This window comes from Glycine soja, chromosome 18, assembly GCF_004193775.1.
Source record: "Glycine soja cultivar W05 chromosome 18, ASM419377v2, whole genome shotgun sequence".
Taxonomy (NCBI): domain Eukaryota; kingdom Viridiplantae; phylum Streptophyta; class Magnoliopsida; order Fabales; family Fabaceae; genus Glycine; species Glycine soja.
In genome coordinates, this window is record NC_041019.1 from 49,034,110 (window position 1) to 49,106,198 (window position 72,089).

General features: G+C 31.9%; 2 protein-coding genes and 1 pseudogene across 2 annotated transcripts; 1 reads left to right on the plus strand and 2 right to left on the minus strand.

Moving 5' to 3' along the window:
- Positions 1-11,363: 11,363 nt before the first annotated feature.
- On the minus strand, positions 11,364-13,547 carry LOC114397367 (annotated as a pseudogene).
- An 8,294-nt stretch (positions 13,548-21,841) lies between these two features.
- LOC114394913 (senescence associated gene 20-like) lies at positions 21,842-22,671 on the plus strand. Its single transcript, XM_028356596.1, has one exon. The coding sequence runs from the start codon at positions 22,007-22,009 to the stop codon at positions 22,439-22,441; it is 435 nt and encodes a 144-aa protein (XP_028212397.1). The 5' UTR covers positions 21,842-22,006; the 3' UTR covers positions 22,442-22,671.
- Positions 22,672-27,509: 4,838 nt separating this feature from the next.
- On the minus strand, positions 27,510-45,570 carry LOC114394923. The gene is made up of 24 exons (XM_028356606.1): positions 45,070-45,570; positions 44,020-44,091; positions 40,643-40,686; positions 40,228-40,339; positions 40,070-40,141; positions 39,600-39,662; positions 39,279-39,356; positions 39,087-39,179; positions 38,211-38,330; positions 35,726-35,812; positions 35,331-35,543; positions 35,172-35,219; positions 34,022-34,276; positions 33,494-33,600; positions 33,019-33,263; positions 31,748-31,816; positions 31,560-31,624; positions 31,057-31,226; positions 30,848-30,926; positions 29,979-30,234; positions 28,962-29,007; positions 28,617-28,725; positions 28,130-28,192; positions 27,510-27,749 (listed from the first exon to the last, which is right to left on the minus strand). Exons 1-24 carry the CDS (start codon positions 45,388-45,390, stop codon positions 27,669-27,671), a joined length of 2,868 nt encoding a protein of 955 aa, XP_028212407.1. The 5' UTR covers positions 45,391-45,570; the 3' UTR covers positions 27,510-27,668.
- Positions 45,571-72,089: the final 26,519 nt, after the last annotated feature.

A 72,089-nucleotide genomic window follows, 5' to 3' on the forward strand; every position in this document is an offset into this window, starting at 1 on the left:
GGAAATTTTGTGATACTTAATTCACCCATCTCTTAAGTTATTGAGACCACATGTTCAATATTATGATGATGCCATCATAACAACTAAATGTGGTTCAATGTTTGTAAATGGTTCACCAAAGATCGTTCAACTTGACAATACAATACCGTATAATGCATTGAAGCAAGCTATTGGAAACATGATTAGCTTACCAAATGTTCAAGTGATCAAGGATATACATTTTTGATTACTTGTATCATTTGTTGGTGATTGTGGCAAGTACACAACATGAATGTTGCACAATGATGAAGAGGTAATAACTATGTTTTCCATGTTCGTAGACATCTCCAAGCTCACATGTCTAGAGTTGTATATTGCCTCTAGGGACCCGCCCACACAAACATGTACACATCCACCACCAATTTCTACCAACTCTTTCAATTTTGAGGGTTTGAATAATACCTTGTTCAAGCAATGAACCTTGAATCGAGTTTTGAAGACCCCCCCTAATTTATTTGATTGCTATTCTATAATTTAATGATTTGTAGGACTTATATGTATGTTTTCATTGTTGAGTTTTTAGTTGTCGCCATGTGTGTTTTAATGCCAAAAATTTGAAGTATCGATTGAAATCTTCAAGTTTTACTAAGTTTTTATTATTTTTGGCTACTTTGTTAATGAGTTTGAGGACCGAATCGAGACCTAGAATTTTTCTTAATGCCTTTATTGACATAAAAACTATGAGAATGAAACATTATTTTATCCAAAATACTTGATACAACTAAGAACCTAACTGTCAAAAGTTGCCCTCATGGATTAAAATCTTCAAGTTTTAGTAATTTTTTGTTGTATTTGGCCACTTGGTTCATGCGTTTGAAGGCTGAATTTGTGACAACCTCTACCATACACACATATGTACTAATAATAAAAGGAATAAGAATGCAGAATAATTAAAATTTTTTAATACACATTTAAATAAAATCATTTCAAAAGGGTAAAAGGCTCATCCATTTTGCTAACATCATATTAGAATGTGTCTAAATAAATAATGAAGTCATCTCAACTTAAAACAAGGTCGTCCAAGACTTCATGCTATTAATATAGAAACTTATGCCCCAATGTCACATCCTATCAGAGTATTGTGTTCTAGCACCTTCTAGCATAAGGTTTTTTAAAATCATCCACCTAGTCATTTGCTCATATGAACACAAGGTTCGAGATCATCACATGATCCAAACACAAATAGCACACAGGGAGTGTGTTATCACATTTCTAAAAAAAAAAAACAAATGAACAAAGACATAATCAAAATAAATTAGGAAAGTATTTATAACATAACTCAACTTAATACAATATACGTCACTTCACCACTTTATCATTTAAAATTCATTTTTCAATCACCAATCCATTACATATAAATCACACACTTGGATCAAGACGTAATAACACTTATCAATTTCATAATAAACAATTAACAAGTGTTATGCAATAATTATACTAAGACTCAAGCCTATATGCAATGTGGTACCATGTCAGTGAAAATCCACACTGGGGCGCTTAGGAGTACATAACAAGACACACCACACAATGAATATGTCAGGTCACTCTCACTGGGTAAAATCATAAGGTGACTAGTCAGGGTCACTATGTTTTGCAAGAATACTCCAACCATATGGGATCAATATAAGCTTAAAGGAACAATCAAACCAAATGTCTTTACCCCCAAGGCCTAGACTCTGAAGAATCCATTAGGGCCTTACCTTCCTGATTTAGGACCAACCCCTAAAACTATTTTTGCACGCAGACACTTCTAATGAATTATACAATACCCATGACCTCACACTCGTGTTTCAAACATGTTTAACACATTATGCTACAATTTAACACTTTAGGTTCCTAACTAGAAATCCTACACTTTTCCTTTAACATTGTGTATAAACACTTTTCTCAAGAAAAACACCAGTCGGGTTATTGTATAATTCACAGCTCACAACACAAGTATTTTCATATCAAGTGTTAACCACACACTTATTCACAACCAAATCTCATGTCCACAATTTAACATCTCATAATGTCACAATCCACCATCACATGTTTACGTGTATATCACATATTAACACATGTTAAACTTTGCACTTATAGTCAATCTCAATAACAACATTATAATCTCAAAGCAACATGTTATCCCACAATTCATCACATATTCCATTTATTACTTATACACAATTTCATGATCCCAATATAACTATTTATCACAAACACAAACAAATTATATAAAAATGCATCTCACAACACGGGGAGTAAAATCCCTCAAACAATTTCACATAATCATAAAGGAATACTTACAATACAATAAACAACCCAAAATAAACCCCAATTTGATCTTCTAAGTACCCCTACACATGTTCATTCTAACCCCAATTGCGATAAATTCACCCATTACCTCTAAGCGGGTTCACGTGTGTATTCCGACAATGATAGCGACATCTCTAGCATTTGTTTAAGATTCCTCAAGATTTTCCTCTGGTTGCTCTATTAGGGTTTCCAAAAATTAGAGCAAAATAGAAAGGATTGAAGTCTCCAATTTACTGTGTCCCTGTGAGGGATTTTTCTCTCTCTCTATGGACATTATTTAAAAAATCCAAACGGTGAAAGTATGCAAACATCAATTGCGAATCGGATGTTTAAATTTAACGACGGTTCAACGATTATTGACATGAAAAATATGGGAATAAAATATTATTTTAACCAAAACACCTGATACAAATAAGAATCTAAGTGCCAAAATTTTCCTTCATGGATTGAAATCTTCAAGTTTTAATAAGTTTTTCTTATCTTTTGCCACTTGGTTCATGCATTTAAGGGTCGAATTAAGACCTGGAAGTTGTCTTAATGACTTTATTGACATGAAAACTATGGGAATGAAACATTATTTTAATCAAAACATCTAATACAAATAAAAATCTAAGTGCCAAAAGTTGCCTTCATGGATTGAAATATTCAACTTTTAGTCATTTTTTCTTGTTTTGGCCGCTTGGTTCATGCAGTTTTTTTTTCTCTAACTCACAAGTCTAGTTTATTTCAAACCCTCATTTATTCACGTTAGAGAATATAATTCTTCAAACCCTAACCCTTACCCTAGGTCGTAAACCCTTAACCTAACCCCAAACCCTACACTTAAGAGGAGAATCTAATTCTTCAAACCCTAACCCTTACTTGTCTTATTTTTCTCTGACTCACATGTCCAATTATTTCAAACCCTCATTTATTCTTGTCAGGGAATCCAATGCTCCGAACCCTAACACTTATCCTTGGTCATAAACCATTAACCCTAACCTTAGACCCTACACTTTAGAGGAGGCAAACCCTTTCTTCTCTGATGTTACTTGTCTTCTTCTTTTTCTCCCATTCACAAGTCTAATTTATTTGAGACTCTTATTTATTCAGGTCAGGAAATCCAATTTATTTCAGGCTAGGGAATTCAATGCTCTTAATCCTAACCCTAGGTCTTAAACCCTTAACCCTAACCCAAATCTTACACTTAAGAAGATATAGACCCTTTTTTCTCTAACGTCAGGGAATCCAATTTATTTCCGACCCTTATCTAATCACGTCATGGAATCCAATTTATTTCAGACCCTCATCCATTTACTTTATGGAGTCTAGTTTATTTCAAGCCCTCATCTATTTACATCAGGGTATCCAATGCTCTAAACCCTAACCCTAGGTCGTAAACCCTTAACCCTAACCAGAAACCCTACACTTAAGAGGAGGCAAACCCTATTTTCTCTAATGTTACATGTCTTTTTCTTCTTCTCTCACTCACATGTCCAATTTATTTCAGACCCTCATTTATTCATGTCAGGGAATCCAATGCTCTTAAACCTAACCCTAGGTCATAAACCTTTAACCCTAACCTGAACCCTACACTTAAGAGGAGACAAACCCTTTTTTCTTTCACACCAAGGAATCCAATTTCTTTTAGGCCCTTATTTACTCAAGTCAGGGAATCCAATTTATTTTAGACCCTTATCCACTCACGTCAGGAATCCAACTTATTTTAGACCTTCATCTATTCACGTCAAGGAATCCAATTTATTTGAAACCCTTATCTATTCAAGTTAGGAAATCCAATGCTCTAAACCCTAACCTTAACCCTTGGTCGTAAACCCTTAACCCTAACCCTGAACCCTACACTTAAGAGGAGACAAACCCCTTTTTCTCTGATGTTACATATCTTCTTCTTCTTATTTCACTCACATGTCCAATTTATTTCAAACCCTTATCTACTCACATAAGGAAATTCAATTTATTTCAGACCCTAATATATTCACGTCAGAGAATTCAATGCTTTAAACCCTCATTTATTCATGTCAGAGAATCCAATGCTCTAAACCCTAATCCTTACCCTAGGTCGTAAACCATTAACTCTGACCCCTATATATAGAACTCATGTCCACCTTCATTTAATACATCCGCACAACACTTCCTTGCTCTATTACTTTCTTCCAAGTTTGTAAACACAAACCCTCTGTCACATTTATTTCTATGTTCTTTCTTTATTACACAATATGTCTTCCTTATCTGTCAAATGGGTAGTGCCCTACGATGGTCAAATAATCAAAACAAATGAAGAGGATACTTTTCAAAGCCCCCACCCATTGTTCTTTCAAACAAAGTGAGGCCTCACACTTGAGGCCTTGAAAAGAAAAATCCACGAACGGCTTTGTCTTCAACCAATGGACCAAGTATGCAATATTTCATTCTAATACCTATACATAGTGGAATGCGAAATGCTAAAATTTACAACAATCCAACTTGTTGAAAACGAAGACTTGAAAGGTATAATTTCAGTTATTCCTTAAACTGAGATTCTTCAATGCTGTGATTTGTATGCAAACATCGAGCGTAATACAGTTCCATCCCAAACCCTGAACCAGTATCGCATCAACCATAATATTATCCTTAGTCCCATTATTCACACACATCCAGTGCAACCCAAGGCACTTTTTCCTTAACCCAACCTGGACAAAATGTATTTGAACCAAACACATCTTCTTTTATCCAACTTCTTTTTGCTTTATTTTCCACTCACAAGCATTTGATGCTATTGAGGATCAACCTCACCCATACTTCAGTACCCCCGCAATAGGGCCTTCCTCATCAACCTGACCAAACAAGCCTGAGTTTACAATAGATTCTCTTTCCTAACTTATTCTATTACAATTGTAAAAAAATAAAAATAAAATAAAAGACGAAATAAAGAAGAGGAGATTAATTACATATTAATTACATATATTTAATACTTAATTGGATCTATAATCTTCTTCACCCCTTTCCGTGTCAATAACTAGAATGAAAAAAAAGGGAATATTAATGCATCTGGAAAAAAATGATTGATCTCTATCAAGAGACCCGCCAAAGCCCCATACTTACGTAATGAAGAACTTGGTCCCTTTAGTGAGGACGAAGACAAAGTTCTTCACAATCAATCCCAAGAGGAAGATGATGACGAAGAAGTTAAGCGTATTTCACCAATCACAATTGTACCACCATGCTACATACCACCCCATATGAAAAGTTTTGAAGAATCCAATTTTCAAGATTTTGAATATGACTTTAGCTTGAATCATGAAGAAGTCCAACATCCGGTGGGGAATCTCTTCGAATGGATGTGTTTCTTGACAAAACAAGACATACAACATACTTTGCAACAATATCATGTGAGAAAAGAAGCTAACTATAAGACACAACTATCAAATCCAACAAAGCTAATTAACATTTGTGATGATGATAGTTGTGCTTGGAGGTATGTGGCATCATTCATCCTTTCCTCCACATAGTGGGAAAAAAAGAAAGCTTTGTGAACCTCATACATGTTCAAATCCTTCAATCTCACAAGATCTTGCAAAGATGTTGTATTTGCTTACCAGTAAAAGCATCCATAACTGGATTGGAAATGATCCGTCAAAAGCAATGAAGGATACACCAACACGTACCACAAAACATGGTTGACAAAGCAAAACGCTATGGAAAACATCTACGATAACTAGGAAAGATCGTACCACGATCTATCGAGATTATTGCAAGCTATGGAACGATTTCTTCTTGATGTGGTAGTGGAAAAAGATTAAACATTGCCAATGCCACCACAAGGATGTCAACCATAGAGGGTTTTGTCGTGTTCCATTGCCTTTTTTAGGAGCTTCAGATTGTGTATCAATGAGTTTTAATATTGCAAGCTCATAGTTTAGGTCAATGGAACATAGTTGTACGGTAAGTACAAAGAGACCTTTCTTGTGACAATTATACAAGATGACAACCATAAAATTCTTCTGATAGCTTTTGTAGTTGTCGAGACTGAATCAATGGGAGCATGACTATTCTTCCTCCTAAATCTAAAAAGGCATGTCACTCCATAACATGGTCTATATTTGATTATAGATAGGCACGAGTCAATCAAAAGTGCTTACTCAAGTCGTGATAATGGGTGGACGACACAAAATTTTGTGCATGTGTTCTGTATTCAACACATTGCACAGAATTACATGAGGAGGTACAAGAACTCCATCAAAAAATTAATTATCAATATAGGTGAGTGCCAAACTTCTTTCTCTTCATATTAAATATTACTTCATTTTGTATTATTCACAATATTAAAATTGTATGTTTATAACTACTAGGCATATGCAAGGATTGAGCCTACATTCAATCACTACTACAACATGCTGAGGGAAGAAGAAGATGCTGACCGAGAAATTAATTGGCTTAACAAGATTTCGCGAGAAAAATGGACTCTTGCATGGGATGGTAGCTGACAATGGGGGCACATGATCACGAATCTTGATGAGTCGATTAATTCGGTACTTAAGAAATCAAGAAATCTGCCAATAAGTGCACTAGTAAAATCTACATATGTAAGGTGTAATGCATTGCTCAACAAAAGAGGGAGAGAAGTTGCAACAATGCTTGCATCTAGCCAACTTTATATGGAAGTACTAAACAAGGTCGTCAAAGATGCACTTAGAAAGACAAACGCTCACACTATTCTTGAGTTCTATCAATGCGACACACGATTCTTGGTTCAGGAGACAATAAACTTGAGAGAGGTTCGGCTCACTGGAGATTTCACGATCAAGCTGGAAGAAAGGTGGTGTGACTGTGGCAAATTCCAGAAATTGCACATGCTTTGTTCTCATGTTGTTGCTACTTGTAAGCATGCTCATCATGAGTACATAAACTACATACATCCCGTATGTACGTTGGAAAGTGTCTCCAACGTATGTAGATGATTGTTTGGAGAGTTGCACAATGAAGCATATTGGTCACCATGTCACGAGCCAATGATCTCCCTCGACCCAGAAAAGAAAAGAAGTACAAAGGGTTATCTTGTCTCCTCTTGTATCCACACTGAAATGGATATTCATGATTTTGGTCAACGAAAGTGATGTTCTGTGTGTCATCCCAGGTTATTCAAAGAAAAATTGTCTTCACCATGTAGGCTCAAGCCAACAATGTTGAATGTATGTCATATTGTTTGTATTTTTAAAATTTTGTTGTATTAATTCAAATTAAAATATTTTAGTTCAATTAAACTTGTTGCTATATTTTTAATCTTCTTTTGCTCATTTAATGCATTCTCCTTTTCTTTTTATTATCATTTATATTTTTCCACTTATTTTTAATAAGCTAAATGTTTTTATTAAATTAAAGTTTGAAAATAAAATAAAATTTATTTTATCATGAACTTAAATGTTTTTTTAATTTAAAAAGTGACTTTTGAAATTTTATTCAATGCTAATCTTTTCTCAGTAATTCAAAACATTTGATACATATAAATATGATAAGTGATATCTTTGATAGGAAAAAATATTTAATGAACATTGACAATGTTACTATTAGACATCTAGGGAGAGAAAAAAAATAACTATAAAAAATATCACTTATATAGTATTTATGATATGATAACAAAAGAAACATGGAAAAAATAAAATAGTAATTTATATCATTATGCAAATAATTTTTGGATTAAATTATTTGGATAATTTTTTTGGTAAAAAATTCTTATAGTTCGATCTAGAGAAAGGGAAGAGAAAAATCACGAGTAAAGCACTATATATATTTTTCATTAAAAAATAGCTATATATATATATATAATGATAATATTAATATATATTTAGAAGTCAAAAAGACAAGTGATTAAGTTTATAAACTTAAATGAAATAACTAAATTTTTTTAAAGGTTTATTTATAATCTCAATTTTAAGGATTAATGTGAAAATCATACATTTTTAAATACTAAAATGGTATGCGAAAACATATTATATTTTTTAAATACTAAAGTTGTAGTTTACTCAAAAAATCACTTATTAGAATACAAGGATCAATCTCAAGCCCATATATGTGTTAATATTAATTATCATTATCACTTGGAGAGGTGAATTTCTTAAATAAACCTATTACTTTGAGAGATTAATCTTCAGTCCACCCATAAACTAAACCAAACAAATAAGTTTGAGGTTTTCTTTTAAAAAAAAGTAAAGCCTAAATAATTACGCTTTTCTTAAAACATGCAGTTTCAAATAATATTGTTTCCCTTTTCAATAGATTTTTATTTTTGCTTCATAACTTTCAATAGCTTATATAAAAGCCCAAGTTGATTAAACGGATAAAGTGCAGCGTTGGAGAATTCTTGATGGATTTTGGTATTTCAACCCCGCATTGCTATTTAAACTCCCCTCAAAAGTTGTTTTTTTTTAGTGATAAAAACGCCCCTCAATACAAAAACAAGTTTCTATTGTATATATGTCTACCACTTACCATTGAAAACTTTTTTCCGTTCAATGGATAAGATTAACTATTTATTAGAATCATTGGAGGGAATAATGATAATAATAAAGGAGGAATTAAGTTACGCTAAAAGTAATTCTTTTGAAATTAATTCACATTTTCACACTTCATTTTTTTAAATATAATAGTTTGAACGTGTGAACAAATCAACAAGAAAGATTCAGTAGCTTTGAAGGTTGGAGAGTCCAACCAAGAAAGAGGAAAATTTTGAAAAGAAAAAGCACATATTGACAAGTTTGAGAGCTCATCGAGTAGATGAACAAATGATAAGCTGTCCCTTATGTCCAAAAAGTTCAAGAAGATGTTGAAAAAGAAAGGAAATTACAAACACTACTCCAGAAAGAAGTATAAGTAAAGAAAGAATAAATTAGTGTCATCATCTGCTTCAAGTGTAAGAAGACAAGACACATTAAGGTTGCGTGTCCAAAGCTAAGGAAAAGAGGACAATCAAAGAAGAAGAAAAATAGTTTGATGCTACATTGGAAGATTGGAACAACTATAATAGCAGTTCAAATGCTTAACAAGCCAACATTTATCTGATAGCAAATATAAACAAAAAAGGTTGAGTTAAGAACTTTTTTTGAGTCAGATAGTAGTAGTTCATCTGAATCTTTATCAAATGATGAGGAAATGGCTTATGATGTTCTTCTTCAAAACTCACATATAATTTTTGTGGAATATAAGTATAAAGAATAGTACAAGTTGTTTGTGAAAATATTTCTCTAAAGAAATCAACTATGACTTTTTGAGAAAAAGGTTAAGACTTTAGAAGAAAGTCTTGAAAGAGCTAAAGTAATTGATAAGACTGATTATTTATTTGAAGTCTTAAAACTGAAAGGGGAAATAACATGTCTTACTATAGACTTAACAAGATTTTTGAATGGAACAAACATGCTAAAAATGCTTTTAAATAGTCATAAGCATCCATTGGACAAATATAGGCTTAGATTATGATCAAGAAAAGGACAAGACATCCTCTTCCTCCTCTTAGTCTTACAAACCTCAATGGAAATTTTGTGGGAAATCTAGATATGTGGAGTTTGTATGTATTCACAAAAGGAAATGAAGAGTTAATAAATCTACGAATACTAACGTGAAAAGACTTAAAAAGATTTGGATACCTATTAAAATTTTAAATTATTGCTATTACAAATATTCTTAGGCAGTCCCTTTTACTAAATCATTCTAATGAAATTATGTGGTTGGAATTACAGTGTATAATTTGATATCCAATTTGCCAAGAGAGATCCAAGCACATTGGCATAGACCGTCATTTCATTAAAAAAACATGTTCAATCTGGCTTCAATATTAATTGGTTCATGTTGCTTAACAAGATTAGTTAGTAGACCCACATACCAAATTAAACCTTATCCAAGTCCTTCTTTTGCACTTTGATATCCAGGTTGGATCTTTTCTACCTTCCAACTTGAGGGGAATTTTTAAATATTGACAATTATGTTATTTCAGTTAACAATTGTTTAATTAGTTATTAAGTGAGGACTCGAAATTAGTTAGAGGTGGAATGTTTATACAATTAAATGGTCCACTTTTAATGATTATTTTTTCATTTAGTAATTCATAAAAAAATATTCTCCTAGAGAAATTTTGAAGATTTCAATTTTTTGTTGTTTTTTTTTAGTAAAAAAAGCTATTTGTAATGTGTGTTTGGGACAATAGTTAGATTTTGTAAAAAAAAAAAATAGATAAATTGTTTTCATACATGTGAATTTAAAGGCTTATGATTATTTTTAGACAGTTTTTTTCCTCTAAAGAATATTATTTCCAAATTACCCCAAATTTTTCAGCAACTTTTCTTTCTTTAACTTTCATACATACCTTTTTTTTAGCACTACTGGAAAAGGGACATTTTACGACGGTTAAATCGGGTATTTTACGACAATTTTGAATCGTCATAAAAAGGGTGTCATAAAATACCAAAAAATACTATGTCGATTTTGGAAAACTGTCGTTATAAACTAAACTTTCTACGACGATTAATCTATAACCATTTTAGAAAGTATTCAAAATCTAAGATAGTTATTCCAATAACCGTCGGATTAACCGTCTTAGAAAGTCAAACATACTAAGACGGTCTACAATAACATCATAGTTTCAGACGACATTCTACATCGGTCTATTAACAACTGTCGTAGTATTCATATTTTTTTTGTTTAACCTGTAAATTAATAAATGAGATTAATTAATAATATTTATTTATACATAACTACCAAATTATCTATATTAATAATAATGAATATATAAAATTAAATAAAGTAAAAACTGATAATGAGTAATAAAAATTATCTAAAATCTAACAATGACTAATAAAAAATATGTATATTACTAATGATCAATAAATATAATAAAATAATATTAAATTAACTAAAACCTAACAATGAGTAATAAAAATTATCTATATTACTAATAATTAATAAATATAATTAATTAATAGTAAATGAACTAAAAGCTAACATTGAGTAATAAAAATTATGTATATTACTAATAATAAAAAATATAATTATATAATATTAAATTTAGTAAAAGGGCACAAATAATCACCTTAAGTGATTTCTTCAGGCTCTTGGATTCATTCTAGATAGACTGCAAGATCCCAATTCCATACTGAATGCTGGAGGAATACCATATGATATCGCCATTTGTAACATTACAATTTAAGTACATAAAGTATTTCAAATAACAACTTCATTAGAGTAACGCGTTGATGTTACAAGAACAATCTATTAAGAGGAAAATTAAATCCCCCGCAAACCCTTCTAGTTGCTTCCCAGTTCTCATCCATGATTGGGATGGGTGCTGCAAGAAGTACAACTTTTTCTACAAGTTCAGCTGCCAATAATAAGTAGGACAGACATTAAAAGTAATATGGTAACCTCTCATTCAACGGATAAACATGAAAAGAGTATGCATGGACATTAAATTATATGCATCCATCACTGCAGTTAAAAACATAAAAGAACAGGAAAAAGAAAACAAAAAAGGGACATGAACATCATTCACAACACTACTTAGAAAATAATAACTTCGCTTTATCAGAAAGTTATAGCCTAAATCAATTACTTGAAGTAAGCCAATCTTGAATTGCAGTGCTCACAACAATCAGATTCTTGGACTCCCACTACAGCGCATACCTAACTTTTGGCAAGACCATATGAAAGGTCATTTTTTTGGCAGGGATCATCACCATCAATCATAAAAATAATAACATCACAAGTTTTAAAGTTAAGATAAACTAAACTAAATTACAAGCTGATTTCAATGTAACAATAGTTTTCTATCAGCATGTTGCATCAACATAAAAATAATAACATCACAGGTTTTAAAGTTAAGATAAACTAAACTAAATTACTTGAAGTAAGCCAATCTTGAATTCCTATGCAAGAACAAGAGTATTGCTTACTCAGATCATCCAGTAACTAAAATTCAAGGTCGCAGAGACACTCATACACAAACTTTCATTCCATTAACACATGACTTGATTCACTTCAAAGCGCAATACTAGTTGAGGAGCTCCTATTTATTTATCATTCAAAATTTGACATAGAAACATCGGAGCAGGAAATGGTGCCTAAGAGCAAGTGGCAGTAATTCAATGTAGTAAAATCAAAGAATGCTTACATGTAATGTATGGTCACAAGGAAATAGAAGAACAGTTGACAATGGAAGAGCCTTGGGGAACAGAAAGAACCTTCCCGAACCAACCAAGTTGGCCCCACAATTCCCTATCCGAATTCTTCTTCACTCCAATCTCAGCTCACTAAATCTCCATTTCATTCCCATTCCTCTGGCACTCCCAAACCACACACAATTTCCCACCCAAATCAACCACGGTAGCCCAACACAGAAACTTGGGCAAACCCTTCTCCAACCCCTTCAACTCCTCCCACACCCCACGCCCCACATTGAACCCTTTGATTTTGCCCAAATAATCATAGTAGTACAAAATCCCTTCCACCACGCACGCCCTCCCCTTCCACCCTTGATCCAATTCTACCCCTACGTTCTCCCACTAGTCGCTGCTAAGCTCGTACATGATGCCACCGCGATCTGCCATCGCGTAGATCCGCTCCCCGACGACGGTGCTGGCGTGCATCCATTTCTCACGGACCTCTGTCGGACTGCCAACTCTCTCCCAATGGCTAGTGACGGGGTCGAGGACCAGGTGTCAGCTACACAGCCACTGAGGACATAGATCTTGCCGTGGAGGACTCCCACGGCGACGAATTCGGGACCAACACGCATGGAGGGATGACCGTGGAGCCAATGGTTGAAGCGGTAGTTGAGGAGCCAGACATTGGGGGAGGGGATGTCGTGGATGGAGCCACCGAGGACGTAGATGTTGGGCGAGGACGGCGTAGGCGGAGTCGACGGCGGGGGAGGGGATCAGGGGAAGGGGAGCGAGGAGGGGGTTATTAGGGTTTGTGCGGTGGAGCGTGAAGCATTGGAGGAGAGAGGAGTCACCTGAGCGGAGAGTGAGGTAGAGGAGGGGTTGGGTGCACTAGAGGAGGGTTCGCGTGGTGCATTGGAGGAGTCTTCTTCAACTAATGAGGACGTCACGGTCTTCATGAGGATCAGGTCTTCATGAGAGCCACGGTCTTCATGAGGACGTCACGGTTGGAGAGCTTGACGGGGACAACCATGGCGGTGAGAATGTCAACGACCTTAATGGCAGCCTTGTAGAGAACGTTGCCGAAGACATTGCTTGGTCCCTTTCACAAAGGCTATGGAAACCTAAAGGGGGAGTAAAGAGCCAGAGGGGAAGTCTAAGAGTCAATAGACGAAAGAGTGGAGAGAGAAATGAAATTTAAAAAATAATGAAAAATATTCTAAAACGGTTTTTACAAAACCATCTTAATATGATAATCTTCTAAGGCTTCTAAGGCGGTTTTCATAAGACCGTCATAAAAATTTTGCATTTATTTACGAAAGTGCCAACGCACCATATACTAAATCAGTTCTCGAGAACCGTCGTAGATTGCGCGTCGTAAAAATAATGTTTTGTAGTAGTGTAATTTACTACCTTTTCTATAATTTACTATGTAAAATCTATTTTTTTATTGTATCCAAACAAAATTAATTATCTGAAAATCATTTTTCAATAAACTTAACTAAAATAAATTAATTATAATAATCAATTATTATAATAAATAATTTAATCTTCAGAGTCTTAATTAAACACACTAACACGGCATCAAACAGTGGAAATGATCATTCTTTTGTACAATCTTCAGAGTCTCTCTGGATTGAAAATGATCCTTCTCCTAACATATGTCACCTCAAACAGTGATTTAACTAGAATATAATGGACCAATAATGGGGCTCGGGGCAAATGCCATGACCTGCAATTAATATGCATGTCAAACTCATGGATATTTAGTATGACCTAATTAAAATCAATGCATAGTCTCCAAAATTGCTGGTTGGAGGATGATAGATTGGATTGGTTCTCAATTCTCATCCATGAGCTTTTAGAACATTGTCGTTCTCTCAAATGTCAATGACACATTCTACGTGGATTATGGATTTATGGCCAAGCTATTCATTGATTAGGAGAACGTCCAAACTCTATGTACATGAGGGGCTTCCATATATGCATATGCTCGATCCATTTGTGCTTGTACGTAATTAATACTTCTTGTTGCATGTATCCATGGAATTAGGGGTCGTTGTCCTTTTATCTATTTTTTTTTTTCTGTATCAAAAGAAATATATAGAGATCATATACGAAAGAGAATCAAACCTATATAAGGAAGGGCTCCCCACCAATCATGAAACTAATGTTAGTTAACTAATGAACCATATATTATGCAATTGTGTTCACCACTCATTTGCTTTGCCCTTTGTTTAATTATGCTTAAAATATTGCTTTTGAAGTATATATGGATATCTGATAATTACACTTCTAATTTTTATGCATATGCTTATTTTAATGAATTAAAAATAATGTGTAAGGCGCGTCATTAGCTAGATGTGGTTTCTCACTATCTTTTGCACCAAATTATAAATGAGTTAATCGAGTTACTTTAGCAAAATAAGAATTATATGGTCACATGTAAATAAGCAAAATGTCCTAAATCTTCTAGCTAATACTAATTTTTCAGTGAAAGCATATATATCTTTGATATAATTTTTTTAATTCGTCTTCACTGATGAAATTCATATATATATATATATATATATATATATATATAAACATAAGAACATTAGAAGAAAAATTAAGAAAAATAATCAATCAATGTTAGACTAACACCTAAGATTCGTATTAGGCACTAGATTCTTTCTTTTTTGCAGCTATTCACACCTCGCCCGGACTCGGAGATCATTAGACAGATATATTTTCAAATAAACATTACAAAGAAGATCAGGATATATACACCCAAAAGAGATGGAAGGAATTCGGGTTTACCAAGAACTCTGTAAGAACACACACACACATATATATATATATATATATATATATATATATATATATATATATATATATATATTTTCAACTCATTAAGAACAAATTAGTGCACAGTCTTCAAGAAGATTGTGATGATCCAAAAGGTCTAAAAAAAGGAGTTGAATGGTCAAACACTGTCCTTTTCCTGCGAATGGCAATGCCACTGCATCTTCATCGAATCATTGTTCTCTGATCGTAACGGCTCAACTATCCAAGTGGTCCTACTAACAGAGATTTGTGATACCTAAATGGGGCTGAAATTAGATTAATTATGGTTCGTTATGATGACCATCATGCTCATATGGGGACTCGCACGAGGTACCACATGACCATTAAATTAATATTTTAGATTATTTGTATAGTAAATGCAAATGGAATCATTTTCCTAACGATAAAATATTTTCATACTATAAAATAAAAAGAGAAATTAAAAAGAGAGAAACGATTAAAATTAAATGAGTAATATGAGACATAAAAAAGCTAAATGATAAAAGTATTGCAATAAGAAGTTGTTAAAGAAATAGGCATATCAACACTTTAGGGCTGGTAGGTAGGAAAAGAGTAGCAGCATATAAGGGATAAGGATCTTGCATAACATTGTATGGTGTGTGCATGGTAATGTTAACAAAAACTTGTCAAATCAAATATTATTTCTGTCTTTATATATATGTTTTATTTTTTTAAAATTAATCTACAAGAATTAAAAAAGTTGATTTGTTTAGCCAATGATATTAAATTTATTAATAATTTATATATATTTTTTTCTTAAAATGATTTTTCAGATTATTAAAACTCATCATCTTAATTATTTTCTACTTAATTAATTAATTAATATGTGTAAAGAGAAGATGTATAAAAAAAATACATGTAAAGAGAATAATGATTATGCAGTTTATCTTAAAGACAAAACTCATGCATACAATTCTTTAGGTGATATTTTGGTGATGTTATCCTATCAAAATTAACTGAAGTTTAATCACGATAACCTATGTTTATCATTAATTTAATTTTTATTTTGTATATTACAAATATGAAATTCTAATTTTGATAAGAGAACAGCACAAAAAATATCTAAGAAATTGTAGTCTATATATAAGTTTTGTCCTTTTATTTTATTGATTTGTAGCTATTCATTTTCTCCCATCCTTATACGAGAGAAATATTTATCTTATTAATTTATAATATTTATTGTTTATTGACTAAGAAATGTAAAATAATCAAAAATATTTTGATAAAAAATAACTAATCAAGAGAAATTGAAAGAGATCCTATAAATCTAAACAAACAAATTTCCCAAAAATATTTTTTATATTTAGGGACAAAAGTAGTATTCATTTTCAACACATTTATTCATAGATTTTATGAAAATTAAAAAAATACTTCTGAATATTAATGATTAAATAATAATAATAATATTTTGATGAATACTTTTTGTACTATTTATTTCAATAAAATTGATTTTCTCATAAAAAATATAAAATGATATTTACAAGTGATCATTTTTCACACAATTTCTTGTCTATTTAATTTTGAAATATATGTCTTGTGAGCATTCATGTCTTGAAAAAAAAAATATGTCTGTTAATTCGTTGGTAAGTATACCAATTTGTTACAAGTAGTTAAGTTAAAATTGAAGTCTAAATGTCGAATTTACATAGACTTTGATTGTACTTAAGTGATGTTAAGCAATTCAAAGAAAAAGAAAAGATAGGGAATTATAAGTGTGAAAATTGGAGTAAAGGAAAAAGAAATAGATAACTAGAAAAATAAACAATAATTTAAATGCAAAAAGATTAAGTCAGAATGTGAGAATGTTGGGACATAGCATGCCAAAATTACTTGTAATGCAATGTTTATGATTTTTTTCTATATAATGAAATCCTTGTTTCCACTCATATCTACTAATTAAGATACTCTATCTTTGATTTCCCACACGAAGAGCCTAATTTATTTATCTTTTTTCCCCAAGTTTCTTTGTAGAGATAAAAATAACAAACCACATTAAGATAAGAGATGCAAAAATTGAGCAAAACAAATATCAATCTATTTCTAGCAATTAATTATTTAGATACCCTTCCCTAGTTCTTTAGAAAATAACCATTTTTCAATGCATTACCCTCCAAACATTATATGGATGATAAAGTCATAATAAATAGAAAATCACATAGAAAAATAATAGAAACAAAATTACATTAAATAGATGATAAACATAGTTATATTACAAGAGTTTGGTCTATCAAGCTCCTAACAAAGGGAGTTTAATCTCTTATAACCATGAGAAACTTTACAATTCAGATGTTAATGTGGATGGAAGAAGGAGCTAGATGACTAGAAGAAAGAAAATGAGGAATGACTAAAGAAGGAGAGTTTGCCCCAAGAGATAGACTCAGGCTTTGGATATATTTAATAGAGAACTCTGAGACTTAATGTGTCTTTTTCTACTCCTTTTATAGGCCTAAGATAACTTACTTTTCTCGCTGACTTCGCGTTTAGTGCGGTTTTCGCGATAAGCACACCTTTGGCCTTCTTCATGAGCCTTCTTCGCCTTAAGCTTGGATTGCGCGCTAAGCGAGCTGTCCCATTCTTCCAACTCTCCTTCAAGATTTTTTATTTCATTTTTGCATAAATTTCCTCTAAAGCTCTTCAAATCTTTTTTTTTTACTTGTGCTCATAAAAAATTACAAAGATGTTAATTTCTTTGTTATTTCATTAAAAGAAAATAATAAAATGAATAAATTACAATCATTATTAGTCAAAATTGATTATCAAATTAATTCAGATTTCACGCTTATCACTATCATACCAAATCATAATAATATATTAATAATTACTACTTTGGTCAACTTTGTTTTTTGTTTTATATTTATTTTTATTTTTAACTTCTTAAATTTGACTATATTTTAGTCAACTATATCTTCCGTTTGTTTATTTGGTTCATGTTGTCAAATTATTGATTTTAGTCGCAATGAAAAAATAAATAAATAAATAAATAAATAGAGGATCATAAAAGAAATTAATAAATTTACCAATATAAAATTTAATAAAAAATAATAGTTAAGTGATAAGACGTATAATTAAGTTATTTTATTTTTATTTATGCATATTTATACATATAAAACTCGCAAATAAACTTGAAACCACATGTTTAAGTGATCAACTAGTCATTCGTACTAACACAAGTTGCCGCCTATGTTGAAGGAAAGAAGGGCTGGTCCTGCATCCTTCATTCCAAAAACATCATTTCAAATTCAAAGCACCCTTAGACTATACCTAAACATTTAATGAAAACGATCCATTTTTCACACAAGTTAATAACAAGTCAAACTTCCCAAGGACTGATTAGTCATTCTATATTATCCCCAAATTTAATTTTGGCTATATCATGCACGTAAGTCTACAAGTTGAAATTGTTATCTCCTCATAAAAAAGCATTCCACCTCTTACAATTATAATTATTATCTTGGTGTGACACATTTGTCATCTCAACCGTTCAAACATTAATGACAACTTGTAGGGAGCTAATCCACACCCTCCAATACCCCACCTCATAAATCAATCAATCTCAACTGGCTATGCATTTTTAATTTTGACCAATAATAAAGCACAAAACTGGTTTTTTTTTTTTTTTTTTTTTTACCAATATACACTTTCTCTCTCCGGAAAATTCCCCATCTACACCCGTTTGTAGCTTATATCCCAAACTGCACTATTTTTAGGCTTCATTGAAAAGTTGGAATTTACCACCACGACTTCTAAATGGTGGTTTTTTTTTTTAATTTAAATTTTATTTTAAATTTTAAATTTATGTTTTAGTTTAAATTATTAAAAATATTTTAAATTTAAACTTCTGTACTTTTATTTTAAATATTATATTATATAAAAAATATTTTTAATTAATTTTAAAAATAAATTTTTTATTAAAGTAATTTTTATTTATTTAAGAAAATGATGTTATTAAATATAATTTTTTTCTTATATTATTTAATTTATACAAGACTTAGTTGATAATATACTTTGTTTGATAATATTTAATTTATATAAAATTTTTAAACTTTTGATTTTTTTAAAATATGTTTTATAAAGAACACAATGAATATATAATTATCGCAGTTTAGTTATGTTTTATGAAAAAAATTAAAACTCTCAAATAATAAAATGAGATTGAAACATAATAAACAAAACACATGATAAAACAAAAATAACACGATGTACTAACAATAACAATTTTAACATGAAAATAATAAAAGTAACCTTAGTTGATCCTCATGCTCACTAAAATAACACGATGTCACCAACCTAGGTGTCCAGTGAAGAGTTGAACCTTGATCACCTACCACACTCATCATTTCGTTCATCAACAAGATAATGTACAACCACCAACTGGTGCACTTGAGGTTGGCATGACATTTGATGAAAAAACACACACAATGTATTCGATTGCAGAACAATATATTCTGAGCAGAGAAGACTAAACTTCGTGTGTAAATCACATGAAAATGGTTGTACATGGAACTTAGGTGCATGCAATTCAAAGAGACATAAGAAATGAACTATCAATAGTATCAGAGGTCATCACACTTGTCTCGCGCCAATGCTCAGACAAGATCATCGGCAACTCGAAAAACACGTCATAATACAAATCATTCAACCCATTGTTAAAACAAACCCAACACTAGATGCTTAAATATGTGTTTTGGTCATCTATCCATGCATTAATGGGTTTGCATATTGCAACCCCATAGCATAAGTATGCACAAGACTGAGCTAACCATGTCTTTCGGATCCTACACCATTGTATAATGGGAGACAACTTCAGCGAGGATTTTCCTAAAGAATCTGAGAAGGCATGTTACTCTGCAAATTAACATTTCTCTCATTTCAAATAGGCACCCCTCGATTATAACTGCCTATAACAACTCAACTAACTTATGAATGGGTTTAGGACACATCCCGTTTCTTCAACCTGATACGTCACATTGCACAAAATTTCCTTCGTGATAACTCAAACTGTAAAACATTTGAAAAAACCACTCATGCTGACTGGTGAGAATCTATTTTATTTCTTTGTTAAACTTTACTTTGAATCAAATTTCATAACGTAACATACACGGAGAAGATGCACTGACTACATCTTGGGAATATCCGTGCGAATAAATCAAGTGTAGCTGAATTATCCAAAAAATATTGGGTACGATGCTTTGATGAGGGGAAATGTTAGGGACATATGACTATAAATTTGTCTGAGTTGGTTAATTCCATGTTAAAAACACGACATTTGCCGGTGTGTCATAGTAGAGTGAGGAGGCGTATTTCAAGATCGCAAAATTCTTTGCTATTAAAGGCTGACGAACCCAGACAATGATCAACACAGGCTTGCAGTATTCCAAAGTCATCTCCGAAGCAATGAATAACGGTCAACAAGAATCAAATACACACATTGTTAACAAATTTAACAAACACAACCACACATTTATTGTAAGAGAGACCCATGCCCCACTTCTAACACCCAGACCACAGGGAGGGTTTAGGGTCATGTTAGATGTTACAATCCCAAAATTATCATTGTGATGCATATCATACTAAACACTTACCGTGTTCTCAGGTCATGTTTGTTTGTAAATCTTTCATGATCTCATGAACTATGTGCCGCCTACAAAATATTTTACACTTCTACCACAACTCCTTTGGTTTACTACCACACGAATTAATGTGGCAAAAATATGAAAGAGTTCAATGGGGTCCTGACACAGGGAGAAGGAAGAGTGCAAAGCGTCGTTCTATTTCAACTCGTATTCCTACTAAGATAGACGAAGAAGAAAATGAATGAGAGAGTAGAAAAAAAATGTGAAATTTGACTGCAACAAGGACATAATAGAAATAATTATCCCAACGTACCTTCATCTTTAGTCTTCCCTTGGACAAATATTATTATAAGTATTTTATTTATAATGTAATGTTCTTCTATAAATAAATTCTTAAACAAAAAAATTATCATTTTTAAAAAAAATTTAATGACATAAAAAAATTATATTTAGTAAAATAATAATATTAAAAGTTTTAATTTTTTTATGAATGCAAAAATAATATTTAAAAAATTCAGATCATTTTTAAAATTAAAATGTTAACTAAAAAAATGTCTTGTATAAATTAAATATTATCAAACAAAGTCTATTATCAAATGAGTCTTGTATAAATTAAATAATGTAAGAAATAAAAATTATATTAAATAACATCATTTTCTTAAACAAATAAAAATTATTTTAATAAAAAATTATTTTTAAAATCAATTAAAAATATTTTTTATATAATATAATATTTAAAATAAAAGTACCAAAGTTTAAATTTAAAATATTTTTAATTATTTAAACTAAAATATAAATTTTAAATTAAAAATAAAATTTAAATTAAACAAAATCACTGTTTAGAAGTCGGGTGGCAAATCCCGACTTCTTGATGAAGCCTAAAAGTGGTACATTTTGGGATATAAGCTACAAATAGGTGTAGATTGAGAATTTTCTAGGGAGAGAAAGTGTACATTGATAAAAAAACCTACAAAACTCATACATACCTTGTTGTCTATGCCTATAAATTGTGACACCACCAAGTCCTCCATGCAACTCACAACTAGTGTGACCATTTCCTAAAACATAAGCCCAGAAGCATAAATTTCACACAAAAAAATTCACAACACGGAGGATCATTAAAAGGTGGAGATGCAAAACAAGGCAACAGTTGAAATGCTCTACATGGCACTATTAGGGCAAGAAACAATGGACAATGTGGCCAAACTGCTAGCAAGTGACCTTGAGTGGTGGTTCCATGGCCCTCCTCAATGCCACCACATGATGAAGGTGCTCACAGGGGAAACAGGTCACACCAAGGGCTTCCGGTTCGAGCCGAAGCAAGTCACCGCCATTGGAGACTGCGTGATTGCCGAGGGGTGGGAGGGCAAGGCCTATTGGGTGCACGTTTGGACCCTCAAAAATGGCCTCATAACTCAGTTTAGAGAGTACTTTAACACGTGGCTTGTGGTGAGGGATTTGAGGACACCAAGGAGGGAAGATAGCAAAGATAGCATGACATTGTGGGAAAGCCAGCCTCGTGATCTCTATCACCGGTCACTGCCAGGACTTGTGTTAACCATTTAGCCACAACAACACTTGATGGTTGTGGTTAATTGGAACTTGAATTGGAAGCTAGTTATTAGGGACGTGATGTATAATGTACCTTATAGTGGCCCCTACGGATTAAACATGTTGCTCTACAACATTGGAACTATTATACTGTTCGTACATATTTGGCTTGTGGACCTGGTTGATTGTTCAATAAAATGGTTTTCATCAATTTGAATCAAAAGGCTAAAATTATTGTTTCTTGTTTCTAGCTATGATTATGACACTCGTTAACTGTTTATGCGTTTAAAATAAATGTTATTTGACTATTTTAAAATAAACGTTAGAGATATATAATGTATGTGTTCTGCTATGGATGTGGATGGTGTTGCTAGTTTTACATGTTTTACATGGTTTGTTATTGGAATGCATGGAGCTTGGGTCCAAGTGAGCCCGTCACGTCATTTAGATGTTAATGGCTCTTGGCAATTAATTCCTTGTTATATAATCGCGGTGTTTTCTACGTAGAAGGAATTGGCGTTGTGGCAGCCAAAAATGACAATAAACTAATGCAGTATTCTTTGGTGGATTGGTGTGATGGAGTTTTGGTGTTATGCTAGAAAGGATATCTTTCATTTTATTAGCTTTTTTTGATGTGTTTGCTTTTTATTTGGCTTTGGGAGATCTTGTATCAGGAGGGTTTTCTAATTTGTAACTTTTTGTGTTGGTTGGACTTTAGCATCTTTTATGCTATGGTTCATTCAAGATAATAAACATCAGCAAGTAAAAATAGAAATATTAGATTTTAGAGAGATGCAAATTAAAAAAAATACTAAAACTAAAATTTGCTCTTATAAGGATTAAAAATAGTTATTTCAAATTTTTGAAAAAAAAAGAAAAAAATTATAAGAACTCAAATAAAAATTTACTTATTATTTTAAGAGACTAAAAATATATTTAAGTAAAAATAAATAAGAGTCCCACGAATAAAAGAACAGTAAAAAGAAACATAAAGATTGAACGAGGGTATATAATATTAGATAATACATATGTATGTTATACTGTAGTTCATTAATGCTTTTGTTGCTACCTCTTTCTCGTTCTAGAATGACGTTGCAAAACCCCCCTCAAAACGGGAACAAATAGAAATCCAAGTGTTCTAAATTATTGGTATCTTATGGACATTGTGATTTGAAAGGCCTCTAGATTGGCAAGGCTCAGAATGGGATTGCATTTTATAATTGTATTGTTGGCACTTGGCAAAGGTCTTTGGCCTATATCTCACTGATTCTACACACATAATCAGGGTGGAATGGTCATAATCCAACGAGAGATAGAAATATTCCAAATGAAACAGATAAAGGTACCAGGACTGTACATTTAATTGAATTTTTATGAATTAATTGGTCTTGTGTGTAACTTCTCTTCATAATTAGGTAATTGATCCGAAGATACCTGACTCCTCCGATAAAATTATTCTTACGGTTCCAATGGTTCAATCGTCCAAATTTGTGTATGATTTTTGCAATAGTTACTCTACTAAATAAAATTATAATCTCTCGGACAGATATGAAGAATTTGATTTGGTTAGCTCAAATTAGATATATTTTACTTTTCACATGATTGATAAATAATTTTATTTTTTAAACATGTTTTATTCCTTATCCATACATATAAAAAACATCTGTTATAAGGAATTAGTCCCTTGAATGGATTTTGGTCTTTCTACTTATCTCATGATATCCAGTTATATCTAAATTTAACGGTTTCAACATGAAGAGCATTTTGCAATTTCTTTTAATCCTTCACCCCTTAGGCCAGTTTCCATTTTTTATTTATTATAAGTTAAAAAGTTAGGCAAGCTAATTGATAGGTCAACTTGTAGAACCTTCCATTGTTAAAAAATGTTATATTTTATGAAAAATTGTTGCATGAAAACTATACAAATGATAGAAATGAAATTTGATTGACTACTTAATATCTTCAATTCCACCGCCCATACTTGGTTATTAATTCTCTAATTGGTCAAATAATTAATTTGTATTGCTTGTGTCATTTTTTCTTCATAATAAATAGCAAACTTCTTTAATGTTTTAGTTAAATTCTTCTACTAACTCTGTAAACGAGAAGAATTGACTTTAACGACTACATTAATCTACCCACCAACTAATTTGTTTCTCACATGATCATATCTACCTAAAAATATATTCGCATGTAGATACACAAATTTCAGCTACAATTTCATAGTATTTGTTTGGATCATCATAATATTTATGTATAGTATTTCCAAGTTTTATTGATAATTAATTTTAATTAAGAAATCAGTTGGTCATTTTTAATAAATTTATTTTTATCAATCATATTTTTTTATTTACAAGACTTGAACTCAAAATTTTATTTAAAAAAATCAATTCTTATTTCATTTGAACCAAACAAAATATTAGTTACACTTTTATAGTATATGTCTCATGCTTTAATATTTAGAGAATCATATTTATTTATTTATTTGGTAGGATGATGTAAATTTTCTATTGCTTGATGGACTTTATTGCGAAATTACAATTTCTTAATTCATCCCAATATTCTTAGTCTTTGTGGTATATTAATTGTATCTCTAAAGTCTTTTTTTTAAAATAAATTAAAAAATATTTTATTTTAAAATAAATAAAGTTTTAGAAAAATAATGAGATTTTTATAATTAAATAAATAAAGAGAAATAATTTTATTAATTAAAATAATATTTTTGAGGTAAACAAAATAAATATGTGTTTTTTTTTTAAAAAAAAGATATTTTATTTATTCATTTGATAAAGAGTAAAATAGAGTTTCTTTTTATAAAAAAAAAATAGAGTACATATAAGTTGAGAGCACTCTAATTATAAATAGAGACATATTAGATCAGTTTTTACATTTACGATAGGTCTCTAGGTTGTCTCTTCCTCTCAAATTCGTTTTCCCTTCTTCCTCTTCCAAATTTCCCGTATACACTAAAACATATCCTAGTAAAATTACGATCTCAAACTTACTAACTGTTGAATTATCGTGAAATTTGATTATCGGGTTTTAAATTTATTTTCACACATTCCCACCATTGGGAGTTGCGAAATAATGTCTATGGAGGAAGAAATTCCCATCGCACGCAGAGAGTGAAATTGAGACTGTAATCCCTTCTCTTTGTCTCTAACACTTGGAAATCCTAGCAGAGCAACTAGAGGAAAAACTTGAAAAATCTTAGGGAATCACTAAAGATGCCGCTATCGCTGCTAGACTACACATGTGAGCCTGCTTAGAGGTAAGAGATGAGTTTATTACAATTGGAATTAGAATGAACATCTACAAGGATCCTTAGAGGGTCAAATTGAGATTTATTTTGGGATATTTAGTGTATTGTAATTATGCCTTTACGATTATAATTATGAGATTGTTATATTTGATGGGCCAATTGATGTCTTGATGCGAATTGGTTGATAAAATTGAGTGCTCTTGGTGTTTTCGTGTTTTGACCTATGATTTTGATTCTTTTGATCTTGATATGATTATAAGAAAATGTTTAAGGGGTTTTACTCCCTATGTTGTGAGAAACATTTTTGTATAATTCATTTGTGTTTTGGACAAGATTTACTAGATTAGCATGATAAATTGTTATATTGGGATCCTGAAATTATGATTGAGATTGTGCGTAAGTAATAAATTGAATGTGTGATGAATTATGAGATACATGTGTGTTGAGATATTGTATGTATGGAGTTGTAAGTTATGAACTGTGCAATCACACGACTATAAGATCCTTTAAGGGCGACGAGCTAATGCGCGATGAGTATTGTGATGAGATCCACTATGGGAACCCGACAAGTTGAATCACTTTGAGGCGCAACGAGTTAAAATGATTTTGAAAATAATTGAGTAGTTGTGTGTATTGCATAGGTAAAGTATGTGTTTGTGCCATATATATATATATATTAATACTGTGTGATGTGTATATGACTCATGAGGTATGATAACATTGTTTTGGGATTATAACATTGCAATTTAGATTGAGTGTATGATTAATAGACTATGTGTTGAATTGTAAGATACATGTGAATTGAGATGTTGTGTGTCTTTAAGGGCGACAAGTTAATATGTGACGAGTATTGTGATGAAATCCACTATGGAAATCCAACGAGTTTAATCACTTTGAAGCGCGATGAGTTAAAATTATGTTGAGAACAATTGAGGAGTCGTATGTTTTGTATAGTTCATAGATAAAGTTTGTGTGTCAAAATGTTTTCTGGGTTGGACCTGAATCAGGAGGGAGAGACCTTGATGAACTCTTCAGAGTCTAGGCCTTAGGGGTAAATACACTTGCTTTGAGTGCTTTTTTAAGCCTTTGTCGATCTCACATGGTTGGAACATTCTCATAAAATACTGTGACCCTGACTGGTCTTCTTATGCTTTTACCTAGTGAGATTGACCTCACTTACCAGTGTGTGATCTGTCTTGTTAGTATTTATGGGCGCCCGACGAGGTTTTTTTACTGACATGATACCACATTGCATATAGGATTGAGTTTTAGTATATTTATTGCATAACGCTTGTGTATTGATTGATATTGATTGGTTGAGTGATATTGTGTTTTGATTCTTGAGTACGTGAATGATGTGAAAATGTGTGAGACGTGTAGTGTTGAGATGTGATGTTACGCGATAAGTGGTGGAATAACGTGAATTGTATTTAAGTAAGCTGTATTTCATTTATATGATATGTATATTTATGTTGTCGTGTTTCTCTCTATTAGTTAGGAATATGATAACTCACTCCAGTGTATTGTTTGTATTTAGATCCTGTGATGATCTTGAACTTTGTGTTCGTGGGAGCTGATGGTTAGGTAAATGGTTATGGAGAACCTCACATTAGAGGACACTGGAATACAATACTTTGATAGGATGTGACATTAAGATCCAGCGCTTATAGAGAAAATTTTCCAAACACAACCTTGAAACGATGGACTCTTAGCATCTCATGGACTAAAGTGAGAGTTTAGTCTGATTTCATCAATTGTTGATGACCCATGCACATGTGCTTCTTGCCATACAACCTCACTACCTTTTAAGGGTTCACCAGCTTTGTTGAAAACACATTTAGAATCTTTCTTCAAAGTCAGTTTAAGAAGATACAAACTGTATAATCACTTATTGCAATATGAATGTTATATGCTGCTGCACAATAACTTCAAGTGATAACAACATTTGATGAAACAATGGAAACATTCTTTTAGATAGATTTACATGGACCTTTCAGATGCCAAATCAAGAAGCTTACGGAAGAACTGATGAGGATACAACGGTGGCTGTTCTACTAGTGCCTGAAATATGCATAGAATGATATAGTCAGAATCATAAAATTGGAATATAGGTGTTTGTTCTGGTGTTGTGTCTCTTTACTTGAATAAAGATGCTTTAATTTTTTTTATATCCTTATTTTTGTCTTATTTTTATTTTTCTATTTGGTAGAAAGCTTCCTTTTGCTCCCTACACTTAAAAGTACGATTCCAATTTTATCTGCTTCAAGTTCATGTCATTTAGCCTTTGTGATATGCCAACCGGTTTTAGATGCAGTGTAGAATAAATAATGCCCCAGTTCAACCTCTGTGATGAAAGCTTACACTTGGTAAGTGCCTAGATAGAGGAAAATACACAGAAAAGATTATGAAATAAAAGTAATTATATCATAGCAAGAATTTACCTGATGAATCAGAACAGTGGAAGGTGTCATTCCAGGCACAGTATTTACCTCTATAATCAAAACCTACGAACATTGAAAGTTATCTAGGAATAAGATGATGACAAGTCACTGAAACACAATTCCTGTATGAGAAAGGACTACGTGATTTTTTTTTTTAATTTCAAAGAGTTGATGGTAACATTCTATTAAGCACAGACTCTCAATAAACTGCTATGCACTTAAACAAGGATGTATAGATTAGACAGTCTAGTCAGCATTCTAGCAGATCAGCATATTTTAGCTGAAAAAAGGGGGGAATGGTTGACAACAAAAGTAATTTTCATTTCAAATTTTCCACCTCTCCATTTTCTAGCTATTACAAAAGGAATAGCAAGTTTCAGGTTGAATCCATATTGCAAAAATTGTAACATTAACTTCAAAGAGACAACTTAAAAAACAAGGAAAAAGAGAATGGACATGGCATATTCCAACAAGGAATTCAACAAACCTCTCCACTGTCAACATTTACAAATGCATCAATACGTGAAAATCCTTCCAATTGTAGAGTGTTTGCAATCAGTTCAATGTGCTGTTTACATCTCTTCAAAGCATTCTCACTATAAAGAGAAGAGAAGAAAAGATAACTGTCATTCAAAATCAATTCAAAGAAAACTACAAAGAATTGAGTAGAAATAAGTAGGTGAACACAACATTGCACAGTGAAGAAACAATGATTTGTCAAACAGTATAACATTTCTGTAAACAATAATTACATGGTTGAACATGACACATATCCAACTAACTATAAATTATGAAATCTCCATTGATTTCCATAAGAAATTTCTTAACATACCTCATAATTGACAAGGGAGGCGGAGTCAGATTGATGCCAGTCCCACCTGCCAAGCAATATACAAGTATAGGAAAAAGAATGAACCATTGTGAACCGCTGCCATTATGACAAAGGTAGGAAAAGTACTAGAAAAATAGATAAGAGGCATTCACTTACACACACACTTTCCAGCCTCAAGGTCAAGGGGGTAATAACTCTCTCTAGGACACATTTGTTCCTAATCTTATCTTTCTTGTATTGTCTACTAATCAACAGTAGGTATCCTCGTAACCATTATACGTAGTTTGGATTACCTTATTATGCACATAGAATTAAAAAGCTTCACAGCACAGCCAATTATGCTCAAAGCATTTTCTTGAGTTTGATGGGCACCTAGCGATCACAAACTATTCTCAAAGCATTTCTCTGTTTCATTTACCTAGCTTGAAAATCATAAGTGTGACATTCCCATCAATCTCCCCATCATTTTGAAAGATGGATCAGAGAAACATAAACCATGCTACCCACGGTATGATTTAGTGTATGTTTAGTAATATTATTTTTGGGAAATAGTCGCTAAATATTTAAAAGTTTCTCAGAAAGCTAGTAAAAATAAAGTGATTATATCTTTACAATAAGTTGAACCAAACACCATCCCCAATTTTCACCTCTAAAAATTGCTAACTCAGGTATTTGTCCATTTGATCTTATTGAACTTACATAATACATACAATCTAGTGCATCTTAACTCAAAACCTTCGATTCGGGCAACTCTTAATTTTAGGATTTTTGTCATAAAAACCTTAAGCTTCACAACTCCAATACTCTATAGGAGCAAGGCCACTAATTTCTATCTTTATCCTGTAGTTTCTAAGTCTTGTCCACTTCAATTTAAAATCAAAATTACTCAAACTGAGATTGATTTAAACTATATAAGCTAAGAAAACATGAGTGAATATCATGCTAATTTCAATTATAATTTGTCCTTCTATAAATAAAGATTATAGTTAAATTCTAGGAAATTCTATGGAGACCAACCTTGGAACTTCTCCTCAAGTGACAAAATATCACCAGATTCCTTGACAGTTACACTAGGACTTAGCGAGTGCATTGATCCACGTTTTCCTATGACGCCAACAGTTATTTCTACCCATCTGCTGTGCCCTTTCCACGTGAGGCCATGGCCAGTTGCATCCTCAAATTTGGATGTCACAATTATTTCATCCGTCTCTATGAAAGGTTCAAAAATTAAGTATTCTGGAGGAGGGTTTGGCATCTCAATCATACCATGTGCCTGTACATTAATCAAAAGTACAAGAGCTGATGTAATGCATTGATGTTAATAGTATATTATACTACGGATGGACACAAGAATATTATAATTACATATCATGGCCACACCATTACATAGTCATTAGTTGGTATCATTTTTCAGCAATGCTTCTTCTCCTCTCTCTCTCTATATTCACTTTAAATTCTCTCTCTGTATGTATTACAACTATATTGAATGAGAGTATTTTTAAGAGATATTCTTCAACAAAAACGTTTTTAAAAGTTATTCTTCAAACCCGATAGTTTGTAGGGATTTTTCTTAACATATCTTATCTATTTCAATCTATTCTTTTTATCATTATTTTTAAATTGAATTTCAATATTTTTTTAAAAGAAACTATCAATAATAAAAAATGATTTTGTATCACAATATAAATTATTTATCATAAATCTAAAATATAATTCATATATTTAAAAATATTTATTTATTATGAATTTTAATTATAATATAATTTATATATTATAAATTTTAGTTACCTAAAACATTTATCTTGTGCATTGCACGCTTAAAATAACATTTCATCAACACATGAAATCTTTTTGATGATTACATGATGCTATTCCTTATCCTATACCTTTGATAAGCTATTTGGAGGAATTCTTAGTAGACAGTCCTCCAGAGCTCTGACATATATTGCAAGGTCCTCAGAACAGCTGAATGAAAATAGAATCAGCAAGTTGTAAAACATAATTCCTCTAATCTTCTGTAAGCATATAACAATATTTGATAACCTTTAATCACTGATATCACAAAAAAGAGATACTAACAAAGTAATAAATCTACCATAGTCTTGCGACCCCAGTTGAGCATCCATCTTTTGCTGGTTTGACACATAATGTTTGGCACTGTAGCTTCCTGGTGAGGTCATGCCATGTATCACTTATGGGCTTATTAGAGAGATCATCTTTTTGCCTGACATTCTTATTTATGGTAAGAACTCCCGAATTTGCAAGCTTTTAATAACAATATTAGAATGCAAAGTCAGAGAAACGTGTCACATTGTTGGAAAACTAACAATTTCAATGATGTTTCTTATAAATACAAGAAATTTGTAGCTGACAATTGCTAATAATTCTACCTATTGGTTTGAAAATCGATGACAAAATTAACCATAAATATTTAACTTCCCATAACTCCTACACTTAAAACATTCATAACAGTAGGAATTCTAAATTGTAGCAGTAAACTCTAATAATAGATACACAGGTATATTCTTAATACAAAGTGAGAAAAGTAATGTAAGAGGAGTGTTCTTTATATTTCACATTTAAATTAGGGACACATACATGTTTTATAGCCACAGATGTTGCAACTTTGTCCATACAAATCTTCGATGCCATTGCACCAGGACCTTCAACAGAAGATGCAAGAGAGAACAGAAGACAATACAAGTTAAACAAAATAAATAAATAAACTTGTTTAGAGGATACCATTGTACTTAATAGTCCCACGTAAGTGCACATTATAAACAAACCTGTGTAGGGAACTCCTTCAGCATCCAGCAAAGATTGAAGTGTACCATCTTCTCCAATGCCTCCATGCACTATAAGTAACAAAAGTAAGACATTGTAAAGACACACATTTCATAAATCTGCATTCCCGGAAAGTTTATCTATACATTTAAATTGAAACAACTGTTAAAAGAATGTGCCATATTCTTCCCAGTATCACTATTAGACAAATAACGAGGGACTTATAGACCACTTTAGAATAGATTACCATATGACTATTATTGGATTTAGTGTATGGTCAACCCTAACAACTTTTTCCCCTATAACCTGCTGCGGATCTACCTTAAGAAATGCTACTTGTGATTATCTTGAAACATTACATCAAATTGATGTTTGTCAAGATGATGCACAAGGCACACTCCATGTTGATACTGATAGCTAACTAATTAACTATGCATCTCCAACAATATATAAAATAATGAATATGAAAACATTTTATAATATATTGTTAGAAACTGACATTGGCAAGTGGATCAAGTACCAGCAGCTCAAATAGATAATGGACCTACACCTAAGTTTGGGAAAGTGTAAGTGAGAGGTGCTAGAGACGTTTGGCTGAAAGCGGAAGGGAAAAAGCATGTGAGTGAGGATGTGGTTAGTTAGACATCTAAGAAAGAGAGTGGAGGTAAGGGGGAATTCAGTTAGAGAGAGAGAGAGGTATGGAATGTTTTTGTGAACAAAGGAACTTTCCTATTGACAGGGGAGTGCCTCTGTAAAACATAGGCTTCGGGTGCATTTCATCTTCTGAGAATTATTCATTATTCATTTACTGTTCCATTTTTCATACTTGAATAATGTTATTCATGTTCAGATTAATATTGTTTTTGTGACTCAATGTGAGACTATACCAAGACTAAAATATGTTTTTGATTTTATAATTAGGTGAATTTTGTTTTGGTCATTAATAAATTTTTTCTTTGTACTAAGTCTTTAATAAAATAATAATTTTATTTTTTATCTTTGATATTTTAATTTAATCTTTGATAGATTAGCAAATTTTATTTTGGGTCCCTGATAAATTTTGTCCATTTGTTATTATTTTTTTTTTCAAAGGGACTAATACAAAATAAACAAAATTTATGAGGAATAAAAAATAAAATTGTTTTATTAGAAACTCAATTTAAAAAAGAAATTTATTAGAAAACAAATATAAAATTTAGATATTTATTAAGAATCAAAAACATATTTTAGCCAAAATACAATCACTTGAAAGCTCTTTTTTCGCTGTCAATACCTGCAATAAAAATTGTTGCTTGGACTTCCTTGGCTAGCTTGATCCACTGCCTTAACGAAAATTTTGCAGGCAGATCATCAGCAATATCAAACCCAGTAAACCAATTGTGGTCCTTCAAACCCTCCATAAGATCGTTCATTACTTTCTTCCGTAGGTCAGATGTTATTGCAGCCCGTTCTGGCTCAATTGCTTCCATGCATGCATCCAGTACCTCCTCAGTAGTATGTCTTAGCACAAGAGAATAACTGCGCACGAATAATTACAATATAATTATTTCATTCAAACTACATTATGAAGAGGTCACACACTCACATGCATGAATCACACAACTCAAATATTACTGATCATGGATTGAGTGCCTAAAAGCAAAAGCTAATAGTTGGAAGCCTAGGAATAGTTTTATATCAGTCTAACAACCATAAAATAAACAAGTTGTTCCTATATGCATATTTCAAAATTAAGGACAAATACTTACGGTAATGACAAAACTATTCTATTCATTACATCATCAGCCTTTTTTCCGATATCAACGCTAGATGCACACTCACTTGTAGGGGAAAGCAAACATGGAGTTACCTCAAGCTGTAAGAACAGATTTTAGTCTCTTACATATCATACGTATGGCATTAGTCTTTTAAAGTAGCAAATGCAATAAGTTTATAGAATATATACAACAGTTTTTACTTCTAAGTCATAGGTATAAGCCCTATATTATCTTGAAAATTATAAATTAGCTGCTAAAAAATAAAGCAAATTAAATAAAGCATTTATGAAAAAGCTTCTATTCTAAAATAACCCCTACTCCACTTAAAAATCAATAAATTAAGCGAACCTGGATAAGTGCAAAAGTGTCAAATTAATGCTTACACATTTTTTTTAAAAAAAAATTGTAAAAATAAGAACATTAATATTAAAGTTAAACGATACAATTAAACTTCAGCAGATAGGTTACCAAAGCATTATTTACAGTAACTTTAAAGTCTTCCTGATTGTGGACACTTACATCATGGAAGGCTAGCAAATTGAGCCAGACATTTGTACCACTCATAAGAGATACTTGCCGTTCTGATGTGTTACCTCCAAAAATGACAAACACTTTTCGAGTTCCTTCATGGCGAGAAAATGACTTGCTTTGTTGTAAGGATTTTGACCTGCTTGGAAGCTGACCTGATATACCACTAACTGAAGCAAGATTTGGAAATCGCAAGCAAGCATGGTGAATAATGCTTCTAAGGATGTTTGTATGAGAAAAACCAACCTGAATAACATATATAGCATTTTTCAAGTAGTGAATGATAAGAATTATCCATGCATAAATAAGAAAAACAAAAATAATCAACTTTATCATCTGGAAGTGATTTAACTGGTTGGTGTCATGTTTGTAGAACATCATGCTTTCAACATACAAGATAGCTTTACAGAACATTTAGTCAGCTAGAGATAAAGAAGACATCAGCCCACTTCTGAAAAAGGGTATTTGGACTTCAAGATACATTTATGTAACATTAGGTAGCTTCATTATAATCCCCATAAAAGGAAATAAGCAACTTGTTATGTCATAGAAACGTACTAAGATGAAAACAACAACAAACTCCTTCCCTCTAGGTGACATACTGAGATCAATTACATAAATCACATGATGCCATTGAGCTTGGTTAAAAACCAAATTAGATTCCTTTTGATGATTTTCTACAATGGTTTTCTTAGCCTCCCTGTACTTTTTATAGGGTTAAAAACCATGCAATCTACTGAGTTCACTAGTGCATCCAATGACCTTTGCATGTGCCCAAATTACTTTAATCGATTGTTTGTAATCTATTCCTTAATATTTGTCATGCCAATATCTCCTCATATACAATCATTTTGTATTTTTTCGTTTTTTTTGTTAAAACATATCCATATTAACATTCTAACCAAACCAACAACTAACATTTTTCGATAAAAAAATTTTCAACTATTTTCACTTTTTTTTCTCTTATTGTCCCTTTAAAGCTCAACATTCACTATGATGAAGTATAACTGGTTGTATAACAGTATGATAAAAGTTTCCTTTGAAGTTTGTAAGTACATTATGGTGCATAAAACCCCTAATGCCTTTCTTCATTTGACACACTAAGAAGAAAAGGTCAATTTAAAAGAAAATAAGAAATTACCTTAGAAGCTTGCTGAAATAGAAAACTGGTTTGTTCCATACCACTTATCTGAAACAAGCAATGACTTTAACATTCAGCACACTAGTGAACAAGAAACATTAGTAGTAAAACTGCTAAAGATATTATCCGTATTCTTTCCAAGGAAGAAAATCATCTCACCAGGTTAATGTCAGTGAATATTATGGTACCAGATTCAGTCCTTCCAAACTCACTTTCTGGTGATGGTGACAATTTGGAACTTGAATTTGGCAAAAACCATCCATCAATTCGTGCAAAATCTTGCAGGCAAAGCTGTTGAAATAACAGAGATGCTCCTTTGCGAATATTTTCAATTACATCCAAAGGAAACCGTGGTGGAGTGTGATAAGCAACCTGCAGATAATATATGCTTCATTTTATTAGAAAAACACTAGCCAGCATTGGTGAAAGCCTGAAACAAAATACTAAATAAACTGAAGGAAAAAGTCACATGCTGCACTATTTTTAAGATCAGCAAGCATGTGCAGTATATCTTGAGTGCATATAAACAGATTCACCCTACTACTAGTACTGACCTGTTGGGTTGGAAGGTACTTCCTGCGGTAATTAAATATTGCGTCATTTTCTTTCACATCATTTGCACCACGGAATTGAAGCTCCACCTGTTCATATAAATTACTCTATCACTGCTGAGTACGAAATATTTAATGGGCATGTTCAAATTGTTACAAATTTCTAAAATATTCTTAAATATAATATGTATGAAAATAGTAGAATATCCTAAAATTATAGTGTGTATGAATATGGTAGAACAATCTAGAACTATAATGTGTATGAATATGGTAGAACAATCTAGAACTATAAGTGCATGTATAAGATAGAAGAATCTAGAACTATCATGATACTAATTTATCATGAAAACTCTAGAAAGACCTAAAGTAATGTAGAAACATTCACCACCATTGAGAGGTTGGTGACTTGAGCCTATAAATAGACAATTGGTATGTTGTAATTGATCATCCAAGAAATCAATGACATAGTCTTCTTTCTAAAACAATTCTCTAAAACTATCAACTATCATCTAATCAACTACCAACAGTGGTATCAGAGCTACGTTCGGTCATACATTGTGCGTAGTTATATTACCTACCTACCATTCCAAAATCCTCCCAACTACTTCAAAAATTTTCTTTGTACTATTAACCCACTCCAATAATATTTTTTCTAAGCTATGGATAACACTACTCAATCGTCAACTATTTCTGTCCCTATCTTCAATGGTGAAAATTATGATTTCTGACGTGTTAAAATGGAAACATATTTTTCATCTCAAGATTTATGGGACATAGTAGAAGAAGACTTCAATGTTCTCGCGGATACTTCAGCTCTTAATGCATCTCAAGAAAAATAAAGAGAAAAATTTTAAGGCGTTGTTCACCTTGCAACAAGCGGTGACTGATCCAATTTTCCCAAGAATTATGGGAGTTAAGACTACCAAAGAAACGTGGAACACATTGCAGGAGGAGTTTCAAGGAAGTGTTAAGGTACGTGCCGTTAAACTTCAATCTCTAAGAAGAGATTTTGAACTATTGAAGATGAAGGAGTCTGAGACAGTTAAAGATTACTATTCTAAAGTTAAGAAATAGTTAATCAAATGAGAGCTTTTGGGGAAGATATTCTTGACAAGAAAATTGTTGAGAAAATTCTAATTACTATGTCCCAAAAGTTTGACCCAATCGTGACAATGATTGAGGAAACCAAAGATCTGTCCACTCTATCAGAGACAGAACTTGTGGGCTCTCTTGAAGCATATGAGCAAAGACTGTATAGGCATAAAAAAGATACACTTGAAAATGCATTCCAATCAAGATTTGAAGAATTACGAGCTATGCTCGAAGTCACAGAAATTTGCATCAAGGAGGAGTGTTGAAATTGCTACAAATTTCTAGAATATTCTTAAATATAATATGTATGAAAATAGTAGAATATCCTAGAACTATAGTGTGTATGAATATGGTAGAACAATCTAGAACTATAATGTGTATGAATATGGTAGAACAATCTAGAACTATAAGTGTATATATAAGATAGAAGAATCTAGAACTATCATGATACTAATCTATCATGAAAACTCTAGAAATACCTAAGTAATGTAGAAACATTCATCACCATTGAGAGGTTGGTGACTTGAGCCTATAAATAGGCAATTGATATGTTGTAATTGATCATCCAAGAAATCAATGACATAGCCTTCTTTCTAAAACAATTCTCTAAAACTATCAACTATCATCTAATCAACTACCAACAGGGCAAAAGACAATCATGATTGCCAGGTACAAATTGCTTGAGTAATTTCACATTGACATTGGCAACCACAGAATTTGAATATACAACCAATCCTAACTACTATCACTGAATTTTCTGTCATGAGTCATGTCCAATTTATGGCCTTGAATTGCATCTCATTATACATCATATTTGCAACAGTTGAAAATTCCTTTCATTTTATGTTTTTGAAACAGGAATTCAGTAGGGTCCAGTTTGACTCACCGGAATAAGAAGGAAAAGACTGGAATAATCATTATCTTTTGCATGTCTCATTCAGTCTAGAAAAGAATGACTAGGTAACTGATACGTGAAATTAGATAAGAACAGGAAAAAATATTGTTAATCAGCAAAATTACAATTCAGTAGGCATGGCGGTTGTGGCAGAAGTGGAGGTAGGGTGACGACATAGTATATTTTATCATTTTAGAAAAGACAATATATAAAGAAAATTAATCCAGTTTGAATGGAATGGCAATTCCATTCAATTTTAGAGGGAATAGAGAATTCCCCAACAAATGATTCCAAAGTTTTTCAAACACAGTTGTAGTCCATTTATGTTCCCTTTTTCATTCTCAGTTTCTCATCATGCACATTCCATTGAATCAAACAGCAACTGATACTTTCTTCTGTCTCAATATAGATACTCAGTCTCCTCTAAAATGATGTAAACAAGTAGATTTTACATTGCAGTGAATAAACAAGAAATGTCAAGGGAGAAAAGGTAAAACATACCTCAGTCGGAAGTAGTACAACAGGAAAACTATCTGAAGCAGATCCTACATCAAGGACAATGGCTGTAAACTCACTCCCACCTTCAAGATATATTTCTATTAGCACTTTATTGTCGATTCCCTATCACATAAAAAAATATCAATACCAAAAGTTAACATACTCCATTCCAAAACTATTGATGATTAAGAATAATACACAAAACTTGAAGAAATATTTAATACTACCCATAAGGCTGTATATATTTAATCTAAAATACCCTCATTTAATATCTATTTAAATCATGATTTAATAGCAATTGTTAAATAGGGGTATAGTTGGAAAAAAATAATTAACAACTTGAAATTTGTAAAACATAAATAGTTTTGGAACAAGAAAGAAAGGCTAAAACATTGATAATTTTGGAATGGAGAGAATATATTGTAAGAGATGTATAGTTTTTTACTTAAGCCATGTTTTTGGATAAACTTTTTAATAAGCATTTATATAGGATAAGAAACTAACAAGGTAAAATGAATTAAATATCTCTCATAAATTAAAGATCAACTTATGTACTTCAATTTTTATAGAAGTTTTCTCATCTAACTTTTTCAAAAGTTAAGATGCATAAGTTAATTTTAATTTAAGAAAAAAGTTTGATTCATTTTACTTTATTTTTTTTTCTTTTAGAAGTATTTATGGAAAAATTTATTGAAACAGGACCTTGATATACTTCTAGTCAAAATGTATTCCTCCTTAGTTTTCTCCATAATCATTCTCCTTGATTTTTCCATATATTCATATTATATACAATAATAATTGCGTCTGCATCTTAAATGAAAGTTGTCACATTATAAAAGTTTTTGGTCCCATTCAAGTGACAAATATATTGAAAAATACCTCAGACATAATTTCATTGGCTTTTACAAGAGAATCATTCACACCATATGCAACTCTAACACCAATGCTTGACCCTCCTCTTGTTGGTTTTACCTGAAGCATCAAATTTTATAACATCAATAAGCATAAAAAACTCCCTCACAATGAATTAACATCGAAACTCTAATGACAGAACTAAATCAAGTTCCTTACCACAACTTTCCCTGAGTCAGGGTCCAGCTGGTGCTTTTCAAACCATTCTGATAGTTCTGATTTCTTTGTTTCATACCCCTAGTTGATATCATATTAAAAAATAGTGCGTAAATAAGAACATCTGGATGAATAGATTTTAATGACAGAAAACACTTCAAAAAAAAATTAAATTGGGATGACATCTAACACCAAAAAAATATAGATGAACATTAAGAATGCAGCATCCACTTATCTAACAATAGCACATACAGACTTTTGTAACGCATAAATAGATATCATTACAAGGTGAATCAATAGCCTGCTTAGAACAACTTACAATACCTGAACTAAGAAACTGGGTACTGTTATGAATCCATGCTTCCTGAGCTCCAATGATGCTTTATGCTGACAATTATTTTAAGGAAAAAAATTAGTGCCAGAGGGACAGTCAAAGTCAAACCTAAGTAACAAAAGATTACTAGAGAAGGAAAAGGTGATAATCTTGCTGTATGTAAAGTAAACTGAGGAAGTCTCAATTTTTAAAGTCTCCATAAAGTTTTTCCCACGGACTTCCTCATATACCAAAATTAGCACCAAGATTTTGCATCCCAACAGGTATTAAGTTTTAATAATCTAAATCCTAAATAAGGCTTTCAAATTATTTAATTCTTAGTGTATGATGGTCATTAAAAGTATAGAATTAGAACCTAATCTAACTATGTTTGGTATGAAAATGTAAACCAATCTTAGATCTCAAATGTGTGCCTGCATTCCAGTTATGATAAAGAGAACACAATACATATGTCCTGTACCTTGTCAAATGCTTGGCAGCACTCCTTTGATCCTGTGCCAACAAATGGAACATTATACTTTTCCAGCAATTCCTATTAATATTTGTCACAGAGAAATACAATTCATAAATACACAAGTTCATTATATCCAAGAAGAATTCCTTTTATATATACTGCACCTGAATGCCACCATCTTCACCAAATTGACCGTGTATAACTGGAAATACTATGTCCACAGCTGTAGCTAGATGCTTTGCTAAATCAGACAAAGTCTGGAAACTTTGGGCAAGGCTGCAAATTCAACAAGTTACAATCTTTACTCTCATAATTTTAGATGTAAATTATTCTATATATGATATTTTTATGAGTATTTATTCCATAGAAGGGAAAATTTCGAAGAAGGAATTATTAGTAAAAATATTGCCGTTTCGGGAACATTTAACCACACAAATGATCTATGAAATCAATGAATGGTTATTCATTAACCTCTCGTTGAAAATCACTGACCAGATGTATGGTTGATTATTCCGAAGTTGGAAATAGTTTCACCAGAACTTTATTGTAATTTTTCATAATTTGACAGGGTACACTAACCTTTCAAGTTTAAAATCAAAATCAGCAGGGGTGTTGGAATATACCTGGAAAAAGAATATGAAAATAAGAATGGCTTGGATGGGACAAAAACCATTTCCTTTTCTTTTTAGTTGTTTTTACTGTTTCCATTTCACTTTAAAGGAAGTTATTGAAGGCATAGCCCTAGATGTTATTGCCTGTTAGTTTTAAATCAAGAATGCAATTAGTTCAGTAATAGATAGCTGAAACTTGAAACACACCTTGATGAAAAAATGCAAAGACAAAAAGTTATGCACCCAAAACTTGATAACTAGAACTAGAAAAAGGAAAACAACTTGCACATTTATAAGAAAACCAGAGATGTAACCAAACCAAATGAGAGATCATGGGATTACTGGGATTAAGCATGAGCATGAGTTATATGTAACATCTCATTTTTTCTAAAATAAATTAAAAAAATTATTTAAAAATAAATAGAGTTTTAGAAAAATGATGAGATTTTTATAATTAAATAAATAAGGAGAAATAGATTTATTAATTAAAATAATGATTTGAAAGAAAATAAAAAAAAATATTTTATTTATTCATTTGATAAGAAATAAAATAAAGTTCTTTTTTATAAAACAAATAAATAAATAAATAAATAGAGTAAATAATAAGTTGATAGTACTTTATCTATAAATAGAGACATAATAGGTAGTGCTTAGACTAACGATATTTCTCTATACTTTTTGTTCTTCTCAAATTCGTTTTTTCTTCTTACTTTTCAAAATTCTCTTTTCTCCCGCATACACTTAAATCTGTCTCAATAAAACGATGATTTTGGACTTGTTAAGTGTTGGATTGTCGTGAAATTTGAACACGAGGTTCGGAATTTATTTATGCACACATCCACCGTTGAGATTTTCAAGATAATGTCCATGGTGGAAGAAATGTCCCTCGTACTGAGCTTTCTCTTTTTCCGCATACACTCAAACCTATTCCAGTAAAATTATAATCCCGGACTCGACAACCGTTGGATCGTCGTGCAATTTGGACACCACCTTAGTAACTCATTTTTGCACAATCTCATCATTGGGATTTGCAACATAATGTTCTTGCAGAGATAAATTAGTCTCACACATTGACAATTAAATGGAAGCTACAATCTCTTTTCCTTCTCTCTAACGCTTGGAAACTCTAACAGAGCAAACTGGAGAAAAACTTGAGGAATCTTAGGAAACTGTTAGAGATGCTGCAATCACTGATGGACTACACACGTGAGCCCACTTAGAGGTAAGGGATGACTTTATCGCAATTAGGGTTAGAGTGAACATGTGTAGGGATCCTTAGAGAATTAAATTGGGGTTTATTTTGAGATGTTTATAGAATTATAATTTTTCTTTATGATTATAAATACAATATTGTTGTGTTTGATGGACCAATTGATGTTTTGATGCAAATTGATTGATAAACTTGAGTGCTCTTAGTATTTTCGTGTTTTTGACCTATGATTTTGATTTATTGATTTTAATATTGTGTGGAATTGTTTGAAGGATTTTACTCTCCATGTTGTGAGAAACATTTTGTATAAATTGTTATATTGAGATTATGAAATGATGATTCAAATTGTGAGTAAGTGACAAATTGAACTTGTGATGAATGGCGAGATACATGTGTATTGAGATGTTATATGTGTTGAGTTGTGAATTATGAACTGTGCAATCACATAATTGTAAGACACCCTTTAAGGGCGACGAGTTTTTGTGTGACGAGTATTGTGATGGGATCCACTGTGGGAATCCAACGAGTTGAATCATTTTGAAGCACAACGAGTTAAAATGATTTTGAAAACAATTGAGTTGTTGTGTGTATTGCATATTCATAGGCAAAGTGTATATGATTCATGAGGTGTGATAACATGTTAAATTAAGATTATACCATTGTGATTGAGACCGAGTGTATGTGATAAATTGAGTATCTATTGACTTGTAATATATATGTGCATTGAGATGTTGTGTGCACTGAGTTGAGAGTTATGAATCGTACAATCACACGATTATAAGACCCTTTAAGGGCGATAAGTTAATGTGCGACGAGTATTGTGATGGGAGCCACTGTGAGGACCCGACGAGTTTAATCACAAACGCGACAAGATAAAATTATTTTGAGAACAATTGAGGAGTTGTGTGTTTTGTACAATTCATAGGTGGAGTCTGTGTGATAAAATGTTTTTTTATGTTTGACCTGAATTAGGAGGGAGAGGCTCTGACGGATTCTTTGGAGTATAGACCTTGGGGTTAAATACACCCAGTTTGAGTGCTCCTTTAAGCCTGTGCTGATCCCACATGGTTGGAGCATTCTCACAAAACAACGTGACCTTGACTGGTCTCCCTATGATTTAATTTACCTAGTGAGAGTGACCTGACTTACTAGTGTGTGGTTTGTCTTGTCATGTACTCCTAGGTGCACTACGAGATTTTTCACTGACATAGTACCACATTACATATAGGATTGAGTCTTAGTATATCTATTACATAACGTTTGTGTATTGTTTGATATTGATTGATTTAGTGATATTGTACTTGATCCTTGAGTACGCGAATGATGTGAAAATGAATGAGACGTGTTGTGTTATGATGTGATGTTACGCGACGAAGTGGTGGAATGACGTGAGTTATGTTTAAGTAAGTTATATTTCGTTTATATGATATGTATATCTACATGTTGTTTTGTTTCTCTCTATTGGTTAGGAATGTGATGACTCACTCCCCGTATGTTGTTTGTGTTTGAATCATATGATGATCTCGAACTTTGTGTTTGTGGGAGTAGATGACTAGGTGAATTGCTTAAAGGGATCTTATGCCGAAGGACGTCGGGACACAGTGTTGTGATAGGATGTGACATTGAAGCATGAGTTTTGTTTAATTACATGATGTTTTGAGAAAAAAATGTTTCTGATAAGTTTTATTTGGTAACAGTGAAGTGAATGTGAACATTTTACTCTTTTAAAATCCTTTTATTTAAATGTATTTTAAAAACTTTTAATTAATTCTAATTTCTTATTCTTTTTATTGTTAGTACATATATGTGTGGGATAAAGGGTGTCATATTATATATTATTAAAACATTATTAAGTTAGAAATGCACATTTATAGTGATGATGTTTTTGAGGAATATGAAAGTAATGAGTAGACCAAAGAACAAACTTATTCATCAACTACTATATTGCCTAATTTAGCATAGACAGTGACTTGTTCGAATTTTATATAGTCCAATTGATCGTTATATATGAGTTTAGCCTTATTCAGATCAGAGTTTCTCACATTTCTATTTACCAATCCACTTAGTGAAAAACTGTAATTCAAGAGAAAGAGAGCTCATGCAGCACGATTTTGGGAAGCATGCATTATACTAACCTGAGCTGAAGAAATTGCAAATGCATTGAGATTGCAATCAATGTAATAGCAACTCACGTGTAAATCATCCCCCTGTCAGATAAAAGGAAAATAAAATGAGACTATTAAATAAGAAAGAAATAAAGAAAACAGAAAACACCCTTCAGCTGTTTCCCAAATTAGCACATACATTCACACAAGAACCATCTCTTTACACACCTAAATAACCATACCCTCTTCTTTTTTTCTTTATTTATAGCAAAAACTGCTTGCAGCTCTTTTTTGTTTCTTAAGGATGAAAAAAATTAGAAAAGGAAAAAAAAAAACAGCTCACGCATTTTGTCTCAAGAAGTAAAAAACAAGAAGAAAGAAATGGGAAGACAGAGTAAACCAAGGGACAATTTCTCTCAGAATTGCAATATAGTACTGCAAATTCACTTACCAGTTACCACTGTTTCCTACAACAGCTTTCAAACACAAAATACTGACACCAAAATTATAACTTAGAAGTAAATTAAAGAAACAGCATAATTAACTTGTAAGAGTTTGATTTTTAATCATCCAAAACATAATAAAATAAATTTAGCTAAAATGATCTCATTATAAAATTTCATCAAATTATAAATTACTATATACCGTAAAATTGTTGAATTTCATAATAATTACTCACTAAGTTTAATTTCTATACATTATCCAAAAACATAATTAATAAAAATTTTAAGATAATTATTATTATAAAATTTAACAAATTTAGCCTAATGAAAGACTATAATTAAATGACATCATAAAACTTGAATTTAATTGATATGCACTTATAATATGAACCAATCATAATTACTTTCTACACCATTAATCAAAATGTCACATGTTTGAGTGTTATACAAACTACCTTAAAATCACACCTACCATGAAATCAATCGTATAGCAATTAAACTCATACACTATTCACTCTTACTTTAATTTTTTTTTATAAAGTGATTTCTAATTAGTCAACGGTATAAAAGTCTTCACAATGAACGGTACAGGAATATTAAATTTGAATAAATTAAATTCCAAAAGAAAAATGTGTGCCTGCAGGTGATCAAGAACTGATCTAGCAGAATTGAGGGAAATCCCACGCTCAGCAGAAGGACCTCCACATATGAGGCCCACCTTCAGCACCCTCCCTTTCTCCCTCCCCTTCTCAACCACTCCACCACCAACCACCGCCACCTCACGCGCGGAAGCACGTGGCACGGCAGCGACACGTGCAGCATGGCACGTGCTGGCCTCGTGCTTCTTCGACCAGAAGAGCTTGACAGAACTACCTCCGGGCGAGGACAACAGCGAGCAGGATTGAGTCTCGCTGTGGCGGAGAAGGGTGCAGTTGCCGGCAAGTGATGACGTGGCCATGAAATAAAGAGTGGAGTGTTGCTGACTTGGTGTGAATGTGTTAGAGTGAAGTGTGCGTTAATTGTGTTTTGAACATTTAATTTATCATCGTAATAAGTAACAAGGTTTGTTCGAAAGGCATCGTGTGCCAACAGGAAGAAGCCAAGGAGAAGATGATTACAAGTGGTGCAAGTTGGAAGTACGACAGAAAGTGTTTTTTGTTTCGGACGGCAACACACAAAAATTAGAATTAATTAATACGAGTGCACCTTGATGATGATAAAATATTCATGTGATAAGTTATTATCAAAATGATGTTTTCTTTTAGAAAACTATCAAGATGATGTTATTCCACCAACTTTGAAGAGAAAATAGGTTATATGTTAGAAGTATAAGTATAATGCAATTTTATATTATCTTTTAGTTATGTATTTTTTTTCTTTGTACGAGATCATAATTTATAAGTGTTTTTCGACTTATCAAGAGGAAATTCAACACATCATGAAAATTGAATATAAATTCTTTTGTTAAATAATTTATTTTTTCATATGTGAATGTAACAAGACATTCAATCCTTTAGATTAATCACAAATTTTATTTTTTTAATTTTTTTAATTTTTACAATAATATTAAAATTAAAATTGATTTCTAATAAATAAAAAATATGATTTTATTATTTTCCATCCTTCCCCTTCATGTTTCTCCATTTCAAATAGGTTTGTGAATGTTTTGTTGTTCTCCAATTCCTTTTTACTGTTAATAGGAGAAATGAGTGTCCAGTTAATTAAAGTTAGTTTTTTTTAATGTAACAATAGATTAAGTTTTAAGCATAATAGTTGTTTAAAATTTATTAAACAGGACCTCTCATGTTTACCGTAAGCAGGAAAGGATCCAAATTCATTTGTGAATGTTAATATTCTCGCACTTAGAAACATAAACTCATAAAGGTCATATAAAATTTATTATACACATAAGAGTACACACTCTCCCTTTCCCTTGTACATATATCATTGTTAAAATTAGGTGTAATCTTAAATTTTTCTATATCATTGTTACACTATTTAAATCTTTTTATAACATCCGTGACTTTTAAAACTTCCACTTCATCTCTGTATTATAAATATCTAAGCTTAATTTCATCCCTTATTCTAACTCTTTGGGGGATAAAAAAGTTACTCTATTTACTAAATGCAAGGGCTAAAAGTGCAAATTTTTAAAGTTAGAAAAGTAAACAATGTCAATTTTACGGGATGAAAAAAAACTAATAACTCTAATTTTCAATATCATAAAAGACAATTAATTAAAAGGTAAGTTGATTTTTGAATACTATCATTAAATTTTTAAAAAAAAAACTCATAAGAGTTTATATTATTAAACTTATTATATTTAATTTGTATTATAATGTTAATTTCTTAGCCCTTCATTATTGCTAACATTTTTATAAAATATTGGCTTAAATATATTTTTAATCTTTTAAATTTGAGTAATTATTTTTTTAGTCCTTAAAAATATGATTTTATTGTCCCTCGAATTTTAGAAAAATTACTTTTAGTTTCTCTTATTTTTTGTTAATGGTATAACAATTTATCGAAAATTTTTCACAATCAAAAATGTTTTTTCTTAATTTAATTTCTTGAAAAATACAATTTAAAATCACTAGAATATGTAAAAAATTGTCATAATTTCACATTTATGTTATTATTTTTTTTCTTTAAAACTGTCATGAACAAAAAGAAACTATAATTTTTCAAAAGTTTAAGAGGCTAATAAAAACAAATTTTTTTAAGACTAAATAAATAGCTATTCAAATTTAAAAGATTAAAAGCATATTTAAAGTTTAAAATATTTTACAAAATAATTAAGCAATGTCTTTTTTATATTATTTTGTGTACAAGAAAAATGGTAAATGAGAAATGACATTATAATTCCACCGACAAAATGCTAATAAACACAATTCAGAAACTTCTACAAAATTAAAACATGAATAACTTCATTCAAATTATCTAATCTTGAGCCTCACAAGATCTTAAATAGAAATGCCTATGCGGTTTGTTATTCTCTTTTGTTTGTTCATATTAGTTGATTTGATTCGCAGTATCAAATAACATGTCATTTGTTAACTTAAATAACAAACATGTCATTACAAATAGCAGAAGCCAATACATACACACACACAATATATATATATATATATATATATATATATATATATATATATATATATATATATATATATATATTTATTTTGTGTGTGTGTGCAGTGATCTTCTTTTCTGTTGTTATTTTAAGAAATGCAAATCATTATTTTACAATATGACAGTGAAGCAGTTGCTGCCGTCTCGTAAGTAATGGAGTGTCGGGAAAGAACGAGAATGAGACCATTTTAATTATCCAACACTTTGGAAATTTTATCGTGAATTGAGGTACGTGTACCAATTATTTGGAGTTAGGTTTCAATGAATATAATACTAAGGTAGGTGCAAAATGACTCAAACACCACTTAATCACAATAAAAAATAGTTGATAAAAATGTGAATAATATCAATGCTAGATATTTAAAGGCTTAATGTCAGTTTTTATCTATTAAATTTTATTTTTGTTGGTATATCAAATTTTAAAAGTTTTACTTTCATCCTTTATGCTTTTGAAATGTATCATTTTAGTTCTTTCTTCAACTTTCCACTTGCAACACATATACTATGTCCTCCTCCTCCTTAATAGAGATCTTCATGAGTACTAGTTTCTCGCGAATTCGAATTAACTCAGATCAATATGAACAATTTGAGTTTAATCATTTATGTATTTGAATTAAAATCGAATTAAATCGATCAAAATCGTTCATGTACGGGTTGAGTTAGGGATTTAGATTTATAAATCCACTGACCTGACCTGTGAACTCCTAATTAATTAAAATATAAAATTTATTATATATATATATATAAGAATGATGATTGGGATGGTGAATTTAGAATGAAAATGAAGAAAAAATAGGGTGAGGTGCACAAAAAAAAAGTTAGATAGGTATTTGGAGGATGTTGTTGAAGATGGACACTCTGAGTTTGTGTTATGAACAGAACACATGAGGCACCATTGCAAGCAGCACCAGCAACATAGAATGTTATGAAGCAGCAGAGCAAGGAAGAATTACTAGCAGACAAGAAGGAGACAAGCACTCACTTGAGGATCAAAATGGCACAAACGCGTAGGGACTGCATAACAATCTTGGACCAAGGATGCTGAGCTGGCACCTTAGCATTGGACAAATAGAATATTCTGTATGTTGGAAACATCTTTCTATTAGGATAACATCCCAATCGGTTAGTGCTAGCATTATCCTTTAGGATTTGCAAAAATAGCTTGAATTAAAACAACATTTCATTGCCTATAAATAACAAACTTATGTAATGCAAAAGCAAGCAGAAATATAATCAGAAATTTCCTCTCTTAATCTCCTTTTTCTGGAGGTTTCCTAGTCCTCGAATTCTAGGAACCATAGAGCAAAAATTATGCACATAACAATTGGTGCTTTCATTACGTCCCTATGGCGGACGACGAACTCTCCTCCGAGTGTTTGGGTCGTATTGAAGCTGCCATTGTTGACCTTGCTGCCACTCAACTCCATGTCACCACCAAACTAGATGAACTCATTCACCGCATTATGGTGTTGGAAGCCCGTCAACACCACTCACCCACACCTCTGTCTTCTTCTTTTGCGAAGACATTCATCACCCACACTCTACTATCGCCTCTGTTGCGGACTCCGTCGCTCAAGCCAACTCTATCACCCACGTTCACCACACCCAGGTCCGTGCCAACTTCACCGCCACGCCCCACACTCATGCCGCAACACCCCGCACCCTTGCCGGCCCTGCTTACCAGCAAAGGAAACACTACGGGGAAGCTTGTCGCAACACTTCACACTAACTTACCTCTTGAGAGCGGCAACAACATCCACCGTGATACCTGTCTTTCCCTTAACGTGCTCAGTGTAGGTAACAGAGTACTGCAGACCATCCTCGGGAAGGTTCTTAAGGACTTCGCGAACCAAACAATGAATCCTGAGCTCTCTGCATATTGTCGCACAGCACCACCTTCTGGCCCGTGGCTCCTCTCTTGCCTCCCTCCCATGACCACCGTATCCGTCATCGTCACCTCCACCACCATCACCAAAGCCATCACCTCCACCACGATCATGATCGGTGCGGGTTTGCACTTCTTGGCGTAGGTCACCACCGAGCCCAACAAGCCAGATTATGATGGGACGCTCACCTTTGCATCTTGCAGGTTTGGGGTTGAGGAAGATGAGACAACTTTTATGGAGAGGGCTAATTGGCAACTTTGCTCCACAGATAGGCCATTATGGGTGAAGGTCATAAGGGAGAAGTATAGGTGTGGTGATTGGTGATGATACTAAACCTATAGTAGACAGTTCTCATAGTGGTAGTAACTTTTGGAAGGGTTTATTTGAGTCTTGTGATGATTTTTAACAACAATATCATTTGGAGGTTAGGAGATGGTCTTTCTATCAAATTTTGGAAGGATAGATGGGTGTCAGGATTAGAACCACTGGAGAATCTAATTGTCTACAGTATTCCAAATCATTTTCATAAAAAAAAAGTGCAGGAAGTAACTTGGAGGTGCAGAAAACAACAGCCTGAGAATAGATATTCATGACCATGTTAATTCAGGCCACAATAGACTAACAAGAGTTGGGCCAGAGCTGTATATATTTTGCCACTTATTATTTACACCCAAATTTTTGCTATATACACCTAATCTCCCATTTTTATATTTTAATTACCTTATACCTTTTTTCCTTAAAGGGTTACACCTCTTGGAACCTCCTTTTTCTCTTCCAGAAATATATTTCTGGAGTATCATATACCTATTTTGAAAATATATTTTCAGAATAGGTATATGTTACTTCGAAAAGACATTTTCGATAATAATAAAACATACCTTAATCAAATCACTTAAGAGTAATTGAAGCCTGCAATCGTTGACATTGTAAACCTATATTAGAAAATGAATGCTTACTTGAACACACTTAAAGGAGAGAAGCCACTATCAAAAGCTTTTGATTGTGATTAAGATGTATAATAGATGAAATTAGTGATGAATGTATCTTGAAATGTAGTGTCACATGAAGAAAATGCACAATATTATATGTGATATAAATATTATTATATAATGAATATGGGGTAGAGATGGTATTCAAAATTAGAATTTTTTAAAGACCAATAAAGATAGGATGAAAAATAAGATTTTAGTTAGGTTTTAAAGAGCAACGGTGATAGGATGAAAATAAAACTAATAAACATGGGAGTGTAAGATAAGTGTTCAAAATGGTAAATATGATAAAAAAAATATATTAAAATGGTAACATTGTGTGTTTAAATGCAAAGAAAAACTTTTAACAGTGACTTCTCTCTTTTAAATGGGTTCAAATAAGCATTTATTTTCTAATCTAGGTTTACAACATCAATGATTGCAAGCTACAATGACTTTTAAGAGATTTGGTTAACGTAAGTTTTATTAATATCATAATTGTCTTTTCAAAATAACATATATCTATTATAGAAATATATTTCCAGAACTTTGTATCATAGTTGTAACATCCCGTTTTTCATAAAATAAATAAAAAATAATTTTATTTTAAAAAAATAGAGTTTTTAGAAATTAAATAAATGAGAGAAAATAGTTTTTGTTAATTAAAATAAGGATTTCATAGTATTAGAAAATAAATAGAGTAAAATGATGTTTTAGAAAATAAATAGATATTTTAATTGGTTATTTATTTCATGAAAGAGTAAAATAGAGTTCTTCCCAAATTCATTGTCCCTTCTTCCTATTTCAAAACCTTCTCTTTTTCCGCATAATCTCAAATTTGTCCCCGTAAAACTATGATCTTGAACTTGTTAATCGTTTGATCATTCTGAAATTTTGATACCACCTTCGGAACCCATTTTCGCACACTCGCACCATTGGGATTTGTGAAAGAAATCCTGTAGAAAGACAAATGTCCCTCGCGGGGAGACAATGAAATTGAGGATCCAATCTCTTCTTCTCTCTAACACTTGGAAACTCTAGCAGAGCAACCAAAGGAAAAGTTTGAGGAATCTTAGAAAACCGTTAGAGACACTGCTATCATTTTTGGACTACACTCATGAGCCCGCTTAGAGGTAAGGGGTGAGTTTATCACAATTGGGGTTGGAGTGAACATATGTAGGGATCCTTAGAGGATCAAATTAGGGTTAATTTTGGGGTGTTTATGCATTTTAATTTTACTTGTGCAATGATAAATACAAATTTATTGTGTTTGATGGATCAATTGATGTCTCGATGTGAAATTGTTGTGAAATTGGTATGTTCTTGTGTTGAGTGTGAATCCTACAAATTGGGTTTTTTTCTAATTAGCGTGAATTAATGAAATTAAGTAAAGTGGGATTTACCGTGAGAGGGAGTGAGATATTGATTTTGTATTTTTTTTCTCTTTTCGTGCTTTTTAGGATTTTTTTAATATAGTTTGGAATTAATATTATAATTGAAATTGACCAAAGATTCTCAATACATTGTGTGGTGCATTTTAAATAATATATATGAATTCATGTATACTTATTTTTACATTTTTATATACATGTGTGTGTGTTTTAAAATACTTGAGATTAGTTTGGAAAGATATTTTCAATGACAACTTTAGTTACTGTATAAGTATTTACTTATGATAATTTTTTTATGTAATTGAATCCAGTAGATTTGTTTTCTACTTTTTATATATATATTTGAATTGTTTACTCTTCTGTCTTGTTTCATGTTAGTTACATGTATGCGTGTATATATATAAATGCATGGTAAAGTGTTCATATATTTATTTGGAATTGGTGCATTGAAAGTTTACTTTGAAATTCAAGATCCAGTATGATGTGTGCTAGTTTTATATATATAGATTTAGCTATATATTTATTAATATTAATATTTAATGTAAATAATATTGTAGTGTTTTTATAGTATGATTCTGAAAATTATTTAAGTGTTGGAGTTTGAGAATATTATGGTTAGATTTGATGTACATGTCTATGTTGTACCTTATGTATTTAGTTATGAATGTTATGAAGATGTATGAATAAACATGAGGCATAATGACATATCGTTTTGAGATTATGAAATTGTGATTGAGATTAAGTATAAGTGGCAAGTTGAGCATGAGTTAATTTGTGAGTTATGAATTATACAATAACTCAATTGGTGTTTACCTTGAAAAAAATGTTTATGCACAAGGTGTTAAAAGGAAAGTGTAGGGTTCCAAGTTAGGAACCTAAGGTGTTAAATTGTAGCGCAATGCATGAGGTGCTAAAAGGAAAATGCAGGATTCCAAATTAGGAACCTGAGGTGTTAAATTATAGCACATTGTGATAAACATGTTAGAAAATAAGTGTGAGATTGCGGGTATTGTATAATTCATGAGTAGTGTCTGCATGTAAAAGTTGTTTTAGGGGTTGAACCTGAATCAGGAAGGTAAGGTCCTAACGGATTCTTCTGAATCTAGATCTTGGGAGTAAATACAATCAGTTTGAGTGCTCCTTTAAGCCTATGTTGATCCCATGTGTGTAATACCCCATTTTTCGTAAAATAAATTAAAAAATGTTTTATTTAAAAATAAATAGAGTTTTAGAATAATAATGAGGTTTTTGTAATTAAATAAATAAGGATAAATATTTTTATTAATTAAAATAATGGTTTTAAGGTAAATAAAAATAAATATGCAGAAAATAAAAAAGATGTTATATTTATTCATTATTAGGGAGAAAATAAAGTTTTTTTATAAAATAATAAAATAAAGAAAAATAGAGAAAATAATAAGCTCAGAGTACCCTAGTTATAAGCAGAGACATATTAGGTCAGTTTTTACATTAAGATATGTTTCTACCCTCTTTTGCTCCCAAATTCGTTATCTCTTCCTCTCCTAACCCCTCTATTTTTTCTGAATACACTCAAACCTATCTTAGTAAAACTATGATTTTGCTCATTAATTGTTGGATTGTCCTGAAATTTGGATGCCAGGTGTGGAACTAATTTTCAAATATTTTTGCCATTGGGATTTGTGAAATAATTTTGTAGAGAGAGAAAGTACCCTCGCACAGAGACAGTAAAATTAATGCTCCAATCTTTTCTTCTTCTCTCTAATGTTTGGAAACCCTAGTAGAGAAACCAGAGGAAAAACTTGAGGAATCTTAGGAAATCGCTAGAGACATCGCTATCACTATTGGACTACTCACGTGAGCCCATTTAGAGGTAAGGAATGAGTTACTCACACGTGAGGATTAGAATGAACATATGTATGGATCCCTAGAGGATAAATTTTGGGTTATATTATGAATTTTAATTTTGTTCTTATTCTTTTATTCACAAATTGATTGTGTTTAACGGACCAATTAATGTCTTGATTGTTGATGAATTGGCAAGTGCACCAATTCGTCCCAAGTAGTAAAGTTAAAATGAAAGTTTGAGTGTCAAATTCATAAGGACTTTGCTTGTACTTAGGTAGATGAATATTTAATTAATAAAAAGATTTGGAAAGGTTGTAGAAAACAATAAATTAAACTGCTGAAAATTAAATCAACCAAGAAAAAGAATTAAACATAAATTTAAATTAATTAATTAAAGACAGAAAAGATGAGAAAATCCAATAATATTGTAGAAGGAAATTCAGAAGATGAGAATGTTGGAAACTTAGCCTACCAGAGCTGCTCTTTGATGTAATGTTAATGATTTTTCTCTATTTATAATTATTTCAATTTACACCTGCATCTACTAGAATACTCTAACTTTGGTCCCCCGCACGAAAGAGCCTAATTTATCTATTTTCTCTCCCAAATCCCGTTGCAGAGCTAAAATAGTAAATTGCATTAAGAACAAAGATGTATAACAGACTAAACAAATATCAACATATCCCTAGTGATGACTTTATTTGGATACCATTTTCCAGTTCTATTAGAAAATAACGTTTCCTAACGCTACCCCTAAAACTTACCATGCAAATGGGTGATCAAGCCACAAGCAATAATATTAAGCACAAGAAAGGATAATGCAAATGTAATATTATAAATAGATAGGAAAAGAAATTACATAAGAGTAGTTGGTTGTCAAGTTCCCAACAAAGGGGATTTAACCTCTCATTGACATGGAGACTTTACAATTGCAAGAGGGAAATATTTAGTAAAGGGGGAAAAGATAAGAAAGGGAATAGAGGGAATGAATGACTCTCATTGCTTACTTCTCCTTATTCTTTCATTTGCTTTCTATAAGGAATTGTATTATGTTGGAATTTATGTATGTCTTCTCCTTCTTTTCTCTTCTTCTTTTATAGGTGCAGATTAACGGGATTCTGAATTAGTCTGATTTCCTTAATTAGTCATGTTGGACAAGTGGCCTCAATAACTTAAGGGGGGGGGGGTGAAATAAGTTTCAAAATTTCTCACTACCAAACTTTTAATCCCCTTCAAAATGATAGACTCATAATGCAGAAGAAGAAATAACAATCAATTTAATAATGTTCTTTAAACATGCAAGACAAAATTTATTGCAATAACATAAATGAGATAAGGGAAGAGAGAAATGCAAACTCGATTTATACTGGTTCAACCACTTCTCGTGCCTACGTCCAGTCCTCAAGCAACACACTTGAGATTTTCCACTATCTCTGTAAATCCTTTATAGACTTTGAACACACCTTGGGATCCCTCACCCTTGTGTTCAAGATTCTCCAAGAGACAACTCGTCTCTTGATTACAATTCTCACAATCCAAGAGACAACCAATCTCTTGATTACAACTGACTTTCTGAGATGAACAAAAAGATTTCTCTCCTTTAGAGTGGATGATACAAATTGAAGATCCTAGAGGAATTTCTCTCTTTTAGAGATGATAATACAATTTAAAGTTTCTGGATGAATTCTCAATAGATTTACAAGTGTTTGCCCAAGAGTTGTTGAGAGAGCATTTGACAATTAAGTTCTCTTAGAATATCTTTCTCTTGTTTTTCGAAGTTAGACACACATATATATAGGCCCTTTGTGCCTTTTCAAAATGGTTTAAAGAGATGTGTCTTTTCAAAAATCTTTTTCTGAAATTCTTCACTGGTAATCGATTACAGGTTTCTGGTAATCGATTACACATTTATATTTTGAAGGGTCATGAATTTTCAAATTGAATTTCAAGAGTTCCGTTGTTGGTAATCGATTACACATTAATGGTAATCGATTACAGCTTTTAAATTCAAATTTCAAAATCCTTCTAAAAGCTGATTTTTCAAAATTGTCTTTTGGTAATCGATTTCACTACTTGATAATTGATTACCAGAGCTTTGATCTCTTGGAAACACTTTCTTTTGAGGCAAAAGCTTGATCTTGAATTAATCTTGAAGCAATGCTTGTTTGTTGAAGCAATCTTGTATTAATCTTGAAGCAATGCCTAACCTTTAAATGTTTGTTGAAGTAATCTTGAAAGCAACCTTGTTTTATTTTTCTTTGGCATCATCAAAATCATATATTCATACATTCACAAGCCATTCTTTCCTTAATTAGTCTCTCTTCCTTAATTATTCTGCTTTCCTTAATTATTACGCTTTCCTTAATTAACCCTGTTTTCCTCAATTAGTCTTATTTTCTTAATTAGTCATTATTTCCTTAATTAACCCTTCTTTCCTCAATTAGTCTTCTTTCCTTAATTAACTTGCTTTCCTAATCATTCCTGCATGTTTGGGCTTTATTTCCTTCACTTTTAATATTCTCTGCACAAAAACTTAAATGATGTTAATTTAACAATTATTTGCTCAAAAAGGAAAAATTAGAAGAGAAAAATTACAAATTCCTATATAATTTAACCCCAAAATATACTCATAATTAACAGTTATCAAACTCCCCCAAATTTAAATCTTTGTTTGTCCTCAAGCAAAAAGTTCAGAGTTTACCAATCACAATTCATGAGATAACTGCATACTTGATCAATTCTCAAGTTCATAGTTGTCATAAGTTTATGAAAGGAGCAGAACAAGATATACTTCAAATGAAATGGTTAGCAAAAATGACATATCACAAGGAATAATCATCAAACTTCGATCCTCACAATGCTAGTGTTTCTCTCAATCCCACAAGTGTCTCGGTAAAAGTGTTTGAATTATAACAACTGAATAGTAAAATTCCCAACTTTGCACATCATCTTAGTCAATGCTATCATACATGCTCAATATGGATCACTAAGGACTTTACTAGGCTTGTAACGTGGCTGGGCTAATAAAGAAATCATGGTTTTTCTAGGATTCAAAAAAGCTTAGGATCTAGGAGAGCATTCATTCCCCCAAATTATTTACAAACCATAACTTAGAATTTTTCACAACACCAAGTCATCAACCTTATTGTTTTGCTACTCTTTTCAACACCTTTATTTTCTTTGATGATGGTTTACCCCAACTTTTATTCTTTAAAATAACATAAAAAATTCTTCTTTTTTTTCATTTTTTATTCTTTTACTTTTTTTTGCAAATGTAAAAACATTCATATTGGGCTAGAGTAATACCATATTTTGTAACTCAATTTAATTTGTGTTGTATATTTATTTTCTTGCAATAAAAAATCACCCAAAAAATACTCCCTCAAATTTGGGGCAAATTTGTCTGGATCCTTGAGTACTCTCCTACAACCTAAAAAAAGGTAGTTAGTAAATATTACTTTTTGGGCTTGGGTTCCAATAACAATTTTTTTTTTACATTAGGCTCAAATAGGGTGCAAGGGATGCATTCATTCATAGGATGGCTTTTTGGCTAAGTACCTGAATAAAATAACAAATAGGACCTGATCATCTCCACATCATACATGCATTTCAAGCAATCCAAGAATCATGCAAAACCAGGAAATTAAAACTAGTCATTCTCTCAAAGTTTAAAGTTCACACAACTTACTGATTTTCATTGAAGTATGAAGGTTCTCATTCCATGCTTTTCTGTCAGAAATACTAACCTTTTTCACTCTTGTACTGTTAGTTTACACTCCATCACTTACACTGACGCTTGCTATCACGAGAATCAATCATTCACAAAAATACTCATTAGTACGCAGGTAGTTTCACTCATGCAATCGGTTCACTCAAAATGTGTTGCAACCAATCAATAAGTATGTACTTCTCTATCATGCATCAAACTAAATTAAAACTATTAAATGACTGAATTTAAACTGCTGAAATTAAATTGTCCTAAATGCAAGAAATTAAAATGAAAATAGAAGAAAATGAAACCAAAACAAAATAAATAGACAAATAAAGAAAAATCCTGATAAAAATGGGCCTCAATCCTGTGTAGGCCCTGGATCCCAAGCTTCCTATGCAGCAGTGATGTCCACAACATAATCATCATCATCTGCAGTCTCCACGACATCATCATTACAAGTACCAAAGGTATCACCCCCTACAAAAGGAAGTTGGACTCCTGGCCAAACAACTTGTACAGGCATTGGGTCGCTTCTTATCACTTCACTTATGCAAGACATTCCTACAGTTTTCTTAACCTCCTAGAGCTAAGGCAAGCACACATTATTATTGAAATAAATTGAACACAACTATTCTAAGAAATAACAAAAAAAAAACACAATGCAATTAAATAATGATAAAATGATAAAGTAAGAAATCTTGGGTTGTCTCCCAGTAAGCGCTTCTTTAATGTCACTAGCTTGACGGGTCAAATGCCTTCAAGGTGGCATGAATGTTACATAGAACACATCTTCTTTGCATTTTCGCTTCTGAGCCGGAGACTCCATGAAACTCATGTATCCCGAAAATGCCTTCCATACAATTGCAAGAGAAGTGTTGGTGTTCAAGGAGAGAATGACACTGAAAGATTTATCACGTTCTCCATGCCTTTCTTCCTTGCCAATCAATTGATGAGGAGGGGTATTGACTTGGAGAATACTTTCTTTTGAATTTCTACTTGTGAGCATTTCTCCCGTTGTTGTTGTGTTCTCTGCTCACTTTTTTCTGTCTTTTTCTCTTGAATCATACTCTTCTACAAGACTTTCCTTATGACTTTCAACCTCTACAAAGTTTTATTCTCTTGTGACCAAGGGTAATTTAGCCACTTCTTTTGCTAGCTTACCAACTTGAATTTCAATATTTTGAATTGCGTGTTGAGTAGCTTCAGATGTTTTCATGAGTTGCATCAACAAATTATCAAGATTATAAATTCTTTCATATTCATATTGATTGTAAGGTTGTAACTCTTTCTCCCGCCAACAATTTTCCATGGAGTAATTCTTGCCAACCTGAATCTCTAGATTTTGAGTTGAGTTTTGATTGGCTTTAAAGCTAGCTTGGGATGTTTCCATGAATTGCATAAACACATTCTCCGTATTAGAAAGTCTTTTTTCTTCATATTGATTGTAAGGGTGTAACTCTTGTCCCCACCAAGAATTTTTCATGGAGTAGAGATGACAATTATTATTGAAATGCTCTCCTGCACAAAAATCACAATTTATCGATGGTGGGTGACTGACCCCTAATTGTATGCTTTCAAGATGCTCAATACACCTCTTTAAAATATCTTCCATGGATCAACTTCTTTTGAGGTTCCACCCTACAAGCATAGACTCACAAGAAAAAGACACTTCTTCCTTTTTTATCATTTAAATTTGAAAAATTAATGAAAAATAGCAATTAAAAATAGAATATCCAAAATTCCAAGTACAAAGAACAAAGTTCCCGACAACAGCGCCAAAAACTTGTTGATGGATTGGCAAGTGCACCAATTCATCCCAAGTAGTAAAGTTAAAATGGAAGTCTGAGTGTCGAATCCACATGGACTTTGTTTGTACTTAGGTAGATGAATATTTAATTAAGAAAAAGATTTGGAAAGGTTGTAGAAAACAGTAAATTAAATTATTGAAAATTAAATCAAACAAGAAAAAGAATTAAACATTAAGAACAAAGATGTATAACAGGAAATCCAATAATATTGTAGAAGGAAATTCAAAAGATAAGAATGTTGAAAACTTAGTCTACCAGTCTTTGATTTAATGTTAATGATTTTTCTCTATTTATAATTATTCCAATTTACACCTGCATCTACTAGTATACTCTAACTTTGGTCCCCACACGAAAGAGCCTAATTTATCTATTTTCTCTCCCAAATCCCTTTGCAGAGCTAAAATAGTAAATTGCATTAAGAACAAAGATGTATAACAGACAAAACAAATATCATCATATCCCTAGTGATGACTTTATTTAGATACCCTTTTCCAATTCTATTAGAAAATAACATTTCTCAATACTATCCCTAAAACTTACCATGCAAATGGGTGATCAAGCCATAAGCAATAATATTAAGCACAAGAAAGGATAATGCAAATGTAATATCATAAATAGATAGGAAGAGAAATTACATCAAGAAGAAGACTTTACAATTGCAAGAGGGAAATATTTAGTAAAGGGGAAAAAGATAAGAAAGAGAATGAAGGGAATGAATGACTCTTATTACTTGCTTCTCCTTATTCTTTCATTTGTCTTCTATAAGGAATTGTATTTTGTTGAAATTTATGTGTGTCTTCTCCTTCTTTTCTCTTCTTCTTTTATAAATGTAGATTAGGGGGCTTTCGAATTAGTTTGATTTCCTTAATTAGTCATTCTTCCTTAATTAGCCTCTTTTTTTAATTATTTTGCTTTCCTTAATTATTCCACTTTCCTTTAATTAACCATGCTTTCCTTAATTATTCCACTTTCCTTTAATTAACCATGCTTTCCTCAATTAGTCTTCTTTTCTTAACGAGTCATTCTTTCCTCAATTAGTCTTTTTTCCTTAATTAGTCATTCTTTCCTCAATTAACTTGTTTTCCTTAATTATTCCTGCATTTCTGGGCTTTATTTCCATCACTTTTAATATTCTTTACATAAAAACATAAATGATGTTAATTTAACAATTATTTGCTCAAAAAGGAAAAAATAGAAGGAAAAAATTACAAATTCCTATATAAGTTAACTCCAAAATATACTCATAATTAGTAATTATCATTGATGCGAAATTGTTGTGAAATTGATATGTTCTTGTGTTGAGTGTGAAACCTAAAAATTAGACATTTTCTAATTAGCATGAATTGATGAAATTAAGTAAGGAGAGATTTATCGTAAGAGGGAGTGAGATATTGATTTTGTATTTTTCCCCTTTTCGTTCATTTTAGAGTTTTTTTATATAGTTTGAAATTAATATTATAATTTGAAATTAGAATACACTAACATAATGTCATTCTCGATTATTGTTTTAGTTTTAATATTTAGTATGAGTTTATATATTGTTTCCTACTGTTATTCTTTAAAATTGGTCAACGTCTATTTAACTATAAGATTCTTTGAAAGTTTTAGTGAATCCTTAGTGGAATTTTGTTTGATTATATTTCACTTTGTAAATTCATGATTAGAATATTTGTGTGTTTAGTTATTTATATACTATGTGAATTTATATATTTAATACTATTTGTATATTATGAATCGTGATTGAGATTGAGTATTGGCAAGTTGAGTATGCGTTAATTTGTGAGATACACGTGACCATGTGATAGTGGATTGTGACATTGGGAGGTGTTAAATTATGGATATGGGATATGATTGTGAATAAGTGTGTGTTAATATTTGATGTGATATTACTTGTATTTTGAGTTATGAATTATACAATAATCGACTGGTATTTACCTTCAAAAAAGTGTTTATGTGCGAGGTGTTAAAAGGAAAGTGTAGGGTTCCAAGTTAGGAGCCTGAGGTGTTAAATTGTAGCAGAATGTGTAGGGTGTTAAAAGGAAAATGTAGGGTTTCAAGTTAGGAACTTGAGGTGTTAAATTGTAACATAATGCGTGAGGTGTTAAAAGGAAAATGTAGGGTTCCAAGTTAAGAACTCGAGGTGTTAAACTGTAGCATGTTATGTCAAACGTATTTTGAAAATAAGTGTAAGATCATGAGTAGTGTTTGCATGCAAAAGTTGTTTTAGGGGTTGGACCCGAATCAAGAACATGAGGCCCTAACGTATTCTTCGAAGTCTAGGCCTTGGGAGTAAATACACTCGGTTTGAGTGCTCCTTTAAGCCCATGTTGATCCCATATGGTTGGAGCATTCTCGCAAAACAGAGTGACCCTGACTGATTACCTTATGCTTTCACTTAGTGAGAGTGACCTAACATACCCATTGTGTGGTGTGTCTTGTTATGTACTCCTAGGCATCCTAGTGTTGTTTTTCACTGACATGGTACTACATTGCATATAGGATTGAGTCTTAGTGTATCTATTGCATAATGCATGTGTAATGCTCATTTTGACTTGTTACGTGATGGTGGACAATGAATTGTGTGAGTGTGAGATATTGTGTTGTACTAGAGATGTGTTGTTCTGAACATGTGATCAATGTGGAAGTGTGGAATGTAATTTGTGATTAAATCCTTAGGGACAAGTGATGTTATGCAATGAGTGGTAAAATAATGCGAATTGTGCTAAGTTGAGCTTGTTATACTTATATTATATGTATATATGTGCTTTAGTTTATCTCTACGTGTTTATGAATGTGATAACTTACTCCCTGTGTGCTGTTTGTGTTTGGATCATGTGATGATCTCAAACCTTGCGTTCATGGGAATAAATGGCTAGGTGGATTGCTTTAAGAAACCTTGTGCTAGAAGATGTCAAGACGCAATGTTCTGATAAGATGTAACATTGGAACATGAGTTTCTATTTTAATTGCATGATGTTCTCAACATGTTATTTTACTTTATTTTATTCTACTGCCTAACTTGAGTTCTTTTGTTACATTAAATGACCTTATTTTGAGCCTAAAATGTTTCTGATAAGTTTTATTTGATAACAGTGAAGTGAATGTGAACCTTTTACTCACGTGAACTCTTTTATTCTTAGAAAACAAAATCTCATTTTATGTAATTCCGTATTTTCATGTATTTTATTATATAAATATGTATATCGGGATAGAGGGTGTCACAATATGGTTGGAACATTCTCGCAAAATAGAGTGACCCTGACTGGTCACCTTATGATTTCACTTAGTGAGAGTGACCTGACATACACATTGTGTGATGTGTCTTGTTATGTACTCCTAGGTGTCTTGGTGTTGTTTTTCATTGACATGGTATCACATTGCATATAGGATTGAGTCTTAGTGTATATGTTTCTTAACGCATGTGTAATGATCATTGTAACTTGTTATGTGATGGTGGGTAATGAATTGTGTGAGTGATAGATGTTGTGTTGTACTTCATATGTGTTGTTTTGAACACATGATTAATGTGAATGTGTGAAATGTGATTTTGTGATTAAATCCTTGGGGCAAGTGATGTTATGCAATGAGTGGTAAAATGATGCAAATTGTGTTAAGTTGAACTTGTGATACTTTTACTATATATATGTGCCTTCATTTATCTTTATCTGTTAGGAATGTGATAACTCACTCCTCGTGTGTTGTTTGTGTTTGGATCATGTGATAATCTCGAACCTTGTGTGTGGGAGCAGATGACTAGGTGAATTGCTTTAAGAACCTTGTGTTGGAAGACGTCGGAACACAATGCTATGATAGGATGTGACATTAGGACATGAGTTCTATTTTAATTGCATGATGTTCCAAACATGTCATTTTACTTTATTTGATTCTTATGTTTAACTTGAGTTTTTTTTTTGTAAACTTGAATAATGACCTTGATTTGAGCCGAAAATGTTTCTAAAAAATTTTATTTGGTAATAGTGAAGTGGATGTAAATCTTTTTTTATCCACGTGGTTTTACTTATGATTTTATTGAATAAAATTGATTTATTTAGATTCCGCATTTTATACATGTTTTTTTTCATTTATATGAATGTTGGGATAGATGGTGTCACAATAGTTATGGAAATACATTTTTGAAATATGTTATTTCATAAATATATTTCTATAATAGAAAAAGGAGGTTGCAAGGGATGTAACCCTTTAAGGAAAAGGGTATTAATTAAAATATAAAAAGGGGAGATGGGGTGTCACAAAAATGGAGGTGTAAATAGTATGTATCAAATATTTTTCCCTTATATAATAACAAGACTAAACAAGACAAAACATACATGCATATATAATAACTCCTTGATATATAATAAACATAAGTCTTCATTCTTCAAAATAAAAAATTAAATTATATGCAATTCTATTCTTATTCAACCCTGTACTTTTTTCTTCATTTTATGACATGTGTTTCAAATTTTTATATAAAAATATTATAGTTGTTCAATTTAAACTTAAAATAATAGTTTGGTTCCTTGAATTTTTTAAACCAATACTAAGTTTTTAATCAATATTTTATAAATTAACAATAAAATGATATTTTACAAACTAAACTAATTGTTAATATTTTTTAAAATTGAAAGCTTCTAATGATCATATTTTGAAATATTTTAATCATGTTTATTACCCATACAATAATATTTTATAAATCAAATCCAACCTCACATAAATAATTTTTAACTTGTCATACAATAATATTTTATAAATCAAATATGACTTGGTTCAACCCCATGATCCTAGGAATAGAAATTTTTATCGTCAATACCTCGACAACCTATCATAGAGATGAATGATCAGAACATACTTATGCTATGCATGACAAATGTATTTATGAGATTGACATGAGATGCTCGAAAGACCACCTTTTCTTGTCAACAATACATTAGGTATCATGTTTATGTGATTTTCAATCATTTTCAGGAGAAAGGATTGTATAATCCCAACATGGTTTGTTTATAGCTATCACCATGGTACGCAACACATGTAACTAAGAACGCGGTGTAAACTTTCACGATTCATTGTGACTTTTTGGTGATGAAGAGGAAAATGCAAGGCATGAGTAACTATATGGCAGGATTATGCACGAGTGAACATAACATGAGAATGATGACAACATAATGTATGTAATTGTCTCAACAAAAAACATGCTAAATGAATATGTATGGAAATGCAACGACTTATGCAAATGCAGTGCATGAATATGTTAAATGATGAATGCAAGAATGATATGTTCATCATGATGCCATGAAGAGATGCATGATGCAATCAAGGAAATAAGACAGGGTGAGTTTGCTCTGTGTCCCTAATTTAGGAACCTAACGAAAATGGTCTAAAAGTCCACTATCTAGTGACAACTTCCAAGGATAGTTTCATGTAACCTCACCGGCCTCAAGAGATATCACCCTCTTAGGTAAAAACACTGTGGCGATAGGGACTACTAGCAGCAGCAATGGATCACCAAAAGAGGAAAACTCTAGATAAGGTTTCATTGTCATTGTTAATCGTTATTTACGACTAACTTTTGCATTGAATAGTTACATGAATTTAGTCTCTTTCCTCTAATTTATGGTTCTTTTTGTAGGAATTATACATATTTTCATGATTAGTTTGATTTTATATAGTTGTCATTTTTCGCAACGTGGGCCACGATAGGAAGGCGAAATAAAATATTAGATAAATAAAAAATATTTTCCAAAAAATGAAAAACTTAGGGAGTCACCACCAACGTTTATTTAAGGAAAAAGTCGAGAAAACCAAAAAGGGATAAGGAATGGTCTACGGTTTGAGAAAAATGATTCGTGAATTGTTTACACACACGGAAGGTGTTAGCACCCCACGCGTCCGTCATAAAGATGACACAACCTTTAATCAAGTGTGCTAAAAATAAAGTAACTTTTAATTATTTATCTTCCCATGAAAACATGAATTATATTTTGTTATATTAGTTTTTCTTATTTAGAAAAGAAAATAAAAATTTTATTTTTAGAAACAAAAAGGATTTTATTTTATTTTTAGTTTTTTTTGGGTCGACAAGGGATTTTTCCTTGCTCCTACGTATCCCCAGGTGAGATGAAAAAATCAGACTTATGTAGTTCTTTGAAGAAAAAGAGCTTGTGTGTTGGGTTGATTTTATTTTATTATTTTTTTTGAAAGATTTTGGTTTGTGGTAAGCTTTGTGAAGTCAAGCAAGTCGCAGATCCAGCATAAGATTCACAAAATTTACTCACACTTTTTTTAAATACTGCCAAACAAGTCGAAGACCCAGCTTGGAGTGCGTGTAACATGAAAAAGGAGAATTGAGTGATCATTTATTTGAGAATGTTACCTTTTTGGAAAATATTTTAGTATTGTGGTAAACTTTGTGAACTCAAGCAAGTCAAAGACCCAACATGGAGTGCACATAGTGTAAGCATGTACTAAAGAATGCTAATGCAGATTTGCAAAAATAAATAAATAATTGACATAGTGCTATGAAATCAGATAAATAGAATGAGAATAGAAAGGGATATAATAGAAGTGGGGAGTACACTTAGTAATTAAGGATGCGAGATTAAAACATGGGAGAAAATAAAATGAATAACGAGATATTTACAATGTATTATTAATCAAACTAACTAGCTAGACAATGAATAAAAAAACGCATTGAAGAATAAACGATAGAGACAATAAAGAAATAAAATAAAATAAAGAGCTATTTACTAACATGTATAATTATTTTTATTTTTGTCAAAGTCAAAGGGTTGACTTGGACTTAATCAACACTCACAGAGTGCTGACATGGCAGGCCTAGTCACCATCCTAAGTGGCAGGGATGCACATATAAAGAAAGGAGTGTAACCATTAGTTTTATTTTATTTCGGACTTCAAAAAAAAAAAGGCTGGACCCAAAATGAAAATGGTGCATGTGTGGAAAACCCTAGTTGCCTCGTGTAGAAAATGTCGCGGAGGGTGGTGCGTTGGCCATAGCACCACTGGTACAAGGTCTAGCGGCACGAGGCTGCCACGGGGCCAACGACGGCACGACAATGACAACGAAGAAGGTTTCGTGGTGGTGTAAACAGAAAAGAGAGAAAAGAAACCAAGAAAAAATGAAAGTGATAGGGCCCTTAATGCCACTGGCGAAGAACCCATAGGCGTGAAGCTACCATGGGATAGCGGCGAATGGCGGTGATGACATGGACAGAGGCACCACGACCTCGTCGGAGTTGGCAAAAGGAAGAAAAAAAAACACAAAGACGCCTGACAAAGAAAAGAAAACACTTGAACAACGTAGCGAAATAAAAGAATCAAATGAAAACTGTCTTTGCAGGTGTTGCCGGTGGCCCATGTGCTCACCGGCGAGATGAAGTGAAAAAAAAAATGAAGTGAAAGGATCAAGCGCAGAAGAAGAGAAAGAGGGAAAGCGAAAGGAGAAAAGAAAGAAAAAAAAAGGGGAAGACAGACAATGAAGGAAGGGAACGAGGGATACCTGGAGATCCCTCTCCCTTCTCTGATAGCGGTGCCAAGTGTCAGCCTTCCGTTGGCCAATTCCCTCCCTCAAGAGATCTGTGCTACTCTCTATCATTAATCCCAAACTTTCCTTCTTTCCCTTTTTTGATGCAGTGCTATCCTCTTCTTGACCTAATGGGTTCTCCTTGAGAGCCCAATAGGTCACACAATTAGTTTTCTTTCTTCTTTTTTTCTGCTGTTTTTTTCTTTTACACTTTCTTTCTTCTTTCTTTTCATTGTTCTTCTTTTTTTATTGTTCTTCTTCTTCTTTTTTGCACGTTTTCTTTCTCTTTTTTTCATCATTCATTTTTTGTTTTTTTTCTTCTCTTTTTTTTCTTTTCTTTATTTTGGGGGGCCCAAACAGGATTAGGGACCCCTGCTTGTTATATAATTTATTTTAAAAGTAAATTGTATAACATTTAAGTGTTAATAGGACCATATAATTACGACTTTGAAAGTAATTTGGCCACTATTTTGTTAGTCACTTAGTCCAAGCAGGACCACTATATTATGTGCTTAGTTTTCTATGTGTGTATATGGATTACGGATGACCAAGTTTCATATACATGGAAGAAGCGAAAAAAACCCTATGAGGCAAGCAACAACTGATGGTTATTTTAAAGTTGGTTTTGGCCATGCACAACACTTGCACATGTCAAAGTAGGACCATTCAACCACTAATATTACACACTCATGAGATTGAGAAGTTAAAAACCTATATTAGCGGGATCGGTCGTTTGTTACTCAAACATGGGTTCCCTTGTTTTTCTTTTTTTTTGGCCATTATTCTCTTTGGGTTACAATCCAATTTTTCCCCGTTGATGGGTTGGCAAAAGTGGTAGAGCATAGAAACATCCCCAATATCATTAAACAAGGTGTCAATGACATGTTAATATTATCAACATAAATTTATCTAAAAATTTACCATAAACCTAAACAAGTAAATAATTTTATATAATCATAATTACTTAACTAGTTCTTGAACATTTTTTTAAAAATAATTCCTTGGTGCTAGGGAATCTTTCTAAGGAAGACTGTCCATCAAGTGGGATTTTGGAGGACCCGATAAAAACACTTATGTACGAAGGCTCCTCGTTATACAAAAGTATGTGAGAGTTTTATTGTACACAACCTTATTTTTGCATATGAAAAAAAGTTATTTTCAGAATCAGACACATGACCAATGGGTTCCCCAAAAGCACAACTTTACTAGTGTTCCGAGGCTTGCCTTCACATAAAAGCAAAATAAATATGTAAAATCATAATATAAGGTTTTAAAAAATGGTCCATAACATAATCACAATTACAACTATAACATTAGGTTTTTACTTTTTATGCCTATGTGTGACCGCTAACAACTGTTGTGGCTTCAATCCCATTTTCTGAAATATAATTGTAACTAGGATTGCAGTTAAAAACCTTGGATATAAAAGAATTTACCATCCGGTTGGCCTTGATGGACCTGGCAACTCTGTGGTGGGGTGCATTTTGGTAACCAGTCCAAGTCAGTGATATTAGCTTGTCTTTATGATATTTGAGTAAGAACATCAAATTAAAAATTGATAATGACAGTCTTTCATATTTCTTCTTTTGCTAAAAGTATGGTATTTGTTTACCTATCTCAACATATTCTAGAAGATTGTAGTATTATATACTTAATTACAATGTTGACTAGTTACAAATACAAAAAGGAAAATCACTCTATATATGTAGAAGTTCTTCATAATTCTTCCTGTACTTGTAAGGTACATACTTTTTTATTGAGTTTGATTCAAGTTGTGGGACATTTATAAGAACAATTGAAGAAAAATTAGAGCGGTTCTTTTGGCTAGGTAAAAAAACAGAGTTGGGGGAATTAACTTTAAGAACTTTAGGAAACTTCAATCGTGTTAAGGAAATGTGATAAGAAATAGTTTTCAAACAGTCTCAAACACAAGGCCACTTCAAGAAGACAGCAGAAAATTATAAAGGATGGAGTTAGAAGATGGTGCAAACTAAGTTTTAATGGTTCGTCCATAAAAATAAACTAATATGGTAGTAATTAATTTGTCAAAAGAATTATTTAACTATGTAGGATCTAACTTACATTTATACCAATAAGTTTATGGATAAATTTAGCAGAGATTGGAATGTTGTTACGATCATTTTAACCCGAAAGGCACAATGGAAATCTTTTCATAAAAAAAAATAATCTCGCACCTGTTTTCTTTTTCTTCTTTTAATCATTAGAAATCCTATGATTTGATCCCAAAGTTCCACTTTCTTAAAATGGGTGGAGGATTCCATTATCAGAGTTTAATTAGTGCAACAGAAATCAGCATTTCCTACAGAACATGAAATGATTGAGGTGCTCATTTTGGTCATTTTGGTACCCTTGAATTCAAAGTAATAACAAGGTTACGTGCTTGGTAGAATAACCTTATGTTTCCAAGTCTTAAGCAAAGTTTGGTCCATCTCATGGAAACAAAAAACATTGCTGAAAGGTATTCTATGGGAAAAAACTTCCTTCCCTTTCAACGTTGAAAGGTATTGATTGAATTATGCAGCCATTAGCCATATACGTGAAAAGAGTGGCCTATATTCTCTTTAGATGAGTGAAAATTTCCGTATATGACAATTACTAAGTTAATCTAGCTAGTGGCTAAACTACTATACATGGTTTACCGGATTCATACTCAATTGCATATTATGATGAGGTCAATTAATATAGATAATTCTGATTTACACTATCCTTATCTCATTAGAGACATGATAAGAAAATTGGAAATCTCTGAATAATCTTTTCTTGCTTTTTTCCATTTGATTGAACAAGATTAGCAATCATGCTATTCACTAGGAAAATGCCTCTTGTCCCTACCCTAAAAGTATTTGCTTAATTTGAGTCTCTCATCAATAAATCAAGTAAAAATATTGAGAAAAATGTGTGTTGGGAAATCTCACAAGTGATATGATTAAAATAAGTGAGGAATAACTTGAACTAGTTTTCAATTTTTTTAGTTAAATTAAGCTTAAATTCAAATTTTAAGATAGTAGCAAAATCTAAGGATTATTATTGGACTTGTATATTAAGTCACCGGTTATCCACATGTCATCGAATCACTCAGTAATGCTTAGTTCTGCAATCGAATCACTCAATAATGCTTAGTTCTGCAATCGAATCACTCAATAATGCTTTGTTCAATATAATCAATCCTCATATTAAGGTGTTGAGGACACGAGTAGAGGGAGTGGGGTGGCCCTCTTGCCCAAGAGGGCCACGACCACCCCATGTTCTGAATTTCTTTTACAGTACTATGCATAAATATAATATGTCCCCCTCCAATTTTCTAACTTAAGTTTAATATTTTAAAATATAATATTTTACTTTAAAATTAATATTTTATCTTTTGTTTAATATTATATTTAGTGACTTCTCTTGTAGGCTTTGGTAACTTTTCTCATAAGCTTTTTTTTGTTTTTGTCAACATCCAATATTTCTCTCTTCTCTCGATCTTTTCTCTTCTCTCATTTTTATTGTCTTTGCCAATATTGCTACACGGTAACACGGACAAGGTGTCACCAATTGTTAGTTCTTCTTATCACTTGTAGTCATTCAACTCAAGGAACGGGACCACTTGTTGCCTTTAACACACTTCATTTGTCTCCTACTTCTCTTTTCTCCCGTTCATAATTTATTTATTTATTTATTTATTTATTTATTTATTTATTATTATTATTATTATTATTATTATTATTATTATTATTATTATTGTATTTTTATTGTGTGCGCTTTTATTTGTCAAATGTCAAGTTGCAATTCTTCTTTGAATTTAACTATTTGGTAGACATTATTCTAGTTTCCTTTTTCAGTTGAGATGATTTTGATCTCCCTTGACTATTATGCATCTATTATATTGTTGCCTCTTGTTCCTTAACTTATCATTGATATTTTAACAATGAGTAGTTTAAAACGTGGAATAAAATTTTGTCACAATTTGTTTTAATGCTTTCAATCCCTTTGTGCATATCAGGATAGCATTTTTTTACCTTCAGTGCACACTTTTTTTTCCTTTTCAACAATAATTTTATCAATTTTATTTTTGTCAGATTTTTTTGTAATGCTTTCATACAATGAAATTACTCATCTAATTGTACTAAATTTAATTAAAATATATTGTGGTTAATTTCTATGTATTTTTAGGTTGAAAGATGTTTAAGAAGACAACTATGTACTCATTTTATAAGAGATATAACGAAGAGCCACAACCGGTGTCTAATGCATTTGTTTCCAAGTTATATACTAATGTTCAAAGTACTGGTGAAGAAGAATAACCTAGAGTGTCAACCATAGAACAACTTGTCCAACCACCTACTTCTAAATTGAGGATTGAACAAGGGATAATTAATATTGATATGTGATCATGGAAAACATCCACCAATTGGAATTATCATGCTAATCAAAAAGATTAAATTCATAGAGCGTATATAAAGTTTGGACCATATCAATTTTTGATGGATGTATTTCCACTTTTTGGTCAAGAAGATCATCCTCGTCGATTTCAAGCTTATTCATTTAGAACTTTTCCTTGGTTAGAGTATTCACTAGAAGAAGGTGTTGCCTTTGTTTTTCCATGTTATCTATTTTCTAAAAAATCAAGTTCATTTACTCTGAAAGGATTTAGAAATTGGAAAAAGGTGAATAGTGGAAAAGATTATGCATTTTTATCTCATATAGGAAATAATCCTAATTCACCTCATAATGTTGCTCTTAGATGTTGTGAAGATTTTAAAAAGCAATATTGCCTTATTGATAATGTGTTACTAGACAAAGTTCACGACAAATTTTGAGTAATCGGTTGCATCTTAAAGCTTCTATAGACATTGTTAGATGATTTACATTTTAAGCTTGTGCTTTTAGGGGACATGATGAAAGTGTGGGATCTAGAAACCGAGGTAACTTTCTTGAAATGATAAAGCTCTTGGTTTCTTATAATAAGGAAATAGATGAAGTTGTCTTAATGTCCCTTAAAATGCAAGATACACTTCACCCATTATCCAAAAAGATATTCTACATGTCTTTGCTAAGAAGGTGAAATATGAAATTCGATAAGAGATTGGTAATGCAAAATTTTGTTTAATTGTTGATGAAACTCGTGATGAATCTAAAAGAGAACAAATGACTCTACTTCTTAGATTTGTTGATAATAATGAATATGTTAATTAAGGAGTGTTTTCTGGATATGATACATGTGCAAGATACTACATCATCCACTCTTAAGCATGAGATATGATCAATATTGTCTCATCATAATCTCAACATTCAAAATATTCAGGGTAAGGATGTGATGGAGCTAGTAATATGCGTGGAGAATAGAATGGTTTACAAGCTTCAATTTTTCAAGAATGTCCTTATGTATATTA

Bases quoted from the DNA above. Each gene is read 5' to 3' on its own strand.
- LOC114394923 (XM_028356606.1), bottom strand. From the start codon at position 45,390: ATGGCCACGTCATCACTTGCCGGCAACTGCACCCTTCTCCGCCACAGC. The intron at 40,142-40,227 runs GTGCAGTATATA...AAATATTAATAG, and splicing joins GTGAAGATGGTGGCATTCAG to GAATTGCTGGAAAAGTATAA. The intron at 35,813-38,210 runs GTATGTTTTACC...TTATATGAACAG, and splicing joins TTGTACTACTTCCGACTGAG to GTGGAGCTTCAATTCCGTGG.
- LOC114394913 (XM_028356596.1), top strand. From the start codon at position 22,007: ATGCAAAACAAGGCAACAGTTGAAATGCTCTACATGGCACTATTAGGG.